This window comes from Gastrolobium bilobum, unplaced genomic scaffold (genome assembly GCF_033153095.1).
Source record: "Gastrolobium bilobum isolate Gb01-03AN ecotype WA unplaced genomic scaffold, APGP_CSIRO_Gbil_v1 utg5060, whole genome shotgun sequence".
NCBI classification, from domain to species: domain Eukaryota; kingdom Viridiplantae; phylum Streptophyta; class Magnoliopsida; order Fabales; family Fabaceae; genus Gastrolobium; species Gastrolobium bilobum.
Window position 1 is genome coordinate 88,183 of NW_026899124.1, and position 72,089 is coordinate 160,271.

At 32.9% G+C, this 72,089-nt stretch overlaps 5 protein-coding genes across 5 annotated transcripts; 3 read left to right on the forward strand and 2 right to left on the reverse strand.

Annotated features, from left to right (window-relative positions):
* Positions 1 to 7,584: 7,584 nt before the first annotated feature.
* Positions 7,585 to 15,858, forward strand: LOC133287461 (protein transport protein SEC16A homolog). The gene is made up of 13 exons (XM_061485084.1): positions 7,585 to 9,719; positions 9,807 to 10,127; positions 10,843 to 10,971; positions 11,055 to 11,177; positions 11,980 to 12,156; positions 12,292 to 12,417; positions 12,503 to 12,637; positions 13,127 to 13,254; positions 13,327 to 13,435; positions 13,514 to 13,819; positions 13,931 to 14,062; positions 14,164 to 14,459; positions 14,868 to 15,858. Exons 1-13 carry the CDS (start codon positions 8,058 to 8,060, stop codon positions 15,388 to 15,390), a joined length of 4,167 nt encoding a protein of 1,388 aa, XP_061341068.1. The 5' UTR covers positions 7,585 to 8,057; the 3' UTR covers positions 15,391 to 15,858.
* Positions 15,859 to 18,551: 2,693 nt separating this feature from the next.
* LOC133287500 (small ribosomal subunit protein eS30z/eS30y/eS30x) lies at positions 18,552 to 19,325 on the forward strand. The gene is made up of 3 exons (XM_061485131.1): positions 18,552 to 18,638; positions 18,752 to 18,889; positions 19,102 to 19,325. Exons 1-3 carry the CDS (start codon positions 18,635 to 18,637, stop codon positions 19,146 to 19,148), a joined length of 189 nt encoding a protein of 62 aa, XP_061341115.1. The 5' UTR covers positions 18,552 to 18,634; the 3' UTR covers positions 19,149 to 19,325.
* A 7,775-nt stretch (positions 19,326 to 27,100) lies between these two features.
* On the reverse strand, positions 27,101 to 39,900 carry LOC133287462 (asparagine--tRNA ligase, chloroplastic/mitochondrial). Its single transcript, XM_061485085.1, has 15 exons — positions 39,466 to 39,900; positions 38,888 to 38,956; positions 38,671 to 38,781; positions 37,884 to 37,988; positions 36,065 to 36,202; positions 35,101 to 35,181; positions 34,916 to 34,993; positions 34,719 to 34,787; positions 34,485 to 34,559; positions 34,287 to 34,370; positions 34,080 to 34,166; positions 28,778 to 28,873; positions 28,147 to 28,221; positions 27,696 to 27,822; positions 27,101 to 27,364 (listed from the first exon to the last, which is right to left on the reverse strand). Exons 1-15 carry the CDS (start codon positions 39,784 to 39,786, stop codon positions 27,249 to 27,251), a joined length of 1,632 nt encoding a protein of 543 aa, XP_061341069.1. The 5' UTR covers positions 39,787 to 39,900; the 3' UTR covers positions 27,101 to 27,248.
* Positions 39,901 to 44,591: 4,691 nt separating this feature from the next.
* On the forward strand, positions 44,592 to 48,128 carry LOC133287471 (peroxisome biogenesis protein 19-2-like). The gene is made up of 5 exons (XM_061485101.1): positions 44,592 to 44,723; positions 44,810 to 44,858; positions 44,970 to 45,246; positions 46,497 to 46,813; positions 47,767 to 48,128. The coding sequence occupies exons 1-5, from the start codon at positions 44,675 to 44,677 to the stop codon at positions 47,810 to 47,812; spliced, it is 738 nt and encodes a 245-aa protein (XP_061341085.1). The 5' UTR covers positions 44,592 to 44,674; the 3' UTR covers positions 47,813 to 48,128.
* Positions 48,129 to 49,924: 1,796 nt separating this feature from the next.
* On the reverse strand, positions 49,925 to 55,503 carry LOC133287473 (putative glucuronosyltransferase PGSIP8). The gene is made up of 5 exons (XM_061485103.1): positions 54,957 to 55,503; positions 52,165 to 52,423; positions 51,532 to 51,733; positions 51,278 to 51,425; positions 49,925 to 51,059 (listed from the first exon to the last, which is right to left on the reverse strand). The coding sequence occupies exons 1-5, from the start codon at positions 55,232 to 55,234 to the stop codon at positions 50,519 to 50,521; spliced, it is 1,428 nt and encodes a 475-aa protein (XP_061341087.1). The 5' UTR covers positions 55,235 to 55,503; the 3' UTR covers positions 49,925 to 50,518.
* Between the last annotated feature and the right edge of the window lie 16,586 nt (positions 55,504 to 72,089).

Genomic DNA, 72,089 nt, shown 5'->3' on the forward strand with positions numbered 1-72,089 from the left:
GTTTGTATGGACTTTTGTGAAAGGTGAACTATTAGACATGTATTGACTAAAGTTAGATCCCTTTCTGCCTCTACAGTAAGGTTATACCTAATAGCCGTCGTGCTCCTATTACAATAGAAAATATTACAATAGAAAAAAATATCTTAGCATTTAATTTTCACATTTTCTTAGTTTCTTCCTGTGCTCCGGCTATGTGATGACCTAACATTTACACTTGCGTCTTTTTTTTTATACATAACATTTACACTTTTAATTATATTATTAATTTGAGTATTCTATAATTGTGATAGGATTTATAAATTTTTAAAAAACATCAAGCATCCTATCCATACTACAAGCCACAAATTTCCTGAATTTTCTCGTACACAAACTTCCATTTCCTTTTCTGTTTTTTGTTGGTGGAATCAACCTTATTCGCGCTACCGAAAGAATGATTTCACATTTGGATCGAGCGAGGCAGATTGAGCAATGCACCGAAATCGATCACATGCGGCAAGTGAATAGAGGACCCTTAACACAGCTGGATCCTTCCAACACTATGCACGTGCACCTCCCACATTTTGTTCTAAACCACACTAATAACACTAACTTGATTACTTTCATCTTAATTCTCAACTCAATAGTCAATACCTGGCCTAATTAAAAATAAATGTTGATGGTAGCCTAATTAAGGTGCATGCATTTGCTGGTCAATTCTCTTACCAATCTCTCTCCTATAGCCAGTTCATATGGGAGATAGCTAATTAAGCTCGTGTGGGCACTTCATGCTCTCTCTTATATAAAAATTAATTACCATATATATATATATATATATATATATATATATATATATATATATGAAAAAAATGAAAATAAAGTGACTGGACGGTCAAGTACCCTAAGGGTGTGTATTACAATCATTTTGTTCTCTGGCACTGTTTCTGAAAAGAAACAATTCTTTTCTATTTCTGTGCCTTGGAACAATTTCTGAGAAAAAAAATGTTTGATAACATGTTTTATTTTTATTCCGAGAACGAGAATTGTGTTTGATAACATAACAAATAATAGAATAAAAAATATTCCTATTAAGCATAAAAAATTTTTGGATCATCACTTTCCTTTTCATATGGTGTGGTGGTGGCGACGACGGTGATAATGGTGGCGATGGTGGTGGTTGTAGTGGTGGTGGAGGTGATGGTGTGGTGGTGGTAGCGCTGACAGTAATGGTAGCAATGGTGATGGCATGGTAGCGGCGATGGTGGTAGTGGTGGTGGTGGTGGTGGTGACGGTAATGGCTACACCATGATGGTGGTGGTGGTGGTTGGTGATGGTGGTAGTGATAATGGTGGTGACGGTGATGGTAGTGGTGGTGGTGGCGATGTTGATAGCAGAGGCCGCAACGATGGTGGTGATAATGATGGCGAGGGTGGTGGTGATGGTGATGACATGGTGGTGGCGGTGGCATAGTGGCGGCGACAGCGATGGTAATGGTGGTGGTGCGATAATGGTGATGATGATGACATGGTGGTGGTGGTAATGGTGGTGGCGGTAGCGGCGGTGGTAGTGGTGGTGGTGGTGACAGCAGTGGCTGCGACGATGGTGATAGTGATGACATGGTAGCGGCGATGGCGGTGGTGTAGTGGTGACTACGAAGATGGTGGTGGTGGTTGGTGATGGTGGTAGTGATAATGGTGATGATGGTGATGGTAGTGGTTGTGGTGGTGGTGATAGTGATGGTGGCTGTGACGTAGAGGCGGCGGTGGTGACAGCAGTGACCGCAGCGATGGTGGTGGTGACAGTAGATGTGGTATGGTGATGATAGTGTAGTGGTGGTAACGGTGGCATAGTGGCGGCGACGACGGTAGTGGTGATGGCAGTAGCTGCGACAATGGTGAGATGATGACATGGTGGTGGCGGTGGTGGTGGTGGTGGTGACAGCAGTGGCTGCGGCGATAGTTTTGGTGATGACTTTGTGGCGATGGTGGCAGTGATGGTGGTGTAGTGGTGGTGGTGTCTACGATGTTGGTGGTGGTGGTTGGTGATGGTGGTAGTGATGATAGTGGTGACGGTGATGGTAGTGATGGTGGTGGTGGTACAACGATGGTGGCAGTGGTCGTGTCGGGATGATGGTAGCGATGGTAATGATGGTAGTGGTGGAGAGTAATTGAGAGAGATAAGTGTTTTTCATTTTGTGCCCGGGAACAAAAAAGCAGAAATTTTTTGATTCTTTTTTCTGTTCCCCAACACAAAAATTAAACTAGTTCATCTCAGGAACAAAAAAATAAAACGATTTTACCAATGAGTTTTCTATCCATTTCCGTTCCCCGGAGCATAAATTAAAAAAAATGATTCTGGGAAGGTTGTCATGCGCACCCTAAGTTTTTCCGCGAGAACATAATGCACAAAATATTATAATGGTGTTCTCCCGAGAGAACATAGTTATAATATTTACTATAACTGTGTTTTCGCGGGAGAACTTAATGCACTGAACTAAATTTTACATCCAGTCACTGTACACTCACTAAACCATATATATATATATGTGTGTGTGTTTATTATATATATATGTGTGTTTATTTTTTGAAATTTTATAAGATAGCGATGCTTTGTTAACTTCCTTTATCCACTTGCCTAAATATCTTTCACAAACCATCATATTCATCCTTTTTATGAACAAAAGTTCACATTTGCATACCATTGCCATCAACGTTCTATTAAGAAATTAAAATAGAAAATAGTAAACATTTAATATTTTTAAAAGTTGGAAACTATTTATACATTTTTATTTAATTAAATTTATTTATTGATGTGTATCCTTATGTCACATGTTAAATAAATAAAATAGAAACTATTAAATCAAGAGTAAAAGGAATTAATATGTCTTGTAAATTCAAAGATAATAACTTTTCTTCAAAAAATTAATATGATTTAATTAAGGGGAATGAAGGTTTCTTAAGTTGTTTTCCAAGAACATACATACATTAAGAAAAATAATTCTAAATTCATGTTATTAATCATCTTAATAGTTCTCTTAATTACTAAATGCAAGTAGTATTATAAATATTTGGGTAATAACACAAAACCACCTTGTAGTTAGGTGGTGTTTCAAAAGACCACTTTAAAATTTCAATTAAATCAATTTACCCCCTTAAAAAAATTATAACAATTTAACAATATTAAGACAACATCTCTGCTCTCACCTCTAACCATTGCTTTTGCCCATCGTACCACCATTGACACTTTTACCACCCACTGCATATTGCCATTGCTCGCGGGCACCTTTTTTTATCACTATTGTTGCTTGCTAACCACCACCTTCTACCGCCACCTGGTACAATTGTTCGCCGACCTTGCCTCCACCAGTCTCCCGCCGCCATCATTAGGTCTCCAAAACAAAAGATCTAATTGTGAAAATTTGACTACATACCTTACATAATTTTTTTTTTAAATTTCTATTATGGGAACATAAATAGATAGAAATAGTGTTTGGTAAAATCAGTTTAGTTTTTTCGTTACCGGAATGAAGCAGTTTAATTTTTGTGTTGGGGAATAAAAAAAGAGAAATAATTTTTTTTTGCTTCTCCGTTACATGGCACAAAAAGAGAATCACTTTTCTGTTTTTATTTTTTTTTATTTGCCACTCTCAACCATTTTTCTCAAAAAAAACACAACACCTCCTACTCCTTCCTCCGACGCTTCTGCCTTCTGTAAGTTTTTTTTTCTTCTTTTTTGCTTTTTTCTTCTAACATTTTTCTCCTTCCTTCTTCCTTCATCTTTTCTCCCCTACTGTCGCAACTTCTCTGTTTCGTTGTTCTCTATTTTATTCTTCTCCACTGATGTTGTTGTTTCTCGCTTTGCTTCATTTTTCTACCATTATTCCAGGTAAATCCACTCTATAATTCAATTTTTTATTTGATTAATTTTGATTTCTCGTTTTGAAGTTTTTGGCAGGGGTCGATTTAATCTTTGTTTTTGTTTTGAATTTTTTAATTCTTACGTTGGTTTGAGTTTAGGGTCAATTTGATTTGGGTTTAGGGTTGTTGATGTTATGGTGGTGCTCTGTTTTCTTGAGATGAGCTGCTGAATGCATATGAACTGGATTGCATGTTTAATTAAATGATAAATGAAGTATATTTAATGTATTGCTAGTTGAATTCTGAAGCTACATGTGGCTGGGTCGTTTCTCATGGGTGTTTTGGTAATCAAATATTAGTGAATGATGTGTTAATTTGATTGGTTTTGTGTTGTATACTTGTATATGTCGTTTAGGAGCTGATTCTCGGAATAAAAAAAAATTTGTTAACAAACTTAATTATAATTCTTGGAATAAAAATAAAAAGTGTTAACAAATGTAATTCTGATTCTCAGAACTTTTCCAAGGCACAAAATCAGAAAAAACTGTTTCATCTCAGAATTAGTGTTGGAAAATAAAATAATTGTCATGCATACTCAAATTCTTCATCTTTTTCAAATTAGTTTTTTCTATTCAAACAATTTAATTTATTAACTTCATCAATGTTTGCATCAGTTTGTAAGGTTCAATTGACTTTTTTATTTTTCTTTATGGTCATGAATGGGGTGCTTTCACTCCAACTTTGCATATTTCTGTTTATGAAATTGAACTCCCCTAGGGTTCTCCTGTTTCCCTATTCCCTGTGTCTCTATAAGCATTATATGAAAACTAGCTTTCGTAATTGGAACTGAGAATTTCTACATAAAGATAAAATTCACTTCTTTTGTGTCTTTTCAATATTGCTAATATGTTTTTTTTTTTTTTCCTTTCCTTGGACAATGACTTTATTTCAAGTTCTAAAGGAAATTTATACATAGAGATTTTTGTGAATTATGATATTAGGTGCACAAAAATGGGGAATCATTTTAGTTTGGGGTTTGATCAATTGTTTATGGATAAGTTAAGAATAAGGGTAGAGGCAACAACTATGACAGGATAATTGCTGAAGGACGATGGTGCAAGATTATTGGGCAGGGAAAATGGCTATGGATGAGTTAAGAATACGGGTATACTTGTCTTAATATTATCAAATATGTTAAATTGTTTTAGGGTTTGTGTTTTCTAAAGTTACTTTAGATAACTTTATCTAATGTTCACCGAAACGACGTCGTTTTGGAACGAAAATCATGATGTTTTTGTAATTTTAATTTATTTCAGGGTTATAATAGTCTTTATCATTCTAATTTTTTAATTTTTCAACCACAAAACGACGTCGTTCTGATGAACATTAGACAAAATTATCTAAAGTAACATTAGATACTTTTTTCCCATTGTTTTAATGTTATAGTTTAAGGGGGTTAATTAAGTTAATAGAAAGTTCAAGGTGGACTTTTGAAAGACCACCCAAATACAAGGTGGTTTTGTATAATTTATCCTAAATATTTTATAATCTCATGGAACTAATGCATATACTTTTTCATTTATTTATTTTTTATGTTAAGTCCTCCATCCGTTTTTTATTAGTCTCCCTCTTCTTCTTTTTTAGAAATTGCTTTTGCTCCTTTTTAACTATTAATGAAGGATTATATTTTTGAAATTTTGTACGTAATATTAATAAGTGAGAAGATTAATAAAGTGATGATAATATTAATTTTAAGTAATTTTATATAGGATAATTAATCAAATATATTTATTTTTCTAATAATTTTAATAATTTTTAAATTATTGTGGAACAAATTTAAAAAGTATACTAAGACGAAGGAGAGAGTTTGTAGAATGATGTAGTAAAACTCTTGACAAATTAGTTTGCCAAAAAAAAAAAAAAAACTCTTGACAAATTCCATTAACTAGGCAAAAGAATTAATGAAGTATCTTATTTTATTTGTTTAAAAATAAATGTCATTCTCGACAATAAAATTAATTTATTTTATCGGTTATTTTAAAAAAAAATTAAGGTATTTTTTTAACTTTATCATTATTTTTTGTCATTTCCACTAACTGGATTTAAAATGTTAATAAATTGCGAGAGTAATTTAACTAAATGTACTTATAGTTTTCTTAAATTGAAATATTTAATAATTTTCTTAATTATCACAAAAAACTTCATCAAAAATCTTTTAAAATATATGAATGAAATGAATTTAACTCATCCCTTTAGATACCGGATAACAAATTTCGTTCGTAAAAGCTATGTGATAGAATTGAGGTCTTTGCTATTAAAGATGTTGATACTTGACAGTTAAGTATTAAATGAACAACTAATGCAGACCCACTTAATTTCTTAACATAAAAGAGGCAGTACGCCATTCCAATCCCAGAAATATTTTTCAATTGGGTATACATATTTTGGGAACAAATCGAGTATAATCTATTATTTATGAATAACGCTATTTTTAAATACTAGTATAAACTTTTTTTTATACCTTTATTGTTTTATTTTTTAAGTATTGATAATATTATTAAGAGGATATGGCATTATTCCTTATCTATATATAATATATGGGAAAAAAAGTATCTAATGTTACTTTAGATAAATTTGTCTAATGTTCATCGAAACGACATCGTTTTGAGATTGAAAAATTATAAATTTAGAATGATAAAGACTATTATAACCCTGAAATAAATTAAAATTACAAAACACCATGATTTCCGCCCCAAAACGGCGTCGTTTCGATGAACATTAGATAAATTTATCTTTGTTAAGAGAAGCTTACCCATTTAATATGATCTCCCGTCTAGAAAGAATTAATCTTCAAATGTTATTCCATTATACACAGTGGCAGAGCCAGCCTCCAAACTTAGCTAGGATTAAGAAAAATTTAGCTAGTGTCAAATACTAAAATATGAAAGATTATTTTGCCACATTTATTTAGCTACATTTAAAAAGTGGCTAATTATAAAATTGTAGTTGGGGCCAAAGCCCCTCCCATATTGTATGTAGCTCCGCCACTGGTGTATATCAATGTATGAGTTATATGGTACATCTTATTAATATTATTGTTATTGAAATTAGTATTATAACTTTTATCAGCATGTAAGACATAATTAAGGATTTAAAAATAAAAGGGCAAATTAATGCAAACTATTCAATATTAAACTGAAAATCCAAATTAGAGTGCTAAATAGGTCCAATATCATTTATAATATAGTTAGAAATCATCTGTTACTAACCACCACCATGTATAAAATGAAAACAAAAACATTGAATATTTACAGTCAGACAAAATGCATATATTAGTTTAATTAATTAATTAAGTAGTTTCAAACCTTAAGTTATTGAACTGGTATTAATAACTTGCTATAGCATTTCTTACAAAATTATAAAAGGGAATAATAATTCTTCCACTTATGTTACTCAAATGTTTAGGGTCAATATCTTGTACTCGTACATAATTTGACCTTAACGGTTGACCTAATGACAGAAACAGCAAAATACCGAATGTGAAAGTTGCAGTTGCATGCAAATACACGTATCCGTTTTTCTAAACCATAATTGGATTAAATATATATCGCCGTAAAATGTAAAAAGAAGAGAGATAGAGAGAGAACGCTCTAACAAGAAAGGGAAGAAGAAAACAATAGAAATGTGAATAAAATAGAGCAATCAATAATAAAAGTAAATAAATAATCTAAAATTGAAAAAACATCTTAGTTCTGGGTTCTTGGTAGTAGGTGAGGTGGTGCGAAAACGAGGGCTTTCCTCTGTTTACTTACTTTCTCTCTCTTGTCTTTTGTTTTCTCTTTCTGATTCTTTGCTAATTCAGAAAATGGATCTCTAACGCAACTTCATTCCTTTTTTCTTTTTCTTTTTTTCTTTTTTTTTTTTAATTGTCTGTTCCGCGGCAAAAACGCTGCGTTTTGTTGAGACCAAAACTTTGCAGTTTCCGGGTAATGTTTTTTCTTTCTTTCTTTCTTTCTGGGTCCTGGATTGCGTGAATTTCAGAATTCCCAGATCTTGTTTCCGTTTCGGTCTTCAATTCGAGGTTACGTTCGAGGGAGCAGTGGCTTTGTTTTTTGGGATTTGGATCTCTAGGTTGGGAATTGTCGGCGGCGAAATCAGGGATTGTTTGGGTGTGTTTTCCGGCGAATTGGTCCTCAACTTTTTTGGGATTAGGGTTTTGGCCTGATGGCTTCAAATCCTCCATTTCATGGGGAGGATCAGACGGATGAGGATTTCTTCGATAAACTGGTTGAGGATGATATCGAGCCCGTTATGTCTGGCCATGATGATTCCGATGACGCCAAAGCGTTAGCGAATCTAGCTATCACTGATGATGCTGATGCTGATGCTGCATTTGGGAATTCAGATGCCGGTGAGGGTGGGATTGAGCTGAAAGGGGAAGAGGGAGAGGGTAGTGTGAAATTGGATGGTGGAAATGCACAAGAGGGAAATTTTTCGGTGCCCTCTAGTTCATCTGGATGCAGTAGTTCGATGGATCATGGTAATGGAGGAACATTGGCTTCAAGTTTGACCAAGAGCAATGGAATCACCAGTTCAGAGGTTAAGGAGGTGGATTGGAATTCCTTTCATGCTAATTCAAATGGAGGTGTTGGGTTTGGATCGTATTCTGACTTTTTCAGTGACTTGGGTGATCAATCTGGGGACTTTCCAGGGAAAGAAGCTCATGATTCTAATACTGAGGTGAAACCTGGTAATGAAATTCCAAATTATGGCTCAAATGATTCAGTTAATTATGTGCAATATCAGGAGGGTCAAGGTTATGATGCATCTGTGGGAAATAACGCAAATGAGCAAGATCCGAGTAGTGATCAGTATTGGGAGAATCTTTATCCTGGCTGGAAGTTTGACTACAACACTGGGCAATGGTATCAAGTAGATGACCAGAATGTAACAGCCACTACTACTCAGGGAAGCCCCGAAGCCAATACAGCGGTGGGTTGGACAGCTGCTTCTGATGCTAATACGGATATGTCTTATATGCAGCAAACTGCTCAGTCTGTTGCTGGAACTTTAGCTGAAACTGGCACAACTGAAAGTGTATCTAGCTGGAATCAGGTTTCACAAGGGAATAATGGGTATCCAGAACATATGGTTTTCGATTCTAATTATCCTGATTGGTATTATGACACAATTACCCAAGAATGGCGCTTGTTAGAGACTTACATTTCTTCTATCCAGTCTGCTGTTCCGGGACGTGAAAATGGGCATGATTCTACCGGTACTTTTTCACATAATGATAACAGTTTGTATAGAGAGTATGGCCAAGCTGGCAATTATGGGTCACAGGGCGTTAGTAGCCAGGCTGCAGATGACAGCTGGAGTGGTTCATATGGTACTAACCATCAACAGAGTTTGGACACTTACCCAACTGAGACTGCTACTAAAAGTGGGGATAGTGCAACTTCTAGCGGAAACCAGCAATTTGATCATTCTTTTGGTTCAAGTATTTCTGTCAACAAAGATATACAAAATACTTATAGGTCCTTTGGATCAGTTCCATTGTACAATAAAGTAAATCACGATCATGTTTTGGCTAATGGAACTGTTGAACGGCAAAGCTTTGCCCCTAGTGGTAACATTGTTCAACATTTTAATTATTCAAATACACAGTTTGATGAACAAAAAAATTTCTCCAAAGATTATGCTGAAAGTCAGAAATCCTTCAGTTACTCCCAGCAATCATTCCAGGGCGGGCATCAGAATTCGTATGCCCCTCATGCTGAAATGGCTGGACGTCCTCCTCATGCCCTGGTAACCTTTGGATTTGGTGGAAAACTTATTGTAATGAAAGATTCTAGTCTTTTGAGCTCGTCATATGGAAGCCAGGTTAATTCTTAATTCCTCTTTTCAGTTTCATCTATGTTCATTTGATATCTGCAATGATTAACACTGTGTATTCGCTTTTATATGAAGAGTGCTGTACAAGGCCCTATTTCTGTGTTGAACTTGATGGAAGTTGTCACAGGAAGCATTGCTCCTTCCAGCATCAGAAATGACACTGGTGATTATTTCTGTGCTCTCAGCCAGCAATCTTTCCCAGGTCCATTGGTTGGGGGGAGTGTTGGAAGTAAAGAGTTGTACAAATGGATAGATGAGAGGATTGCACACCGCGGATCGCCTGACATGGATTATAAGAAAGGTGAAAGGTTGAAACTCCTTCTCTCCTTGCTTAAAATAGCTTGTCAGCATTATGGAAAACTACGTTCTCCTTTTGGAACGGACACCATACGAAAAGTAAGTTGAAACTATAGTCTTTCAAATCCTCTGTATTTTCTTTCTGTGTGATTGTTCATTGAATTTTCCATACTTTTCAAGATTGATGAAAGTTCTATTAAGAGCTTCACAGTGCATTAGATTGATTGCAACATAATTAAGTGTTAATTTTTAATGCTATCTTTCATCAATGCATATGTTGGATCTTTAGTAATCTACCTTTTATGTTTGCTACCCTCCAGAGTTTCTTTAATATTGATGCAGATGATGTTTGTACCTTTGTTTCCCTGCTTTAATCACCTCTTTTTGAGCTCTCGGAAATGGATACTATGCCTTATTCTCTTTCCTTGATTCAATAGGTCATTCTTGTGAGTAATTGTGGGAAAGTTAAATTCTTTTTCATATTCCTTTAGGTTAACAAGGAAACAGATGCTAGTGGACGTGGAATCTTCTATTCCTTCTTTTGCAAAAGGAGGAGAACTTGTTGTATTTAAGGGCTGCAAAAATTAGGACCTTGAAAGTATTCAGACAAACTGCGGAATTTGTTATTAATGATCTATTTAACTGCTGTAACTTCGTGAAATTATTTCGGTTGATTTGTAAAAGTCATGATTTACCTACTTTACTTAGTATGCCCCCCGTGGTAGTTTTGATTCAGTCATATTACTGCATTAATACTATTCCTCACGGGATCATTTCTAGATTTGGTAACCCACCGGCTTTGTGTTTTATATAGGAAAATGATACTCCTGAGTCAGCAGTTGCAAAACTTTTTGCATCTGCCAAGATGAGTGGCAAGGAGTTCACTCAGTATGGTGCGCTGAGCCACTGCCTGCAAAATTTGCCTTCTGAAGCACAAATGCGGGTGTGTATTAAGTTAAATCTTAAGCGAACTACTGTCTCAGATTGTTAAATTTGTTCCCTTTACTGATTTTTATTTTGATCTAGGCAACGGCTTCCGAGGTACAGATGCTTCTTGTCTCTGGTAAAAAGAAGGAGGCTTTGCAATATGCACAGGAAGGTCAGTTGTGGGGACCTGCACTTGTCCTTGCTTCACAACTAGGTGATCAGGTCAGCTGTCAATTTTTTTTATGTATTGAATACTGTACTGAACTACTGATCCTAAAATGTCTGAGCTAGACTGTAATATCCCAAGAAAATAATAGTAATTTATAATACAATAAATTAATAATAGTAATAAATTATAAATTATTAGTAGTAATAATAATGTTGTGTGTGTGTATATTTAGGATTAGATGATAAATTGTGATTGTTTGAATTATTAATTGATTGGTCATTTATGCAATAATGTTTGATTGATAATGTTTGATTGATAATTTGATTAGATATGATGAGTCAGCATTGAGTCAATAATGAGTCAGTAATGAGTTAGCGATATTCTAAGCCATAAGAAATTAAGAATAAAAAAATAAATAGTGTATGAAGCCAATATCTGAGCCAGATATATCAATAAAGAATAAGGAAATAAATGCACGAAACCCATATCCGAGCCCAAAACTTCAACTATAAATAGAGGCCTAGCCTAACCAAACCAATTCACTTCAACTTCAACTTTTCAACTATAAAAATGTAGTCTTAGATTTTTATTTGAATGTAATAGAGTTAGCCTTGCACTTGTCCCTGTACAGGTGCGGCGGTAACATTTCCCCAAATTAGTTTTAGATAAGCTGCCGCAATATTTATATTATCATAATTATATAAAACGTGAATTTTGACAATTTATTTATTATAAGAATATTTTATAAATTGTTAGAAATTTAGGGGTCTTACATAGACAGTCCCTTATGTGTGTCTTACAGTCCTTATCCTGCCTTTATTTGGAAAATAAATTTTGTACATGTTTGCACTGCAGTTCTATGTTGATACAGTGAAGCAAATGGCACTTCGTCAACTGGTTGCTGGGTCACCTCTACGCACATTATGCCTTCTAATTGCTGGGCAACCTGCAGAAGTTTTCTCTTCTCACAGCTCAATTAATGGGGATCCTAGTGCTTTCAATATGCCTCAACAGCCTGCACAGATGGTCTTAGTAGGATAAATTAATAAGCCCTGCAAGGGCTGCAATTCAGATGTTTTCTTACTCAAAAGTTGCCATAGTTGCAAATGTTATTGGTTTTTATTCGACTTGGAAACTCACGCCTTTGTTGTTGCTTTGCAATTTCAGTTTGGATCTAATGGCATGCTTGATGATTGGGAGGAGAATTTGGCTGTAATAACTGCAAACAGAACTAAAGATGACGAACTTGTAATTATTCATCTTGGTGATTGCTTGTGGAAGGAAAGAAGTGAGGTATAGTTGTTCTTGATATATTTTCTGCTGTTTAATGAATTTTGTGGATTTCTTTTCTGCTTCTGATTTGAGAGTCATATTTTAGATCACTGCTGCACACATCTGCTATTTAGTTGCTGAAGCAAACTTCGAGTCATACTCAGATAGTGCGAGGCTCTGTCTAATAGGAGCAGATCACTGGAAATTTCCTCGAACTTATGCTAGTCCAGAGGCCATCCAGGTTCATTGACATCTCCTTAGCTCTTAGGTTGCTTCTTCCGCAAAATTGGGTTGTCCTGTTGCATGTGCATGTTTTGAGTCCTTTTCTCACAAAATGTAACATACACTGTGTCTATTCGGTAACACCTCTCTCTCTCTCTCTCTCTCTCTCTAACTTGGGACTTTTCTGGTTCCCAATTGCATGATTTTCTAGGGTTTTACAAGTTTCAAACTTGGATCTTTCATATTCTATACTATATCTGTTTACATGCGTAAGAAGATGGCAGATCCTTTCAAAATTACCTCTCCCATCTTAGGTTTATCAACAAATGAATGTGACATTTTTAAAACCTTGTGTTTTTAAGGTTTTAAAATAACCTCTCTCGGTGTGGCATACTTGTGTCACCTTAGCATCTCTATCTCTCTAAAAAAAATGTTATGTTCAATCTGACTCAATTTTTTGTAAGATGTGTTACTGGAAACTTATCTTACCTGATGGTTACTTGGACAGAGGACTGAGTTATACGAATATTCAAAGGTGCTTGGAAACTCTCAATTTATTTTGCTTCCGTTTCAGCCATATAAGCTTGTATATGCATATATGCTAGCTGAAGTGGGAAAGGTTTCAGACTCGTTGAAGTAAGTTAATTGAATATTATTTGTGATGTTATGCTTTATGTAATCTGCCTTACTGTTGTTTCATAACTTCAGGTACTGCCAAGCAGTCCTGAAATCCTTAAAAACTGGCCGTGCACCAGAAGTAGAAACGTGGAAACAATTGGTAATATCTCTTGAGGAGAGGATTAAAACCCACCAACAGGTACTTCCTTGTCCTTTATTGAGTCTTCACTATTTTGAGTGTTGTTACTTATCCTCTTGTTTAACAATATATATTCAGGGTGGGTATGCTGCAAATTTGGCTCCCGCAAAATTAGTGGGCAAATTGCTAAACTTTTTCGATAGTACTGCACATCGAGTTGTAGGAGGTTTACCACCACCTGCTCCATCATCATCACAAGGAACTGTTCATGGAAATGAACAACATCACCAGCCTATGGCACACAGAGTATCCAATAGCCAATCAACAATGGCCATGTCATCCTTAGTTCCATCTGCTTCAATGGAATGGACAGCTGACAGTAATAGGATGACAAAGCCTAATAGAAGTGTTTCAGAGCCAGACTTTAGTAGAAGCCCCCAACAGGTGTGTGATTACTATTGTTAAGGGTGTATTTTGAAAATTTTCTGCTTCTTGTGTTTGGTTGAGTTTTAGAGTATTCTATTTGTTGAAAAAAAACTGGTTGATTCATCACAGGAAACCTCAGCTGATGCACAAGGAAAAGCGCCAGAATCAGGGGGCACATCTCGCTTTTCTCGTTTTGGTTTTGGTTCACAACTTTTGCAAAAGACAGTGGGGCTAGTCTTGAGACCTCGGCCTGGCCGACAGGTATTATTAGTTGTTTTATATTCCATGTTTTATTTTATTTCCTTTCAACAGTGCTTTTGACTTTGCGAATTCAAATGATTCGTATTCTGCTCTATATGAAGGCTAAACTGGGTGGAAAGAACAAGTTCTATTATGATGAAAAACTGAAAAGATGGGTAGAGGAAGGTGCTGAACCTCCGGCTGAAGAAACCGCACTGCCACCACCTCCAACAACTGCTGCTTTTCAGAATGGTTCGCCCGAATACAACTTGAAATCTGCATTGAAGACAGAAGGATCACCTTCTAATGAGGGCTCTGATTTAAGAACTCAGAGTCCTGAACTTACTCCAGGGATCCCACCAATACCACCTAGCACAAATCATTTCTCTTCCCGAGGCCGCATGGGTGTTCGATCAAGGTAAGATAAAGTCTTGTTATGATCATGTTCGAGTTGGAACTTGGCATATGAGTAGTAGTTGTCGGTTATCAAGCATTGTAGGGTGGACCTGTTGATTTCTCTATTAGATTACAAATTTTGAAATTGAAGACCCTTCAAGTACTGTAAGAATGGTTGCACTTAAAAGGTTAAACTATCATATTAGCTGAGTCTTAAGTTGTAATTACCTTATCACAACTAAGTAGAGAGTTATAGAATGGAGGATAGTCTTGTTTCTAGGCCTAATTAAAATATATATACTGGAAATATCAAACATGAAAAGAAAGCAAATTAGGAAGAAGAGAGTTTCTTATTGATAGTTCATTCTGTCAAACATCAACAGCATTTAAAAGGCAGATCAAATTGTTGAAACTTTTATGGACTATGCAGGTACGTTGACACCTTCAACCAAGGTGGTGGAAGCCCTGCAAACTTGTTTCAGTCACCATCTGTTCCATCCGTCAAACCTGTTCTTGCTGCCAATGCTAAGTTTTTTATTCCTGCTCCTGTGCCATCATCAAATGAGCAGACAATGGAGGCTATAGCAGAAAGCAATCAAGAAGATAGTTTAGCGAATGAAAATCCTTCAACTTCTTCTAGGAATGAATGGTCATACCAATCCCCCAAACCCGCATCATCATTGGCCAGGATTCCGAGTATGGGTAACATCTCAAACCGGGGAGCAATGATGAATGGAAATAACTCTCATCCCCCTCATTCACGGCGAACAGCTTCATGGGGTGGGGGGAGTATTAGTGATTCATTTAGCCCCACAAAATTGGGTGAAATTAAGCCTTTAGGTGAAGCTTTGGGAATGCCACCATCAACATATATGCATGATGAGTTTTCTTTAATGCGCACACCTAAGAAGAGTGGGAGTTTTGGAGAAGATCTTCATGAGGTTGAACTTTGAGGCTTGAGCACATAATTAAGCTGTAAATATCAAATTTTGTTTATGGTCATCAGAGCAGTTGGGACATCCCTGCTGCATTTCTCTGAAACTACGGAATGGTGGTACACATCAGGTGAAGTTCATTAAGAAACATATTACATCTTCCCCTCGCCCCTTGTTTTACCAAGGGAGTTGACACTGGCCACCATCCAAGGCTCAAGGGACTGGTGTCTTTTAGCAAGGGACAAACCACGTAGGTGAGTAGTACAACTCATTTGTTCATTTTATTAAACAAGAAAACACAATATGTCCCACGAGGAAAAGAGGCCTCAACAGATCCAAGGACAAAAGAATAATCTATGGAATTGTGAAATATAAGTTTTGCCCCTTTTGGAATTGTTTCAGTTATGAAATGGAATTTAATTTACAAATTAGAGCCTTCGGTCTTGATTTGAAATGTTGTTTACACATAAACCAGTTATCTCATCCCTACGCACAGTTTATTTTATACTTATATTTATATTAAAGATTATTATGCTTGATTATTATTTCGGATACCTTAATTTTATAAGATGCTTCTAAATAAATATTCTCAAATATAGATAATAGAATGTTGAAAACTGATTCCAGTTTTAGCATTTGGTAACTTTTTAATTTTTGTTTCATTTCAACACCTTCACATTTTTTAAAAATTGTTTAATTATTTTTTTTGGATAAATAAAGTTCATAAAATATATTTTAAATTAATTCGCAAATGTAGATAAATAAATAGAGGGAAAGAATCAACATAGATTGGTGCAAGTTTTACATTATTTATTAATGGTTGATCTCACTTATATTTAATGGCTCAAATTTATTATGTGTAGATACAATTGGAATTAATGATTTAAGCTTGGGTATAAGACTTACATAAGTTGATTCTCTCCGGAAATAGAATGATTGAATATTAATCTAAGGTGGTTCAAGGTTTTTTGTTTGTTTGTTTATTTAATAATTTTCACCAACACTTTTACCTAATATAATGTTTTCATTCATTGCTTCTAATATAAATGATAACAGTAACTGTTTCTCAAGGCGATTTTATTTTCTTTGGTTGATGAAAAGAATTGAAGTCTTCAATGTCTCATAATTCAAAGACTTATATGAGTATTCAATACGAAGATCTGGCAGGATGTAGTTGAAGCGTAAAGACTTCTCACAGTCGCGGGTCATGGGGTTAGTGTGAAACTTAATTACTAGACATTACACGCACTTGAGTGTGTTTTTTTATTTTTAATCCTTTTTGCAAAAGAATAAAAGTTGAAGGGATTGTTTGCTACAAAGAAAAAAGAAAAGAACAAAACACTGCTCTTCTTGTATGTGGAATTTAAGTTCGAACATTTCAATAACAATCGACTGTCTCTTTTTAATCGTAAGATTTGAATGTAGCTCGCTAGCTCAGTGTCTCGTTTCAGGTATTCACGAAGAAGATACTTCCAAATACTTGAAATTGGAAGACATGCTCAAGTTAATTTAAAGGTGTAAGTATATCAAGCAAAGGGGAAAATTTGGAGGGGGCCTGACTTAGTTTGATAAATACTCAAACGATTTGAATTGGAGCTTCGATGAGCGAGGTTGTTTAACATTAATTTAAATTTTCGAAAGCGAGCTTAAATTTAAACAAATTTTAATTCGCAACTATTTTTACTAAATTCAAGTCGTTATATAATTGAGTTGATAAAATGGGTAGAACCTAATTGGTCAACCAGCCAAAATGGATGATTTAGATTGTATATTTCAACCGATCAACCCAATACAACTCACCTTACATCTTGGTAAAAACTGGTAAGGGATGGGGCGAGTTAACTACTAGTCACTTTTCTGAAGAAAAAAAATTAAATTAAATGTTAGATGATGGTCTGATTCATCTATGTAAATGGCTATTATGTTAGACGAAACTTTGTTTTTAAGGCCATCATAATATTGTTTCACAATAAATGTTATTTTTTTGTTCGCTTTTGATTGGGCAGAAAAAATATATCAACACAAAAAAGAAAACAAACTTGTACAAATCAAATTAGATGGTTATGAAATACTAGTTACAAGATGCAATAATTTTTTTATTTGCAAATATTCACATATTTGATGTCATTATTTTATTATTTAATAACATTAAAATTATTAATTAATCTATAGTTATGATTTGTGTAGCTATATTGATTTAGATATTTTTTATTAATTAAATTGGAATAACCCGTTCAAGCTAGACTCGTGAATATCTTTGAAGAGAGAGATAATAAATTATATTGTACCATAAAGTATGATCATCGTTTGTCAGACTGAAACATTTGCCATTGTCTGCCATGTATATTTAACAATGTCATTTCAACAATTAAGCAGGATGGATGATTAGCCACTGGAATGGGTGTGTTCGTTTTAGTTGAAATGTCTGTTGTTAAAAGTTGACCATGAGAAAAGTGTCTATACTTTTAAATTACACAACTTACATTCTTTCACTCTCATAAAGAGGTAGGACTCACAACTTTATTTTTTTTTTGTCAACTCTCTCTCCTCCTTTATCTATCTCTTTCTCTCTCTTAAAATGACACAAATTTACATCTTTTAAAATTATACACACTTTTTCCATATATATAACTCTAAAATAGTTAACATGTTATCTATTTTTTGAAAATCACTTCTTACAAAATTCTAGACTGTAGAATTATACATTTGTCCTTTTCTAAACAACTTTATTGTTGGTGTGAAATCCAGCAAAATTTTCAAAAATATATTTATAATTGAGAAAAGTGTTTGTCATTTTAAATGACATAACACTCTGTCATTTTAAGAGAGAGACAGACACAGAACAAAAAAATTTATTTAAATTTTAAATTAAAAAAAAAACCACACACTTTCTCTCTCCCATGATTTTCATTTTTCTGTGTCTGTCTCCTTCCTAAAATGACATAACTTATATCATTTAAAATGACAAACACTAAACTCTTTATAATTATACTTTAAAGATGATTTTTTATCATACAAATTAAATCATTCTTTTAAAAATAAAGTCTTAACATCTGATTAGGCAGGGCACTCCAACCATCAATCCATAAGAAAAAGAAGGTTTACAGTATTTAGAAAACGGGCCTAAAGGCCCACATTTAAGCCCACAAGCTTTAACCCTAGCAATACAAGTAGAGCATCTCTGATTTAATTTTAGGGTTTCTGCTTGTAGCTGCTGCAACTGAAAAGAACAGAAGAGAGAGAGAATCAGCAACTCATCATAATGGGTGAGTTACTTACGAATTTCTATTCAATAGGATTTGGTGTTTGTTCTGCATATGAATATGATGATGATGATATGTATTGTAATTCATGTGTTTGGTTAATGTTTGGATTGCAGGGAAGGTTCACGGTTCTCTTGCTCGTGCGGGCAAAGTGAGAGGCCAAACTCCCAAAGTGGCAAAGCAAGACAAAAAGAAGAAGCCGCGTGGACGCGCTCACAAGCGCATGCAATACAATCGCCGATTCGTCACCGCCGGTAACCCTTTAGTTCCTTCCCTTTTTGCTTGTTTATTTATTTTCTCAGATTTCTAAACCCACATGCCCACAATGTTGATGTTACTTTTTTTTATTTTTTCTACCAAAAAAACTGATTTTGTTGTGTTGGAATAGTATAGCTTGTGAATTTCGTGCACTCATGATGTGGGTTTGTTCTTTGTTTTTTTTTTTTTCCGCTTTGTGTTATTGTAGTGGTGGGATTCGGAAAGAAGCGTGGACCAAACTCATCTGAGAAGTAAGGAAGACACTTGGAGGATTTTTTTTTTTCTTCTTTTTAGTTTGCGGAATGTATTACTTGATTGATGAATTGAAACGGTGAAAGTTCTTATTATGGTTCAATGAAGGAGTTTTTTTTGCTATTTAATATCAAACTCTATATTTCTTCCTTAATAAAAACTGTGTAAGAATTTCTTCTACACGCAAGATTGTTTGGTTTTCAACAGAAATAGGGATGAAAATAGGCAAGCAGGGAATAATAAGCTTATCAAGAATTCAATGGAACTACTTTGTAGCTTTGGCAATTTATGTTTTGCACCTTTCATTACTTAACTGCCACAAATCTTATAACCTTATAATTTGCTGCAAAGAGGCCTGAAGGGAAAACACAAACCATTTTGTGCATAATAGTAAGGTTTGTGTTTTGCCTTTCCGAGGAAACAGTTCATTTCATTCATGCTAGTATCATATTTGGGTTTTTTTTTTTTTTAAAGACCAGTGTTTTCGACTTTGGATGAGGGATTGATCCCTTTTTGGCTTTGTAGCTTTTGTTGAGTTTTGAACTCTTGCCCTTTAAGCCAATTGATTATTGATTAGAATGCTTTGTAGATGATGCTTCTTAAATTTGAATAGCATGCAAACTACCAGCTGCTTTACAGGGATGGACTCTTGTGAAAGAAAACCACACCAAGGACCTTGTCCTCTTACATTCCTCTCAATCTTCACTTTCAACCTCTCCTTACGATTTATTTAATCCACCTGCGTTCTTGTTCACAGGGAATGGATTCTTCTCATGTTAGATAATATCATGATTATATCATGAGCGAGAATCTTAATCACTTGAGGGTGAATAAATGATGACTAGGGATCAGAAAAAAATATATTAGAATGGAAAGTTATAAAATTATCTCCGTGATAATGATTAAGATTTTTTAATGTTAAATAACATGAGGATGAATTTGTTTTCTAAAGTGGGGGACTTTTTAAAGGGTAAAGTACAAACAAACAATTGATATTCTTCTAATAGTTGAAATTTAGATAAAATTTATGTATATGAATGATGAATTACAAAGAAGTTAAAATTTATCTTGAGCTATAGAAAGAAACAATTTCACAAGCGCCATGTTTTCTTGGGAAAAATGTTTATCCTTTTAATTGACATAATTTATATTCTTTTACTCTCATAGAGAGGTGAGATTCACATATTTATATTTTTTTGTCCACTCTTTTTTTTTTATCTATTTCTTTCTCTCACTTAAAATGACATAACTTTACATCCTTTAAAATGATACATATTTTTTCTTATTTTCTTTTTAATACGTAACTTCCAACGATAACTTCAAAATTAATTGTCAAGAATTATATTTTCCATTAATCTAAACTAGTAAACGTGGAGGCTTTTTGACATTTTTACTTCTTATTAATTAAAAAATAATTATTTTGTTCTTGTTCCAAAATTATACACCAATATGTTCTATTTAATTGATTACAAAAGGCTCTTAATCGATTAAGTGTCTAAAAAAATATTGTAATCGATTACTAAAAATTTTTAATCGATTATATGCGAAGCGTATGAGATTTTATTTCAATGGGCGGAAAGTGGTTATTTTTTTACTTAATAAAGGTTTAAAAAAAACCTAAACATCAACATCAATTTTAGATTGAAACATTATTTAAACTAGCCAAACATATGGTATATATTGACTTTGTAATATGATGAATATGTTTTATTTCATTAGTTTGTTTAATTTTTAACGAGAATAATATTAGTCAAAACTCAAAATTAACTTAAACATTTGTGTAAGCCTTTTAAACTCAACATAAATTAAAACATTGAATTTATTGAAAAATATCATATATATATATATATATATATATATATATATATATATATATATATATATATACCTTTGGTTTCAAAAATCCAGTGCATAATGTCAATGTAGAATTATACTAAATGAAAAGCAAAGAATTGTTCTAAATCAATTTGAGCTTTAGGTTTTATTACAAGTGACTTATAACTAGTTAGTTACTAACAAAGAATAAAACATTTCCCAGGTGGGCTTTTTTTTTTTTTTTCTCGCTTCAATTTTATAGTTATTTTTGCGAACTAATTTCTTTTTTGGTAAGTGCAGTGTGGATAAATTGCAATTATAGATGGTTTCATACATCGTGAATTTCCGATAAATCCGATGCATACACCATTTGATATCCAACAGAAATCTTTACACAAGATGTATAAGTCAATCAGGAAGACGTCACAATATTAACTCAAAATTGTGTTATAGAGTTCGGAAAGTATAAATACATCATTTAGATGCAAGTTGTCTGGTTTGTCTTTGAATCATTTATACTATGACACCTCATATGTTAAAATTTCAAATGGTACGGTCAATGTGTTAATTTTGAAAATTTTATGGCAAAATTGTAAATTTCAAAAATTCAAAGGCTGAACTACAATATTCAAAAATAACAAAGATCAGTAATTATATAAATTAGAAAACCCTCCAATGTGTTCTTCCCAAGGATTTCCAACCATATGATCAAAATCATGAGGCTGCATGAAGGGGTTTTAAAATGTCCAATGTAGGCATGGATACGTGAGATTTGTTAGAAATCAAATTTAGACTTTGCCACATCATCTTTAATCTCCATCATGCTAGAAGTATTTAGAATATCGTAGAAGTCAAAAGCTGTAGAAGAAGATTATGGATGCTTGTAGAAACTTACGGAAGCTTGTGGAAATTCAAGGAAGCTTGTGGAAGCTTGAAGACTCTAGAAATATTTGGATCTTATCCATTGCCAAATCATGATGAGTTGTCAATCTTATCCATCAAATTAGAAGCTTCATGAAGCCTTATCTATATATATGAGTTGTGCTAAGTGTGTGTCTAATATAAGTTGTCAAAATCAATTTGAAGACTACAAAGTTGCAAGAATGGTCAAAAGTGGAAACTAGTGGTTGTAATATGTTGTCAAATTCAAGTTGAACTCTTCCATGTGTAGCTATATATATATGTGTGTGTGTTATATGTTAGGTATTCTAGTTGTAATAAGTGAGAAAAAAGAAAGGGTGTAAGAGTGTGAGAAAAGAAAGTGTTGAAACACTTGTGAAAGAGAAAAAGGAGAGATTTGTGAAAAACATAAATAGAGATTAGTGTTGTAATATTTTGTTCTTGAGTGAAACTTAGATATAGCAAAATACCTTCTTCTATTATACTTATTGTGTTCATTTATTCATCTTCAACAATTGGTATAAGAGGAATTGAAATTCCAATAAGATTATTAAGATCTTAACCATTCTCTCTCCCTGCCAATTTCTGATTGGCATCGTGCAAGTACATCAACTCCTTCCCATTTCATTTGCTTGCATGCTAAAGAATTCTCCAGAGTCCCACGTTCTGTCGTGGTCACTCATGATAGTACCCCTGAAATTCCCACAAACTTTTCCTCTCTTCTTGCAGTTTTGGAGCTTGAGAAGCATTCTTTTTCCCCCTACAATTCCCACAACACTTTCGATTCACCAAGAACACCCACTAATAGCCTCTTAGCAACCCAACCCCTCTTCATCTCCTCTCCATCATTCCCTCACTCTTAAGTTGAACATTGTAATTTCTTGGCCAAAATTCCAGACATGCTGTAGAGGATTGCCTTAACATAAAAATTCATTAGAAATTGGAACCTAAAGCTCTGTGTCGGCAAAACCAAGAGGGAGAGATATTGTCCGGAGATGAAGAGAAGTTCTGGAGCCCTTGCATGTGAAAGAAGATTCCTTTCGTTTGTGGAGCAACTTAAGATATATTGTGTGTCCATCTTTAGTGTAAGTTTCAAAAACTTCCTTTGATTCTACCATTTAAAACTTCGCCCATGTACTGTAGCCATAGATGGCAGCGAAATTTAGTGGTGTTTTGATGTGTTGATAAGCTTAATTAATAAAAAGACTGAATGCATGTGGTTGTTTGTACTCTTACATATGTGCATGTATGATTTGAATGAAGTGAGATACCAAAATGTAAGAAAATTGTTTTTGTAAAAAATTTCTATAGGTTCTTGAGACCCTTTGAAACATGTTAGAACCCTTGTGAAGCAAAATTTTGAAGTTGGAAGGTTGCTGTGAAATATTGTTTCAAGCCCTTGTGTTCTGATCCAGATATCCGGATATCTTGTATGAGATATATGGATATTATGGACAATATATTCGGATATGTCTCGAGTATGTATTCAGATATACTAGGTTATTTATCTGGATATATTGAGTGATATATGTGCATATCCTCTAAAAGATATCCAAATATCTATCTCCAAAGTTTATTTTCTGAATGTCTTATAATTTCATATGTATGAAGCATGAGTTATGGTTCTGTCAGTAATGGACGTTCATGTATTTTCCATCGATACTACATTAAGTACATATGGGATTATCAGATTGCATAATAGTGTAATTGTGATTGACACCCTCATGTGTTTACCAATAGCAATGTATCATAATCTTATTTGTGATATAAAATTGATGGTTGAGGCATGTTTTGTTGAGCATCTATGTGTATATGGATTTGATCATAGTTTCTTCCACTTGTGCTTTACCCAACATAGTAAGAGTATAGTAGTTGGCATTTCAAGGGTCTTATCATGGTTAAGCTCAATTCACATACAGGCCAACTAGTGCAATTAAGTGCACATACGTAACTTATGGGTATTGGGTCTTACGACCATAAAGTTCATGATCTATAGTTGCTCATACAATAATTGTGGAGTCGATCTTGTTACCATATAATGGGTATGGTGACCATACAACTTATGTTTCTTATTAATGATGGATGCGTACAACACCGTATTATCTTGTTGAATATATATATTGTGAGTTGTTGTTGCGATCACAACAAATGCACTGGTCGTACAAGTAATAAAGTGAATGAGTAGGGTATTGTTCCCACGAGGATTGATTTATCAAGCATTGATTTCACTACGCGATCAAAGTTGGATCGATCTTTGAAGCTTTTGAGAATATGATTTTAAATTAATAAAAATGGAATTTTAAAACTAATAATTAATTAATCAAGATTAAAGATCAAGAACGCAAAGTAACAACGGTTGAATTCAAATATACAAAAAGCGTAGCTAGGGATTCAATTTTCCCAATGCTTTCCCTTTCCTATAACTGATATTCAAGATCAAGTTATCGACAATTCGTTCTAAATTAATTAAACCCTCAATCCCTTGGTAATTCAATCATTTACTTTATTAAAAACTCTAATCCCTTAGAGGTTTTTCCTATAGCAAGCATTAAGAAAAAGAATCTTAAAGTCATAAAATTCGTAAGCATATGCTTAAACCATACAAACCCTAGCAATTAATCAATCCGAATCAAGACACCAACATTCCTATTGTCATTCAAGATTCATGTGTTTATCTATGAATGATCAGTTTATAAATAAAGCTAATCTTGGAGAAACAGATTAGTTGCATAACTTGAAACATGAATATTAATTACAAGAAAGATTAAATAATGTTAGAAATTCATTGGTTTCATCTCACCCTAACTACATAAAGAAACATAGTCTATCATGTTCATAGAAACAAGAACAAGATACAAGAAATTAAAGTAAAGCATAACAGGAACACATAACTCGGTCTCCACTGCGAAGCTTTGACTGTTCTTCCACCTTCTCCGCTTTAGAATTGCTCATCTTCCTCCTCTAAGGTCTCTGACCGCCAAAGAATGATTAAAATTAACCTTAGACGTCCTTTTTTATGAAAATATTTGTGAGCCTCCAACTGGCTCGAAGCGACCTTTCAAGCAAGCAAAAACGATGTCCTCGCTGAAGCGAGCATGCCAGCGAGCAAATTTGACAACAAAAATATGGTTTCATATTTTGGGAATAACTTGAGTTATACTCGTCTAATTGATGTGATCTTGGTCTCGTTGGAAATATAAGATAAAGATCTACAACTTCTGTGCGGAACACGAGATCAAAATCCATTATCTTCAATATGAAAAATTGGCCAAAATACAGGTTCAAGAAGATTTTCACTAAATCATTGCTCCACATTTATTGCTTTAATTTCTTCTAGCTTCCGCTTGACTCCAATGCTCTGATTTAACAATTTAAGCCTGAAACAATATGTTTTTAAGTCAATATCATGTCCAAACATTAAAACTCAAGAGTCTTTTGCATTTGACAATTACACTATCTGTTTTGACCATCTCATATTTTTGACCCTAATAACATAGTGTGTTTTACACCTATCAGCTATCACGCAGGTTGAGACGGTTTCTATGCCATATGGAGTATATGGTCGAATTGGTGGTTAGAAATATAAGATGTTTATTTTATTTACTAAGATTAACATCTCACCCTTTTTGGAATTTTATTCCGAGTGCAATAACTAAGAACCAAAATCTGATTGAATAGCATGGTTATGCATTATAGGAGATTGCATTTGAATTTTTTGCTCTTGCAGTGTTTTGTAATTCTATATTATGTTAACTTTGTTCTAAGGAGGGATCCAAGGTTATTGTGATTAAAGCTACGACTAAAACTCCAATTAAAGTTTATTTTAAGCAAAATGTGTTGTCATTGTTCTGAGCGCTTGAGCTATATAAGTGTAAAACACTAGAGTTGACATAAGGTGTTAAATATACCCTTATTTTTTTTTAATCGTTTCATCCTTATACTTTTTTCTATCTAATATTAGAAACCCTCCTTAACAATATTAGAAACTTAAGCAATGTATATATTTTACTCTTTTTACAAAAATACACTCCAGCTACCTTGTGTGTTATTTTCTTCCCCAAGTAGATATAGTACCTTACTCATTCCTGGTGAAAATTTTATTCTTTTATGGGTTTTATCTTATCTTGTTACATGAAAAGCATCTTCTTATGTCATAGAGAGAAAAAGTCATGTGGGACTCATATTAAAAAAAAAAAAAACAGCATGGTAATCGAGTAATGTGTAGGAAAATTTTCTCTAATCATATTAGATGAGAAGTTATTTGCCCTTGTTTTAAATACAGAAATCTAATGCTTTGCTCTCTATCATTTAACAAATAAAAATGATTGCTTCGATTCCCTCCACAATATTTTTTCTCTACTTGAGAAATATTATATTTAGCCTTATAATATCTACTATGCCGTCTGTTTCAATATGATAAACTCGATTCTAGATATTTTTCTTTCAATAATTCCTTTTATTATGCTTTGGCACGTTTTTTTTTTCAAGAGGCGGCATATAACTTCTTTAACTTTTACCTCTATTTACAGAGTAAAACATTGGGTTCTGGTGGGGCCTCATCTGTTCAGGTATATTGCTTGCTCATTTTTATTGCCTTTTCGGCAGTTAATTTTTCTTTCTTTTTCCTCTCTGTTTTTGCTAGTGATTATGCGTGTGACAACAGCCTTGCTAACAACCCTCCTACAACTGTACCAACATCAAATTCCACACTGCTCCTGAACCTCCGGTACAAACTCAGTGAATCTATCTTAAAAATGTTTTTGATCTAAGATTAATTTTATATGGACTGAATTTTCTACTTAATTATTTTATTTGGTTTCAAGGCAGCAAACAACAGTACATCTGGCAAAGACTCCACAACTACAAAGTATAAATTCTGTCTATATTTCTGTTAAGATATTGTTAATAAATTCTAACTATATTTTTATTCAGGATACCAAAATGTACTCCCTTCAAATCAGGTCTGCAAACAACAGTACATCTGGCACAGACTCCGCAACTACAAAGTATAGTTTTTATCTCTACATTTCTCTTAAGATATTGTTAATATATTCTAACGAATTTTTATTCAGGATACCAAAATGTACTCCCCTAAAATGTTACTGATGGAGGACTGCTGACAAGAAGATATCCTTTTGATCTCCAGTGAATTTTTGTAAAAATGGTAAAATAGACATATTAATTAAATTTCTAATACTGTTAAAAAGAGACTTGAATGAAACAAAAATAGGAATATATATATATATATAGGGGTGTAAATGATTCAAAAACAAACCATAGGAATATTTGAACTTTTTTATTTTAAAAATAAATAAATAAAAGACGAAAGAGACTATATTGGCCAAAATACATAATTTGAATCATACAAATGAATGTTATGTACAAGGTCTAAAACTCAGCCGAGCCGGGCGTTCGAGGAAAAGGAATCACGTCCCTTATATTATCCATTCCTGTAGCAAATTGGACGAGTCTTTCAAAGCCCAAACCAAAGCCTGCATGAGGCACTGCCCTCAAGACACAGTATCAAAGTCACTATCATGAGTTGAAAGTATAAAGAGTAAACTGTTAAATTGATATTTAGAGTCACTAGTACTTTAAAGATATTTGTTAATAAATTAATCTCTTATTTAAAAGTTCATTATATTCTTTGCATATATGCGGCACTCAGGCAACAAGTTCTGCCATGACAATATTGTAGGGGATTTGGAAAATGGGGTAGTAAAAAATGCAATCTCTTATTTTAAAATTGTTAAATACGAACTCTCAAACAGTATGGTTCATAATTTGACTATGGAGAACTTAAGGAAAGAGGCTTAAAGAGAAAAGACATCTGACCTGAACCATAACGACGCAGATCAAGATACCACCAATATGCATCCTTATTCAGCTTTAAATCATCTAAACGAGCTTCTAGATACTCAAGTCGTTCTTCTCTTTGACTTCCGCCAATAAGTTCGCCAATCTAACATGGAGATAATAAATCATGAGGACATGAACATAGTTGCTAGTCCAAAAATGAAAACATATTACTGGTATAAAAAGTCACAACCCTTCACCAGCCCATGATCATTAACCTGAATACTTCAGAAGAACTCCCATGTTATCCCACCCAGCTAAGCATCCAGGCCCAAGCTTTGTAACATTATTCTTACACAAGGTAGGTCCTTTTTTTTTTGTAAGTATAACCAAGCTAAACCACTACTCTTTTGGATAGTGCTGAGAATTTGCTATTTACAAACACTACTTTATGGTAATAATAGAGCAAAAGAGATATCTTATAAATTACCCTTGGAACCAGCATGTCCATGGCTGCAACTGTCCTTCCATCATCATTCTGTCGCATATAGAATGCCTTAATATCCTGAAAATGTTAAATCCAACAACTTCAGTACTTTTGGTTCATCTCTCTCTCTCTCTCTATATATATATATACATATATATATATATGAAGCATATCAAAAGTGAGAGGAGTGTCTTATTATAAGAGCAAAAAACAAAACCATTGGATCATATCATGTGACTTGTAAGTGGCCATGTGTGATTTTTAAGTAACTTCTACAAAACATAGAAGTGAAAAGATGACAAAACAAAAGGCGAATTAGCATTTTATTCCTTTTATTTTTTATATTTTTTGAAAAAAGGAGGAAAAAAATAGAAACTTCTTTTTTGGTGGGGAGGGCATAAAGGTGAGAGCATAAGAAAATAGTCTGGACGAATGTTACTTCTACTCTATTTCCTCATTCATATCTCTCAAACTTTGAGAATTTTTCATCTTGCTTCCAAGGACAAAATTTCTTATTCTTTCCTTTACATTGTCATCCATTTTAAAAATATTTACAATCAATCCTCTATTGTTTTCAATATACTATGAAATGAACAGAGTGGTGTCCAGAAAATAAAGGGGGGAAGTAACATGCCTTTGGGTAGTCTCTGATTATAACAGGGCATCCACCAAATACCTCTTCAGTTATATAACGCTCATGTTCACTCTGGAGATCACAACCCCATTTCACCTATGGAAACAAGCAGAGACATAACTCAAATAGAAACAACTTGAAATCACCTTATAATATAAACTTGAAAGCACCTAATAATATAAAATTGTAAAGCTAATGCAACAATGACCACCAAGCATTGTGTCACTAAATGGGGCTGGCCAGTGTTCTCAAAATCGAGTTTTAAATGGTAGGATCGCACAATCCTACGGTTTTATGCCTCCAACCGATCATCGCACCTAGGATCGCAATTGTTGCAAGATCGGTGGGATCTTTCGATAAGAAAAAAACATAGGACTCATTTATCTTACCCACGACCCGAAATTCATCAAAAACTGTAATCCCTCTTCTTCATCTGATTTGTGCCAAAGGACTTCTCCATTTGGACTAGCAACTGCTGGCTGTGGCAATTAAGATCAGGTTATGCGACGGTAGTTGGCTTAGCTGCGACAAAAAAAGCAAGACCTCTTCGACGTTTGTGCGAACAAGACCTCTGCAACGGGCAACGGTGGTTGGCTACAAGTTGCTATGGTGCTTTGCTTGATATCTGCAACGGTGATATGTAGATCTTGTGATGAAATAGGACTTGCTTTTTTTTATAACAGGATTTATGGTTTTGCCTTGAATAGCTCGGTAGTGAAAAGTTGTTAATATAAAAAGTGTTGGAATAGAATCAACAATTAGTTTTTGGTTCAGGTTTGGAGAATGTATGCACTTTATATATGTGTTGAGTCCAAGTATGTGGTATGCATTTACTGAAAGTAAATATGCCGCTTGTGTCATGCATATTATGAGATATTTTGAATGTGTGTAAATAATGTTAACTATATTTAGAAAAAAATTCGAATGTCAGCAAGTGTAAATTTCTAATATAAATATCGTGATACTATTTGACATACATATTATCATATATCTTGTTAATTATGCTTTTCTCATTGTAGTACTGAAATTTGGGGAAATAAAAGTTCTTAAGTTGTAGTCGATATATTAATTTTGCTATTTATTAAGTATGGCATCAAGTGGTGGTGTTGGTAGTAGCAATGTTGAAGCTCTTCGGGCCTCTAGTTCAGGAAATCGATTGCACAAAAATATTGCTGGGAATAGATCAACGATGATGATCAACGACGGTGCAAACCGTTTGCCAAAACGAAGGGTAGCAACACACAAAACACCAAAGATCGTGGGACTGCAACTCAGTCTTTGCGCGGTGGTGCAATAAAAGTGACGTACGACGGCGAGCAACAGGGAGCAAGATTCCGGCGACTTACATCGAAGGAGAAGTCAGAAAGAGCGAGACAAGGGTGGAAGGAGACGTATGGGTGGATCGTTTGTGGAGGAGAGTTATCATGCACGTGTGACCATTTTCTACAGCGAGGCCCCAAATAGTTTTGAGATGCAGGCCAATAGATGCAAAAGTATTGGGCTAGGCTTGTTAGGAAGTGTTGGGCAATGGGGAATTAACACAAATGGTCCAAGAAGTATTAATGGGTTGGGTCGTGGGCTTGACACTTGGCCGGCATGGACAAATCAAGCCCAAACAAATTTTGTTTCACGGCCCAATTTAAGTAACAGTTATGGGCAAACTGGATCTAATGGGTCAATCACAGATAGTGTTGTTCTCATGGTTGCTTGGGCTTCCAGAGTGAAAAACCAAGATGCTGGTGTTGTAAGGATGTTGGGTGATCCAAAAGAGGCAAGGGCTGGTACCCAATGTTGTTAAAACGTAGAGTCTACGTAGAAACGGTAGGGATGAACAAAAACGTAAAATCAGAAAACGTAAACGAAACGTAAGAGTTAACTCGGCGTTTCAACCGTTTCAGCCCAAATTCCGTTTCAACCATCGTTTTGACACGTTTTTAGACAAGAAGACGTAAAACGGACGTTTTTACGAGTTGGAACGACGTTTTAACAACCATGTTGGTACCTTCCATCCAAGTACTGTTTTGACTTATATAAATAATGAATTTAAAATGCATCGCGTCAGCAAAGGTGCACCAGAGCAGATTTTGAACGTTGCGCACAATAAATCAGGAATGGAACGAAGAGTTCATGCTGTCAGGGATAAGTTTGCAGAGCACGGCTTACAGTCTCTTGCGGTATCCTACCAGGAAGTTCTTGATGGAAGGAAAGGAAGCCAAAGAGGGCCTTGGCAATTTATTGGACTCATGCCTTTGTTTGATCCAATGAGACATGATAGTGCAGAGACAGTACGAAGAGCATTAAATCTCAGAGTAAATGTTAAAAAGATAACAAGGGGGTGGAGGAGGCGCTGGGATATGCATGGCTTGCAAATTTTGGGAAGAAAACAAGAATTTTGATGGACAGTTGGGCATCCCATAGTTTTATGGCCAGTCTTATGGTTCAAAAACTGAAGCTGTTAATTGGGTCGAGAGGCTTCAAACAATGGAATCCGGGTGGCAGTTCTATCACATCACTTGTCTTCTTCCTTCACCTCGAGGACAAGGTGAGTTTTGGAAGGGGAGTATTGATGGGCCATAGGCCTAAAAGTTAGTGGATTAGTTAGTTTGTTGTGGAAACTATTCTAGAATATTCCAAAGTATAGAATAAAAGGTAGACGGTGTATGCATGAATTCATTATTGGCTTATGGGGAAATTGGGGATCTCTGGGAGTTGAGATTTCTAGGTTTATTTTCTACATTTTATCTTGTAAGGAGCTTAACTCCATTTATGTTTTCTGCAATTTCAAATTTATAAAAGTAGGTTCCATCATACCCTTCCATTCATCGGAATTGAATATTCTTTATTAGTGGAAGTTTGTTCTCATGGAAGTATCCTTAAGCCAAGTAACGTGGCAAAGCGAGTCATGACTAGTCTAACCAAATCTTTGTTTTTGGTGAAGCTTTTCAATAATGAAATGAAAGAAGTCCTTGAATAGATATAAGTAGTAATTTTTTTCCCTTAGGAATTGTTTATTGGAGAACCGGTATCTTCTTCTCTAAGTCCTCCAACAAGAAGTTACCGCAATGTGTTGCACAATATGCCCAATACAACCTTTTTCTTCACTCCATCAACAAATCTCATGTAGTATTGTTAGTCACAACTTGGACAACATTGTCTTCACCAATCTCCTCAACCATTTCATCAACCATATTAAAAATTTTGTCTGTTATTTTGGTGATGTGAGATGCATCAATGAACTTAAGGAACACAGTTCACAAAGCTATTCATATAGAAATTTAAAATTGTTTTCCTTCTTTTATCAGTCCACCCATCAGTCATTATTCTGCATCCCATTTTCTTCCATTGAGCCTTGTGTTCTTCAATAGTTGCCAATGTCATATCATATTGATGCTTCCATTATTTGACTCCGCTCATGTAGAATGATTGCTTGAAACTCAATCCATATCTTGAAATAGATTCACACACCTTGAATTCATCATTATTTAACACATTAAAAGGAATGACATTGTGTATAAAAGAACATATGTCAAGACATAGTAATTGATATACTTTTCTTGAAAATACTACATCCACCTTCATCCCCTTCTCTTGTTTCAATTTCACTACTAGCCTCGTCTTCTTGGGTAATAGTATTAGATTTTTTTTCTAATAATTTTTCTTGCAATCCGGCGACAATATCCAACATTTCTTTCTTTACTTCTTTGGGCACCACTCTAAATGCTCCAACATCCTTTTGTGTTCCCACCACATAATGTTTCAGTCGATAAATACCTTTGATCACTATCTTCACACAATATTTGCACTTAACTTCTTTTACATCTCCCTCATTTGGAAAGCCATGTTTACATATAACATTTCATTTATTCCCAGTAGTATTTTTGTGCAATCGATTTCTTGAACTAGAGGTAGGAAAGTTTCAATATTGCTACTACCAATAACACCAGTTGAAGCCATACTTTATAAATAGCAAAACCAATATATTAACTAAAACCTAAGCTTTTATTTCCCAAGTTTTAGTATAACAAGAACTGCAATGAGCAAAGCACAATTCTCAAGCTATATGATAATATGTATGTCAAATAGTATGATAATATCTATATTAGAAATTTTCACACTTTTTTATGAAAAAAAACTCTAAATATGATAAACATTATCTATACACACATTCCAAAATATCTCATAATTTGTATGTCAAAACAATATGACATATGTCCGGCATATTTGATTCCAGTAAATACATGCCACATATTAGGACTCCACACACATATGAAATGCATATATTCCCTAAACCTGAACCAAAAACAAATCATTGAGCCTATCCCAACACTTCCTATATCAACAGGCTAGACCAGAAATCCAATTATCAAAGCAAAGCAACTAAGCATTTCATCACAAAAATCTACATACCACTGTTGCATATGTCAAGCAAAGCACCAGAGCAACTCACAGCCACACACACAACCAACCACAATTGCAAAGGTCTTGCCATCATCCTAGTCGCAGCCACGCACGCAGCTAAGACAACAACCGTCTCACGACCTACTCTTAGTCAGCAACCAGCAATTGCAATTGCAAGTCATACGTCAAATGGAGAAGTGAAAGGCAGAGATCAAATGGAGAAAAGGGATTAAGGTTCTCGAACGTGTTGTGAATGAAATCTTGGATCGTGGGTAAGGTAAATGGGTCATGGGTTTTGGATTTTTTATTGATCAAAAAACATGGTAGGATGGCACGATCCCACCGATCATGCAAGAATTGCGATCCTAAATGCAATTTGGATCAATTGAAAGCAAAAAAAATCATATGATCATGCAACCCTACAATTTAAAGCTCAATTTTGACGACACTGGTTACAAGACATCCTCTGGTTCAATGGACGCTAAAGCTCTTTCATTTTACGTTCAATGTATAACTCAAGCAGAAACCTAGTTAACATCATGTGCCTCAAGCTGCATACTCTCATCAAGAATATGTGAAAGCATAATAGTAAGAGCTCATGCAATAAGTCATAATAAATATTTAAAATTTAACATACCATAATAATTTTGTTAAAAAAAAGTAGTGATTTTGATTGTGCACAATCTTCATGACAAACTTCTCTAAATGATTACCATTTCCTTTGCTATCTGTCATTATTACTTGTGATCTAGAGTGCAATACAGACTATTCTCATGCAGTTAAGGAGGTTCGAGGCAATGAACAAATGCAAAAAGATGAGATTATAAAAACCAATAAACAAAAGTAACTACACGTTGAACATGTTATTGCATATGAAAAAAAAAAAAATTGATTAATGAGTTACCGGAAATTCAAATTTCTTATTTGCTCGTGACAGTAGATCTATTGCTTCCGTGTAGGTTATTTGCACAACGTCTTTATCTGCTACATCCTTTTCATAATGACAACAATAATACAAAGATAAAAGAGCTTACTGGTGATTAGAATTAACATGTGCAGTTATAAATCAGATGAAGGACAGCAATATGATGGTTACACTGAGAGCTCATACACTCAAGCGATCAATGATTCCCTTATCAATCCATGTATCAAAAAACTCCATGTCTTCTTTGCAATTATTGAGAACATATCTTATCTTCAAGAAAAAATACACGCACAAGCTTTAATATGAAGAAATAACATAAAAATGAGCTTTCAAAATGATGTAAAGACCATGGCAACTTTTTAGCAGTTGTGGAAGGTAACATACCACAAACTGGAGATAGGCAGTTGCACAAGCCATGTCATCATTTAGATCAGCAAATGCAAGCTCCGGTTCAATCATCTGAATAAACAATAAGATACCTCTCCTTTGATTCTTGTTCCATTTCAAATGTATAACAATAACTATTAAGAAAGACTCAGACGCTCAGAAACAAAAATGAATGTATACTCTGATTTCCTATTTATTCAAATGAACACAAGAAAAACAGAAATCACTGACCCAAAATTCAGCCAAGTGCCTAGAAGTGTTAGAATTTTCTGCTCGGAATGTGGGACCAAATGTATACACCTTCATTGGGACAAGATTTAAAGTTTATTTCCATTGCCAATTCTAAAATACTAGATATTAAAGAAAGACGGAAACAACTACAAAAATTTAAAAAGATAAAGAGTGAGAGGGAGAGGTGACATATGTACATCAGAAAGAGCAGTAGCATAAGTTTCAGCATTGAGTTGACCGGAAACAGTCAAGAATGCTGGTTTTCCAAAAAAGTCCTGATGCACAGAATGGTTCAAATTAGAATATGCGCAATAACCACATTGCACACTTACTGAATACTGACAACTGATATCAAAAGAGTAGGGGTATGAATCTGACTCACTTGTGACCAGTCAATTAATCTGTCATTCAATTTTGGAATAGCATCAACAGGAGAATCAGCAGCTTCTTGAGAACTTGGTATCTGTAAATTGAACAGAGAAAAATCTAAAACTAAATGCATAATAAGACGAGAAATCAGTGCTAGTAATTATGACGGGCTTGTAACACTATCCTTGCACCATTTTTTAATTATGGAAACTAGCCTCCTTTGTTGGGGGAAGAAATTTATCAAAGGGAAGCTATGAGTAGTGAGTAAACAAAGCAATAAACACTGCATGAGCCATGTAGAATTTAAAGATACAGTTAACAAAAAATATAAGAACAAGGAATTCAAATAAATGCTAACTGCATAAGATTTGTTGATCTTGAATTCTTTCAAATTATCGACAATATTTCCCAGAAAAGAGCAACTACATCAAAGAAAACATTGGGAAAAACCATTAAAAAAGGCCTTGCTCTAAATATTTTTACTAAAGATTTTATTTTCAACAAAGTTCAATGACATTGATTGATCCATATAGCTGATCCCACATATTGAGATAAGACTTGGCTGTTGTTGCTGTAGTTATAAATTAATTATAATCAACCACTGTTTCTCAAAAATCCAAAGAGCAGCATCGACATAGATCCTCTTCTGCTCCAAAATACGAGCTAAAACCAAACTCTCTTCTGCTCATAGCCTAAAGTAAAGGATGATGTTACATCCTATTCTAAGAGTTTAGTTTTCTCTACTGTGAATTACGTGGGTATTTTATCGTATATTTCATCGTAATTTGGAATGGAGGACTGCTTCACCCTCAAGCAGGGTTTTGTAACAAAATTCCTACTCATGAGATTTTTCGGTCGGGTGGGAAAGAGGAGTGGAGAACTGTGTCCTTGATTGTTCAAAATGCATCAATAACATGGAATTTAATATAAAAAAAATATTCATATAAAGAGGAAGTATCTCATGGAACTGTGAATACCAAGGTAGTAACACAAAATTGTTCACCCGCTCCCTCACAATCCGAAGCTGTGATAATAGGACTTGAGACCCAGACAAACCCATTTTCTTGGAAGAACTTGTGTGTGGCATAGGCGAGTGCATTCCTAACCCTAGCAACCTGAAATCATTTTGCACCACAAAAAGAAGATGATGATATTTAAAACAAAAATACAGTTATTTCCTTAGAGAAAATAGCAACAAAACTTACATTGATCAATCCCTTGTCAGAATTTTATGCATAAAGAAGTACATCAAAATATCATATGTAATAAAAAATAGAGGGAAGGAAACAAACAGCAGCAAAAAATTCATTGCCAAAGCATGCCTATATGAATATGTTGCACACATAGAAAAATAATGGAAATAGAAGAAGCTACAAAGTAGCTGTACTGGATTTAATTGATAAGCTCATATTTCAAAATTCATTGATGGTTAGTTTTAAGCACATATACCAATACCAAGAACTCCTGCTAGCTGAAGAGATACTTGCAGCAGAACAAAAATAACCTCCATGGGAGTAATTTCAGATTGAAACCAAACCTGTTTCTACTTGTTTTCTCAGATTATTTATCCATGATAAGTATGTCCACACAAATTAAATTTTGTTCACCTACATGAAATTTATTTACCAAATCTGTCACAGTAAATTGAGTTTACATGACCAATCAAAACTCTAAAACTAGTTAGTTCTAACTCGGATTTCTTGAACTCCATATGAAGCATGCAATTCACACCAGTCACATCCCACCAATAATTTAACGCATCAAATTTGGTAGAAAGGTTATTGAATCGCAATTCAAGTCATGTATCACTAAGCTATTTTTTGAATCGAGAATCGTAAATCGTATTTGTATCAAATCGTAAAATTCAAAGACACAATAAAAAACAGTTTAAAATATATCATGTACATGATGTATAATACACAATGTAACAATTTCAATTAGGAACTAGAATTTGACAAACTAACTTAACCATAAGTCTCGAAAAACAAAATCATGACATAAACCATAACTGAATCACATAAAGTGATTACATGAAGCTTATGTTTCAAAAGAAGAAGAAAAATATAGCAATGACATAGCCAAATAATGTGCATATAGACCGAGAGAGTGACCGTATAAAGCTTCTATTTCAAAAGAATGAAAACATAGCAATGGAATATCCAAATAGGATGATGCATAGAGTGAGTTAGCATGTGAAGCCCATATTTCCGAGGAATGAAAACATAATAATGAAATAATCAAATGGGGTGAATTTAATGGTGTTCCTTGTCCATTTTGATTTAACAACTTACGCTTATTTGACTTTTTAATTTCTTTTACCGGAATTGGTGAAAGAAAAAAATGAACGAACTATTGAATCATATGATCCATATCACTGATACGGAATCGAATTGATTCATGCTTGTATGTACGATTCAAAGCCATCTCCGATTCATCACATGATATGAACCGCTGGCTTGGCATATCACATCGGATCGTAAGATTCGACTCGCAAATCGTACAACTTCTATAAAAATATTTTGGAGATGCTTATTCCCCCATTTTTGCTCCTAAGGAAATTCTTCATCATGAATGACAAGAAACCAGCTGCATATTCAATATTTCAATCATCTAGAAATTAGCATCACATAATATAATAGGATGGATGAAAAACAATAATAAATTAGTAGAATTTCAAGACAGATCAAAAAATTATTGGGCCTTGGTGTCACATAACAATCATCCTTTTTGCATAATGAAGCAGAGGGCTAAGCAGGCTAGGCATAAATATGCTAAGAAAGAAAACAGAAACCATACTGCACCAAAAGTATTTGTCCTCGGACGTAGATGTGCTTTTGTTCTTAGAAATTCTCTGCTGGCTCTTTTCTTTTGGATGGGAAAGGAGGGGTCACTCTTGCCGATCTGAACATGTAAGACCAAAGTTTCGAATGAAATTGCCAGCTTGAAGTTAAAGATTTAATTGAAACAAATTGTGAACATGCAATGAGTCTGTCTAATGACAGAGAAAAAATAAAATCAAGTATAATCATTTGTAGCACCACTGCTACTTTCAGTTAGGAAGCCATTGCCATGGCAAATGGTTGTCTTTGTCATGCCTTTCACATTAATGCAACCAAAAACCAAGTAGGAGCATGATGGAATATAAAAGAAAGTTAGAGATTTAAATCACATTTTAAACTTAGGGCTCAGATTCAATGACTAAATCATGTATTCATGAATTATTATCAAGTCATTGGTTTAAAATAGAGCTTAAAGCAAATATTTTCATTAACGGTGCCAAAAGACCAGAGCAAGATCTTTCTCAAGCACGTAGCCAAATGTGACTGTCAGCACTTACAAACATGCACATCAAGATGTTAAAAATGTGGAAATAAAAAATAGTAGACACAGTGCCAAAATATTCTAGGGTAGAGGTCTATGCAACATTATGATGGGAATGTATAGGAAAATAACAATGGGGAAACAAAGTTAAAATGGATAAAGTCTTGAAGAAATTCACGAAGCAACCAGAATAAAGTGCAGATATCTTATAAGAGAACAAAATGGTGAGACCATGTTTCATTAAGAATGAAGGAGAACTAACCAGTACTATTTTGTTGACCTTCAATTCCACATTTTGTTTAGAGCCTTGGCTCTTCACCACAACTCCTTGCACCCATATAGACGCACCAGTAGTAATCAAGCCAGATTCTACCTAATAATAAGCTACAGAACTTGAAGACAGACAGACAAATAAAAAGCTACAAATGCATGACCAGAAATTCCTTCGTATAACAACAAGATAGCAAAAATAAACACACCTGATCATAGCCTTCAACCTCCGAGTCCATCACACATTGCATGTTAGAAAGGCACGAACCATCATTAACCTAGACACAATAAACAAATTACTCAATCAGTAACATAGTTATCAAATGCGGGCCATCCCCGAAAAAACGCTATAGCATTACAGCGGGTTGCGATTGCGGAAATAGCGAAATAGATATATGACAGAAATAATGACAAAAAGAAACATTTCTTAAAAAACAGAAATAGCATAAGTGAGAGAGAGAGACACCAATAGACTAAAAAACCCTTATAATTTTTCTGTTACACATTTAAATTTAGGACAAGATAGACATTTTGCCGCCTTATGAGAGCAATATGGCCTCAATTTGGCCGCAAATGCGATAGCAATGGCCGCTGTTGGATTCCGGTGTGGTTTCTTGCCGAGAGGCACCGCAACCCCCATAAGGCGGGGCTTGCTGTACTATTAACTACTATGATCAGTAATACATATTAACTGCCATAAAAGCATGAATTGAAATGCACATTTGCCTAATAGCTAGGCAAACCCTCACCAATTCGATATGAATAGAATGAAAGAGGGCGAGCTGACCTCAATGAAGGTGACGCTACTCTGAAGGCGAAGAGTGCGAACCCAGCCTTTGAGGACGAGGTTGTGGCCGAGCAAGTCGAGGCCTTCGCCTTTAACATCGGCAACCCTAAGCTTCTTGCGGAATTCACCTACTTTTTCGGCGGAGCGAAGTGTTGCGGCGGCGCAGAAGCAGCGGCGTGAGGAGAAAGGAGAAGGTCGGAGAAAGAGAGGTTTAGGTGTGGCGTAGAGTGACAAATAAACAAGTGCTGATGCATAAGGTTTTACAAAACGGAGGTTCCTAGTTGCTATTGCTATTGCCGCACCAACGCCAACGCTACCCATTTGGTTCGTTTCCGATGCAGTGGCGCTGTTGCTCACCACACCCTATTCACTTGTGGACAAGTCTTATATCCGTTGAGTTCCGCACCTTAAACTAACGCTCCTGGTACTTGTGGAATCTCTCTGTTCTGTCTTTTATCTTTTCTTTCTTTTTTTTCTTTTTAATCTTTTATAGGGTTTAGTTTAGCACTTTACACATAAGTGCCAAAAAAACGCAAGCAATGAAAAAATTATAGAAAAAGTGAATTTTTTTTAATTTTAAATTTTAAATAAAAAATTTTAAGTTGTATCTTTCTCTCACTCAAAATAATATAACTCTACGTTCTTTAAAAGAATAAATTTTAAGTTATACCATATTATTTTTAATACATATTTTTTAGAGTAAAATATTTTTTAGATCCTCAACAAATATTACAGGGCCTAATTAATCTCTTATAAAAAAGTCGACTCATGGTCGATCTAGAATTTAAAATAGACATATGTTAGCCCTTTTGAAGAACTAACGTAGATCTTTTTTGATTTTCAGAAAGACCATGATTTTGACTAACTATATCTATTTTGAATTTAAGAAGGAAAATAAGTTGACTTTTTTTTTTAAGAAATTAAAAATGCGCCTCGAGATTTTTGTTAAGGACTCAAAAAGTACTTCACTTTATCTTTTATATAATATTTGATTAAAAGTGTTAAATATATTAAGGTCCAATGAAATATTTTAAATGTGTTTTATTAATATAAATAAAATGAAAATATAATATATATAAATATATATATATATATATATATTTGTGCTCCCCTTCTTTTTAAATTTTTGGTTTAAATTTAAGAAATTCTCTCATATTATCACGTGTAAATTTCTTGAACTTTATATTTATTAAAGTAAACACCATTTTTGGTCCCTAACAAAAACACGGTCCCCACTTTAGTCCCTTACAAAAATAAATTAGTCAGTTAGTCCCTAACAAATTCAAAGTAGACCCATTTTAGTCCTTTTGAGGAACTAATATGGGTCTTTTTTGAATTTGTGAGGGCACGATTTCAACTAAATGGGTCCACTTTGAATTTGTTAGGGACTAACTGACTAATTTATTTTTGTAAGGGACTAAAGTGGGGACCGTATTTTTTGTTAGGGACCAAAAAGGGTATTTACTTTGTTTATTAATAAACTCCAATTCATCAAATTGTAATATTGATTCTTTACTATATATTTTATTTGTTATGCTTTTAGTATATATACGGATCAGTTATGTGAATAGCATATAATAAGTTATTATATATTATTTGTGGAACCAATGCACTCTACGTAAAGATTATAAAAGTTCAACGATTTTGATGATAACAAACAAGCATGAAAGGAAGGCTTCAAGTTGCAACAATAAAAAAGAAACAAACATCCAACAATCATGAAGTCCTTCAAGATTCAAGCTTCAAGAGAAGAATCTAAGTCCAAGAATTATCAAGTAATATACTTTAGGACTTATAATTAATTGTGAGGGTAACTGACTTCTTTCATGAATAAACTCAAACGTATTTTTTTATAAAATACATGCATTAAATTACCATTTGATTACACAGAGGATTTATAACATTACGCTTTCATATAAACATGTTTGAAAAGGTTTTAGAATATTTTTAAACGTATTTCCAACCTTTTTAAAAGGTTGGGAATCGATTCTCTGTGATAAGGAATCGATTCCCTCTCAACTGAAAGGTTGAGAATCGATTCCACTCATAAGGAATCGATTCCTACTACACCAGAGGACGAAAATAACGGCTATAAACGGCTAGTTTTGCGAGAATGAGTGTGCAAAGGGTCATGGGGGGCCTCTATAAATAGTGACCACTATTCCCCTTGATGGGACACACCTCTTGATCATAATCCTTGCTTTATTTCACATCATTTGCTTACTTTCTATCATCTTGATCATAAATCATTCTTGAGCTTTATTCTTGTGAGAGTGTCAACACCCATAGTTCTTCAACTTGTATTATTTGTACTTTGAGAGTAGTTAGCTATTGCTTAAACACCTCCATTTGATTTATTGAATAGTCAGGGGAGTGAACCCTATACACTTGAAAGGTCACCAAATTCCTAAGAAAATTTGGAGTGAAAAAGTGTAAGGCATCAAGAGCCTGAAGTCTTAAAAAGTTGTAGTGGCTTGTCAAACACTCTCAAGCTTGATAGCTAGTGAAAAGAATTGATCGAGCGGCTTCAGTCTCGACGTAGGTCACAGTGGCGGTGACCGAACCAGGATAGATTTAGTTTGCAATTTCTCTAACCTTAATCTCTTTATTTAAGTATTAAAATTGTATTTTAGATTGTCTTTATATCTTCGCTTGCTTACTTTGTTGATTACTACACTTGCTCTTACACTTAGATTTTCCTTATTAAATCACTTGTTTGAAGAAATAATATCGTATCCGTTGAGTTCAGCACCCTAAACTAACACTCCTGGTACTTGTGGAATCTATCTGTTTTGTCTTTTTTTTTTAATCTTTTATATTATTATTTTTTTAATACATATTGGGAAGGATATTGTAACAACCAATTAGTATTACTATTAATGTTATTACCAATCAATTTCATCGTTAGATTGATTATGTTGATTTAATGATTATATTTATTTCTATCTTTGTATGATTATGATTCCTCATTTTAATACTTTATATTTATTTTTATCTTTATTTGGTTATAATTTCTCATAGTATTAAATATGAGAAATTATTTTTGTATTAAATATAAAAAATTATAACTATACAAAGATAAAAATAAATATAATTGTTAGATCAATATAATCAATCTAACGATAAAATTAATTGATGATAATAATAATAACACTAATTAACAGTGACAAGTTTATTGATTAAAAGTGTTAAATATATTAAGGTCCTATGAAATATAATTATAGGGTTTAAATTTTCTTCTGCGACATAAATGTTTTCAACTCTCTTACTGACACTTCAAAGTGTGTGTTTTTCTTCTTCTTTACAAAGAATGAACTCCACCATTTTTCTATCAGCAGGAAAATCAACGATCTCTCGTGTGAAAGGAGAGATATAAAACCCATAATTATATTGAGGGGTTGCACATTCCCCCGTAACGCAAGACGAAAACTTTTCCGGCATATACACTGAAGTGGGTCCCATTGGTTTTTTAAAAAATGAAAAAATAATGAAGTGTTGGCACGAAAATCAACCTATCACTAGCGGGAGAACAAGATTTTCTTATAACAGGATAACTATTTTTCCCTTATATTTATGTTTGAAATTTAATAAGTATATGATTCAATTTATTATAATATTATTTATAATAATAATTTTCTGTTTACAACGTTAAAATATTCATACATAATATTTATAAGCATATTGACATATTTGAAATTGGTTTTATTAATATAAATAAATTGAATATATATATATATATATGTGTGCCCGCTTCCCTCCTTTTTAAATTTTTGGTTAAAATTTAAGAAATTCTTCATATTATCACGTGTAAATTTCTGAACTTTAAATTTATTAAATAAACTCCCATTCATCAAAATGTAATATATACGGATTCTTTACTATATATTTTATTTGTTATGCTTAAAAAAGTATTTGTCATTTTTTTTTATATACAAGTATTTATCATTTTAAATGACATAAAGTTATGTCATTTTAAGAAATAGATAAACACATAAAAATATTTTTTTATCTAAAATTTAAATTAAAAAAATCACTCACTTTCTTTCTCATGATTTTCATTTTTTGTGTCTATCTCTCTTAAAATGACATAACTTATGTCATTTAAAATGACAAATACCAAATCTTTAGTGTATATATATATATATATATATATAGCATATAATAAGTTATTATATTATTTTTATTTAATGTTTGGCGAGCTAACGAAATAGTATAAATTATTTTATAGTTTTTAATATATTTTATTTAACATTATGATTTTTAGATATATTTTTATAATTTATAATTGGAACCAAAGGAGAAAAAAAATTAAAATTAAAATTATGAGAAAAAAATATTTGGAAAAAAAATCTAATATTATGTTATTTTATTTATTTATATCATTTCCCAACACTAATTAAATTTTCTTCAAATATAAAATAACATATCATATCACATTGCTTATTCATTGAACATTGGAATAGAATATAAGTTTATCATACCTTTATCTTTTCTTATCTTTATCGGTGCCAAACAACTCTACTTGTTTAGCGAATCAAAATTTTATGATGAGATTTTGGGTACATGATCAACCACCAAAGTGAATTAAGAAAATTTAAATAAGTAAATATAAAATATTTTTCATGTTTCTATATAATAAATATTTTATTTTTTAAAAACATTTTTTATTTCATTGAGTAATATTCAAAACTTTGGCTCAACCCAATTTTTAGATAATTTTTAAAGGTGAGACGAAACGTCTTTCTTTTTTAATGGAAGATTAGTCTGTTTTTTTTTCAATGGCAAAGTTTAAGGCACTTACTATTTTAACAAAGAGTAACCGCGGCCATTTCTTACTTGGATTTTTTTTCGGATTTTTGAGAAATTGAAATTTTTAAAATTTTAAAATTTTAAATATTATTGTAAATTGAAGATAAAAATGATATTTTTAAAAATTAAGATTCTCGAACAAATAAAATTTTTTTCTGTACCAGATTACTCCGAACATAAAATGTCAGGAGAATATTAAAATGAGAATGCTTTCAAGTTAAAAAAATAAAAATAAATAATAATTCAGTTCTTGCGGGCAAACCCTAAAAATAATAATAATAAAGTAACTTAAAAAATTAAATAAAAAAAATTGACATAGGAAAAGAAAATAACGACAATTGGATGATAAAAGCCTGCCATTTGGGTTGTTGTTTGCTGTAAGGGTCGGACGGTGAGAACTATGGCCGACCACGACCACCCTTCTGAAGACCTCGACCAACTCCTCGACAGTATGTACTGTCTCTACGCACACACAAACATAAACTCTATCTATTGTTTTTTCTTTATCTGAGACTCTTTCATTCAATCATTTCAGGTGCCTTGGATGATTTCCAGAACTTCAACCTTAATTCTTCCCTTCCAAGGTCTCTCTCTCCTCTCTTTTTATCTCTTAATTTCTTCCGTGCATTTTTTGTTTATTTATTTCTTTTTAATTTTTTGTTATTGAATCTTCAACTTTGTTTGTGTGTTTGAAGTGGGGAACCTCCTGGGAACAAAAAGGAGTCTCCTTTGCCTTCAGGGGTTCAAGGATTGGGCATGGGGTTACCTGATTTGACAATTAAGAAGAAGGGAAAACAGAAGGTTTCTAAGGATACCCATGTCTCCGAGGCCCTCAACAAACTCAGGGAGCAAACCAAAGAGGCCGTTAAGGGCCTCGAATCTATGTCCCCACCCGGTGGTGTAGATGATTTGGGTAAGGATGCCATGATGGAGGATTGGGTCAAACAGTTTGAGGAGCTTGCTGGCTCTCAGGTAATTTGCTTCTTCTTCTTCTTCAAATGATTTGGTTCTGGTAAACTATTTGAGTTTTCAATTCTCTTATCAAAGTGCTTGGATTTTTTTTATGTTTTATATATTATATCATCAAGTTGTTAAGTGAATTTGAGTCGTGGATTTTACTGGCAGTTACTTGTGCTTTGTGTCTTCCCTAGGGGTCCTGTAAATAAGCTTAGCTTAGAACTTGGACAATGTTATATTCCATCAAGATGGAATTTGAGAATCGTGTCATTTTTGTGTTGCACTTGTAGTAATTTTTTTGTTTGCTGCTGCATCTGAGGATCATGAGCCTTAGCTTGGTTGGTATGTCCTGTATATGATAAAACTATGTGTTCAGTTAGGTACGGAGTGGTGAAGAAACAATTGTTAAGGAGATTGATTATTCCAATTTATATATATGGCCTTTATTTCCTTATGCTCTTTGTCTATTGTTAAAATTGAAAATGGGGTTACTTTTTTTCGCGTAATGACAAAATCTGAGTGATCATGATTTAAAAATCTTACCAAATGATGGTAGCTCAGTTCGCGCATGGGAGCTGAGCAGATAGGGGTGAGAGCATGTGTTCAATCCTCCCCAGTACCATCTTTTGGAGGGGTTTAAAGTCTTAATCCTGGACTCGCCCTAAACAGGATTGCCTCCCGTGAAAGATATTTGATGTTTATCCAAAAAATGATTTAGAAATCTTTGTTGGTATGATTATGATGACTTACTACATTTGGTGTTTTCTGAGTTCGGTGTCATATAAATTCAGTTATCTTCCAAGATTTTGGTATATATTTTCCAGATTAAAATCCCTGAGAAAAACTTGGTTATAATGTGAAGTATTTGCTTTTAACAGAATGAAGTGAGCTTACTTTATGCAACACCTCAGGTTCATAAATTTCATTCTTGTGGGTGTTTTGACTGAACTAAAATAGTGCTTGCATTGTGAAAGATGATAGCCAAGCAAAGCAACCATTAAAGCCTGGAAATACTGCCTTCATTAATAAATTTGGCCTCTTGTTTATCTTCTTTTAAATACGCTAATGAGGGAGAAGCAAACCAAACCAATCTAAGTTAATTTGCAAAGTTTGGCTATAAATTTTACTCTGAGGAAGCAAGTGATTAAGGCCATAAGGATATTATAACTACATACTGTGCTCTTTTGTAATTCCTCACTATGAGAATACTATATGTCGGCTTTCTTCCCTGGAATCAGTGCTAATAATATTATTAATTTTCTTAGGACATGGAATCCATTGTGGAGACCATGATGCAGCAACTTCTGTCCAAGGATATTCTTCATGAACCAATGAAGGAAATAGGAGAAAGATATCCAAAGTGGTTGGAAGAGCATAAAACCAGCTTGAGCAAAGAAGAATATGAACGGTATTCACACCAGTATGAACTGATTCGAAATCTTAATGAAGTTTACGAAAATGATCCTGGAAACTTCAACAAGATTGTTGAGCTCATGCAGAAAATGCAAGAATGTGGACAACCACCGAATGATATTGTCCAGGAGCTTGCTCCTGATTTCGATTTAGCCAGTCTTGGACAGTTGTAAGTTACCTTTCATTCTTGAAAATGCATTCTTAGGGCATATGTGGGTGTTTATCGCGCCATGTACTTGTAGCAATAATCTCTATTTACTTATTTCAAAATAAAACCCTCATTCGTGAAGAACATGCATTGATTTATTTTTAGCTCCCTAAATACTCAAATTAATGAACGCTTTGTCATAGAATTGTAAGCTTATAACTAATAGTTATATGTTGACTGTAGAGCTGCTGTTTCTATGGGTTATGCTTAATATTTCAGTTCATGTTTATGGTCGATACCAGTAGCAGCAGACCCCCAATTCATGAAAGTCTTATGTTATAAAAATAAAGACATGTCCAAGTAACCAAATGGGTCAGTCACAATAAGTTAAAGTAGTTAAATCAGTTATTGATAGCAGTTAGAACTTTAACTGAATGGTCAGAGGCAGGTTAATAAGGAGAGGGAGAAGATAGCATGTAGACAGTTAGTTCTAGGGGGAGAGACCAGGCTTTCGAATTCCTGAGAGATTAGTACTTTATACACCATTCTTTCTCTTCCTAATATGGACTCTCCACTGATCAAGAGTAAATTTTGATTTGTTCCCTCCCTTTTCTTCCTCAATTGCTCGTCCAGTTCTATTAGATACTCAGTGGTTTGGTATTAAATCATCATAAGAAAGCCATGGTCTTTTGTATCATTTACTGGGCCCTAGTCTCCAAGACCCTACTTGTGTACCAAACATTCAATATCAAAGACATGATCATCCAGTAGGCCACGCATCCCCCTCTCTCGTTAAGTGCTTTCACCACCATTGTATTTTTTTTAAAAAAAAAAAATACATGCCAGCATTCATTGTCATTTTATTCTTTTTGCTTTTCTGGAAACTAGGTCATTTTACTTGCTTCTTATTATAGTTGTCAAGCACATTCTTGTATGTGCACAGCATCAACTGATGTGAAAATTTTCTCCTGCAGATCTCCAGAAATGCTCGACTCTCAGACAAATTGTTGTATAATGTGAAGCTATTTCTTCCCTCTTACTATGTGGCTGCTGCTGGTTTACAGATTCTTAGGAACATTTGTTTTTCTCTTGTCCAATAAAATATGCGCTACAATTTTTCTTTTACTACTTATGAGGAATCGACAGTTTATAGCCTGCCTCTGTTTAAGGTTGTATGTGATCCTGAGGGCTTCTCTATTAACATTTTCTTAGAGCAATGATAAGTACAAGTTGCTAGTTGCAAACAAAATTTGCTTGCTCGAGATCCTTGAATTTGATGTCCATCATGAATCATGATGAGCTATTTGCAAGACTGAAAATCACAAATTCCTTAGGTATGGATTGAATTGCAGTAATTGTGTCGTTTGTTTTAGCTATATTCGTCACCTTGAACTTTTGACGCTTGGAGGTATTATGTGAGGGAGCCATTTTTTTTCCTTGTAAGTTAGAGATTACAGTAATTTCAGTTCTATGTAAACACAATCAGAATTTTTGTTCATATCATATTTAAAAAAATTGCACTATTAGAATTATGAATTTATTAAACTTCAAAGTGATCAATATGGAACAAGGACCTCTCTTGAAAGATTGAAAGAATGAATTTCCAATGGTTAACAAAGAAAAAAAGAGAGGATATAATGACAGAAATAATCTTGGACGTATGTAATTTCTTCTTTTGGGGGCTCTTTAACAAAACTGGAGTGACTACTAGCTAAGCATCAGAGGGTGCAATCCAATGTCTCCCATTCACAAAACTCTTGACCAAGAATGGATAGGCTGATTCGAAATCTATAGCTCTTGGGCCAATGAGACCCCACGTATTGCTGTTGCTCCTGGGGCCCAGCACTTGTATACTCCAAAGAACACAGTCCAAAAGTTGTTGAATTCAATTTCAGCCCAAAAGAAAAAATATTTTCGAATTAAATTGAAAGAAAATACAATAGCCAGTAATTATGAACAATTGCAAAGAAGTTAATTTAAAAATAAAAATAGTGGAGGCAAATGAAGAATTTCCAAAAGGCAATTTCCATGATCTTATCACGATTATTAATATGCATGTTATTTTCTGGCTCTTATTATTTTGAGTATATAATGCGAAGAGCACCCCAAAAAAAAAATTATCGTTATTTGAGAATTGAAATAAAGGTTATGTAGAGCTTACTTGTTCTTCTTGTCCGCATTGTTCCAATCATCCCAACCAACCATCATGTGCAACAATGTCGTCGAAGTAGGTATAGGCATAGACAATCCTAGAGTACTGGCCCATTGCACTGCCCACATAAATCGGGCTGTTCCTGTTACCTTGCATCGTACGAATGCAAAGCCTGTCCTCTCGTATGGGTATTTTTCAGTATTTAAAAACACGTATCAGTTATCGATTCGGTCGAGGTACTAGGTCATTGGTTCAATTGGATTTATTGTTCACGTGTTAAAAAAATATAAACATGTTATCAAAAAAAAAAAAAAAAAAATATAAACATATTACTTATATTAAAAATTCACATAAGAAAACTATCAATGAACTTCAAAAAGTAAATTGGTTCTCAATGATAGCAAATATTATATACTTCTAAGCTTCTAGCTCTAGACCATATCTGAATATTTGATTAAAATTGCAATGTAGGCTAAATGCCTTTTTTGTGCCTTGACATAACACGGATAAATTCAATCATGTAAGCATGAAATATACACTAAGGAGAAAATGTCTATCGTTGAGATGAGACTATCAGTGTTTATCCCCACTTAACTTCTTAGGATCATTATAAGATGCAACTAAATTACATAAATGAATTGCACTGATCCAAAATACCTTTTTATTTGCACCTTACTTATTAATCACATTTACCACAAAATATGAACATGATTTAATTCAAGAGTTCTAATCAACCAAAAAAAAAAAAATTACCAAGAAAAAGAAAGAGGATCAACCGGTCTAATCCGGATCAACCACATCGCCGGATCAATCGGTCCAAACCGAGTTGACTGCGAAACCGGTCGAAATGACCACTTGAACTGGGGAACTCACCGGATCACCGAAACCCGAGTTGATCTAGCCGCTCCAAGCCGATTTTCGAAACACTAGTATTTTCTATCTTGTGCTAACCTCATGGCAATTGAGTGTAGCTCGCAATCGTGAACCAATCAATACTCGTAACAGTGACCAGACTGTCACGTTTTCTCTTTTCGGTTTTTAACCAATCATGCATATGATTATTGATCATTGAGGCCATCCCTTGAGACCCTCATTTGGTCAAGTAATTAATATGTTATGGCGATGGTGATATACCACTGAGATCAATAGGATTCCTTCTATATTTGGGAAGAGAATCGGTGCTCTTAAAAGGTCTAATGATGCGGAACTTTCTGATCTTATCTCAAAGCCTAACAAGATTGCAAATTTTAATACATGAACCAATCAGGCAAACAATACAGGTGTATGTGAACAATAGCAAAACAATCTTATATACACAATAATTCCCCGTCTTCCTCCTCCTATTAGGTGCCACATGGCCCTCTTGCTCCAAAAGAATGAATAATTTCAACCACAAGTCTTAATGGTGCTAAATCCATGGCACTTCCTCCCCCACAAACAAGTAAAGTGAATAAAAAAGACCACTCTCGGTTCTGTGTACAATAAGTGGGGTATCATGCCCCTTCAATTTTCAATGAGCTTGTCAAGAAGGCCCTTCTTTGTCACAGCTATTGTATCATGCCCAATTACAATGCTCAATATAACTTATTAAACCAAGAAGGTGGCGAAGATTCTCCCAATCTTGGCATAAATGCTTCCCTTTCCAGAGATAGCTGAAGCCCTGCCATTATCCTAGTCATAGAAGCCCACAAAAATGGTGCAGCACAGAATGCATAACCAAAGACGGACAAAGCTCTTACTATTCCATTTGAATACCAAGGAAATGCCATGACCAATAAGGCCCCAACAATTCCAAGCCAAGGTCCCAAAACTGGTAACATTGGCAGCAGAAAGGCATTAATTGCAATTAAGCATAGTGCTAAAACACCAAGCAAATACAGAGGCCAGCCCAGCAGAGGGTGAACCGTGTGAGGAATGATAAAGAACGGTGTTAAGTAAGCAGCAAGGATGCTCCACAAAGCTACTAATTTGAGGGTATTCTGCACCAAGTTGATGTTCTTATCAGAGCGCCTATAGCACAGCTTTGAGAGGCTTGGCCTAGCCAAACGCGTCATTGTTATTATTCCCAGATATATTGCAGATTGAATAAGTATCACAGCCATCTCTGCACTATAACTGTGGAAAAAAAATGTTTTCAAAAGAAAAGTTGTATTAGAAAGAAGCTCTAATGATGTAACAGAAATCAAAGTTCTAGCAGAAACAAATGACGTTCAAAAGGCCAGTGTTTCCCAAGTTTGAAATATTAATAACAGAAGACCATCATCATCATTTACCATCAGAATCAAGTACAATTCATCGACACAAAAAATGAATACACCTATTATGGACCTTACCCTAAAGTTTCGCGACGTTTTTCATGCCACTGGAGGCCTAACGGCAGGACAGGCCACGACCACCAATACCATGGCTTCAACCATACTGCCCCCGGGAATGTTATCACACTATTTGGTCCACAGGGTATGTTCCAGCGAAGTTTAAGATCTGAAATCAGGACCGTTATTAGCATGAACTCAGATTGCACTAAGCCAAGTTCAGTTTTAAAAACTAAAAGATGCATATTCACTTTCTTTTTTGTTATATAACTCACAGTAGTAAGAAGCATCCATCTGATAACCTAAAGGAAGCCTATATGCTCCATCAAGCTTGGTGCCATTTGGAGTAGGATGAAACAATGGCTTATCAAGCAACTCTGGGAAGTAGCTAGCTATGAAACCCTGGTCTGCACCATCTGGATTTTCTCTCCCATTTCGTAATTCATCAACCATGTCCTTGAACACGGCCATTGATGGCTGCAAATATCAATCAATTAGAACCCAAAAATACTTTTTTTTTCATACACTGCAGCATAAGATGTTATCACTATTATTATTAGTAACATACATTATTATAGTTTGGTACAGAGATGCATATAAAAAATAGTTTTACCCATTATTTTTCTTTCCTCATGAACGAATCACCTCAGTGAGATATTGTTTTAAGCCTTTTAACTAATATTAATTTTAGACATTTATAATGTCAATGGAACTTTAAAATTAAAAGATAGGAAGGATCAACCTAATAGCCTATTAATTCCTAAGATATAACTGGAATCAATAACTAATACTGAGATACTTATAAATCCTCCCAAAGATTAAAAAGTCACCAATAATTATGTGAAAAGTTTGGAACTATATTGAACTTTCACAGATAATGGTTTTGTAGCACTTATGGACAAACTCACCTGTAAGACGAAGAGGCCTGTGTGGAAAATGCAAGGATTGATAAAGACCGCACAAAATTGTCCGCATTCAAACAACTCGTCTGTTTTTTGAAGGAATAGGTTGTCAGCGTCCAGCATGACCACCCTGTCATAGTCCACTAGGCTCCACGCGTAGAGTTTGTTCAAAGATAACTTAAATCTCGTGTCAAAGTTATCTTGATGCTTGTATGGATTGTCCATGTTTTCCACTCTTACTACTTTCGCACCATCTTCCTTTTCACTGGACAACCAAGGAAAGAAAAGAAACAATGGTCAATTATCCATCCAACTCAAATTTATCAATTTATTAGTGCATACACGCAAGTGAACTAGTCCACATACAAAAAAAGGTAACATTACTTTTAAGTTGTATATGGTCAGGCTACTCCATCAAATTGGTTATCTTATCATGGTGATTCGATGGAACAAATATTGATATTCCTTTTCGTATAATGCCTTCGTTTCAAACCTTCTTTTTTTTTTCCCTCTCTCTTTTTTGTTAGCTTTAACTTTATGCATAATCTTTTGGAAAACAAAAACATACAAAGTGGGTTCAGTAATTGCTCTGATTAGTAATATGACAACTGATAACTAGGCAAGTGCAAGACTTAGATGTTGGGAGCACTAGCCTCTAGTTATTCCCTGTCTAACTTTTAAGGAAGGTTGCCAAAATTAAGATAAGACAAATAGACTCATTTATTTGAACATTTAGGAACATTTATTTTAATTTGCGTTAGAGTGTGTAATATACTATAATAAAATGCTAGAGTGAGTTGGCTGGCTCAACTAATAGACTTATCAGTAAAGATGTTTGGGGTTACATTATTGCTAGTAGACTATTACCAGTAAATCATCTGATCCGTAAACACTACAATAAATTGATATCATCAACGCACGTGATTGTGTTAGCGATAAGAAAGTGACAGATTATTATAATATCAATAAATGTGGAATTCTACATAACACCATAAAGTTCTACGAATTCCACTACAAATTATGTGGGCACAACAACCACACAGGACACAAAAAAGTAAAACATGAAGGATTCTTTCCTTTTAACAGTGAAAGAAACGTGTTCCATGTAGTATAAAATGTCTTGTTCTGATACTTTTCTTATAAACATGGAAGTGGAGGACATGCTTTTTATATAAGTGCTTTTAATAAGAGTTTTTTGTGTGAGTACACGTTTGTCCTTGAGAAACCAAACACCCTTCACATCATTTCACTTGAGAAATAGAGGATATTCGAATCCATATAATCGGGTGCTTTAGTCCTGTACAAAGAATTTTCCCCCCCCCAAAAGCATATCGCTAACCAAATCATTATTATTTTGTTTTTTTTGTTGAAAACCAAATCATTATTTACCTCATATATCATTTTACAAAAACTGGCTTTTTAATTTATTTATATCATGATTGAAAAAATATTCAAATTAGCAATCTAAATATACATTAAACGTTAATTTTAAAAGATAAGATTATATTTATTGCCTTTTTTTTACTACCAAATTCTAACAGTTGATTTCAGTCGATCTAACGGTTATAATTTATTGAATCATACTTATTAATTAATTATTAATTCCCAATAAATTATAACCGTTAGATTAACAGAAATCAACAGTTAAAATTTGATATTAAGAGATAATAAGAAAAAAGTAATAATTAAATATAAATTTAATTTTCATACTAAAATAAATAAGTTCATAGACTAAATTAATATTCAAAGGCTTATTTTATCCATTGAGAAACTAAATTAATAATTAAATTTTTAAAAAAAATCAACATGATGTCCCGGGTAATTTTAAGAAACAATTTGAGTATTAAAAAAAGGGAAAATGATTTCTTTTGTTGAGTCACAAAATATTTCTATCCCCCCGCGAAAGAAGAGAAAAAAAAAAAGAAAAAAAGAGAAAGAAAGAGGTCAATCATTTTATGAGTTTCTCTCTCTTTACGGGTTTTTCTCTCTCCTTTTCTCTCAATGGCAGATAAATATTTTATGCCTCAAAGCAAAAATCATTTGCCCTTAGAAAAATACGAAGAAAATAATGAAAACATTTTTTCATAATTATTATCATGACGAAAAAGAAAAAGCAACCGGGAAAAAGGCAAAAACAAATAGGAACAAGACGCGAGTGAACCAGGAAGAGACCATCCCATTTCTCAAGAACGAGGTGGGTAGTAGTAGAACCAATCGTCAAACACTCTTGAACTTCACGCGCAATCCCAAGGCCTCTCTCTAACAACACTAACGCCACTCACAACTCATAGACAACTGGTTAACATTTAAAAAAAAAACTCATTTATTAATAATTAATAAAAAATTCCCGATTTTTAGACAAACGCGGAAAACGATAGTGGACCCTAGCCAGGGTTACTGCCTTACTGGGATTTGAAATTTTCAACCTGGACCAGTGCTGATGGACATCCATGCCCTCATACGCATAAACATGATGCGCTGTGCTAGCCAATCACATCAAACCAAAACGGTCTCGTTTCCCGAACCTTATCGCCATCTTATGGATCTTTTTTCATTTTCCATTTTTCTTTTTCATTTTTTTTAATCTCTTTCCTTTTTTACCCCAAAACGAAAAAACCAAAAAAAAAACATCAACCTAGACGAAATTCAGGGGAACAACTAGACTACTGTAATAAAACCGAAAGCAGTTTAAAACATAGGAAGAAGCAAAGAAATCTAGAGATAAAACAACAAAAAAATAAAATAAAATTCAATAAACAGGGGAATGAAGAAGAAGAAGAATGAAGGGTGGGACTTACAGAGCTCGAATCCATCGAATAGGAACATCAACAGAAGCAATGACAACAAGATCTGCTTCAACTTTGAGCTTAGCCAGTGATTTAATAAGAACGCGTATAGCGATGTAAAACTCATAGTCCCTTGGGGTTCCAACATACATCATGGTAGCGTAAGCATTTTTGTTGGCTGTGACAACAGGCATGGTTGACAAACACCATATCCCTAATAACAACACCACCACCGACCCTCTCACAAAAGCTGCATTATTGTGGTCACTTTTCTGCTTCGCACAAGCCATACCCCAAAATTATAGAAAAAGATGAAAATCCCCACTTTGTGTATATATGGTAAGTAAATATTCCCACTGTTTCTTTCTCTCCTTGTGGTACACTAATTGGTGGTACTTTCCTCTCCCCTTCCCGTGTGTGTGGGGAGTGAGTGGAGATCGAAACGGTGGAGTCGCTTTGGGAGAAAAAAATGAGGGAAAGATGAGAAAGGGGGAAGGATGAAAGAGATGAAGGATTTACTAATTTATTTATCATAAATCGATGAGGACAAAGGGCAATGAATTGGGGAAGCAAAGGCAAGAGCTTTTAAAAGCCTAGCTTAAACGGTTCTCCCTAGATGCTAATATAGCTCAGAAGGAATCTCCTCATTTTTTATTTATTTTTTATACCCTTTTTAAAAATCTCTATTTATCTATAATTTAAATATAAAAACATATTTGACCTCTTAAAGAATATAATTTTATGTTATTTCAAATTTTAATAGTTGATTTTCATCAATTAATAGTTGTAATTTATTATATCAAATTTATTAATTAATTAATAATTTATAATAAATTATAATTATTGATTGACGAAAATCAGCGATTAAAATCTAAAATGACACAAAATTATATCCTTTAAAAGAACAAATATTTTGATATATATATATAAGGCAATATATATTTACTATCAATTTTTTCTTCTATCATTCTAATTATCATTGAATTCAAAAGTTTTTTTTTTTTTTTTGGATTACATCCGGGTATCCTCACAGCCGATAGCCATGAGACTAATCCCTCGCCCCGGGTCAGCACACAAAGCGGTAAAGAGCTGGCCACGGAATGCTTTCCATTCACAAGAGTTGAGGTTCGAACCCCCAACCACTTGCTTAAGGGGACGAGATGCTGAACCATCACGCCCACCCACGTGGTTTCAAAAGTTAATTTTTTGTCTCTCTTCTTTTAACTTTTCCTCTAATTCAATGATGATTAGAGTGATACTAAAAAAAATTGATAGTAAGAATATCCTACCTACCTCTATATATATATATATATGAAGTAAACATTTCTGCAGCCACTTTAGATAAGATTATCTACAGCTATTCTTTATAACTATGTTCTCCAGGGAGAACATAGTTATAACATTAAAGTTGTTTTTTTTTTTTCTCCTCATTTACTTTTCAGAACATGTCTGCTGACGTGGAGAGAGAGAAAAAAACAACTTTAATATTATAACTATGTTCTCCCGGGAGAACATAGTTATAAATGAGTAGCTGTATATAAGCTTATCTAAAGTGGCGGTAGAAATATTTTTTTCTATATATATATATATATATATATGAGGTTAGATTTTTGGCAAAAAAAATAATTTAATGCTTTTTAATAAAATAATTTCGCATTTATTACAGTTTTAAAAATAATTTCGGATCTACTGCACAATGTGACGCCCAAGAGGGGCGTCACATTGTGCACCTTATATATTCCCCTTCCATTCTTACAAACTATTCACACCTCTTCTCTCATCTTATATCTCTTCTCTACCAAAATTCCTAACATCATACATACATAATCCTTCATCTTTAATTTAGTATTTGAATTTTATTTCTTATTCTATTTAAGAATGAGTTCAAATACTAATTTTGTTCGTGTTGTGTTATATTACATTGGAAGGAAGGTAGAAGGTCGACGATGTGTCATGTTTGAAGGTGAAAAAAAGTTGACACGTATCCAACGCAACACAACCATTGGTGAACTGCATCAGAGAATTCGGCAGAAGTTAAGTCTTCAAGCCAACCAATGTATCACTCAAATCACGATAAGGTTATGGTAATGTGATAAATACATTAGTTTGCAAGTGGTTGACGATGAAGATGTTGAGATAACAATGGAAGAGTTTTTCAACCAGTCAAGGACAGATTTTCTGGAGTTGTATGTCGACATCGCCGCAGCGGAGAATGTTCCATTACTGGTGAGGTCAGTTGATTTAAATTCTCCCTGTCTTCCATCAACATTTGCCGCTCATGCGTCTCCAGTTGGTAACTTTTCTGAGGGAGATGAAAATGATCCAACTTGAGAAATGCACGACGAAGACGACGACGATGATGAAAACATCGCAATGGAAGAACGTCTTCGGAGGATGCTAGTGCTTCAGATGGAGATAAAGGTGGTGAGATGTGTGCGTCTCAAATCTCAGTCTACCATGAACCAGTGGTCTCGCAAATACCGCAATTTCATGACGTTGTGTCTGCCCCATTATATAATCATCAAGGTAATTGATATAATTTGTATATACCTGAGTTGATACCTGATTTAATATCTGATTTAGGAAGTTTGTATTAAAAACTTTTAATTATCAGATGCAGGTGACGAAGTTGTTATTCCCTTTTGGCAAGGAATTCTGCATTATTCGTACATTGATTGGAGTTATCGGAGTGAACAAGAATCATGCACTGATGGTACGATTTCAGGATCGGGTTCAATACAAGGTTCGTGGCAACTGGGTGACTAGTTATTTGTGAACCAAGAATTTGCAACAAAAAAAGATGTCCAAATGGCACTTAAGCACAACCTGATTAGGGAGCATCAAGAAGCAATTGTAATTGAGCACGCCTGCAAAGTTATCCATGAAATGTTGTGCGTACGATAAAGGTTGGTTGTGGCGCGTTAGGGCGATCAAACCAGTGTTTGGTGAAAATTGGAAGAATACGAAATGGGGTGGAGATCACACTTGTTTGAATGAGCACATTTCCTAGGGACATAGACAGCTCGATGCGGACGTTATTGCGGATCTCGTTATATGTACGTATTTATTTTAAATGACATGTCAACGTTTACATACTGCTGTGTCATTAAATTCGTTCTATGTTATAGAGTCTGTGACCTTTTCAATGCAGGGATGATAAGGGAAGAACCATCTGTCTCAATTTCTTTGGTTCAAGAAAGGATAACCTCTAAATATGGGTTTAAAGTTTCCTACAGAAAGGCATGGTATGCGAAGCAGAAAGCGATGACAATTATGTACGGTGATTGGGAGGAATCGTATGCTTTTTTGCCAAGGTGGTGCGAATACATGCTTCGCTTTTCTCCAGGTTCATTTTATCATATTCAAACAAATGATTTTTATGCGGAGCATGGGTTAGTTACTGAAAAAAAGGTGTTTCTTCGCATGTTTTGGACGTTTAGACAGTGTTGTGAGGTGTTTAAATTTGCCAAACCAGTCATCCAGATTGATGGAGCGCATTTGTATGGGAAGTACAAAGGCAAATTGTTGGTGGCCACAGCCCAAGATGGAAATGATGAATGTTTACATACTGCTGTCATTAAATTCGTTCTATGAATCAGCCATGACCCTAAACTCACCATAATATAAAACAACAATGAATGGTTAATCACATGTAACAACACATTTCATGTACTAATTAATTAAGAAATGCCCTAATTTATTATCAAAAAAATTAAGCATAAACCCTACGTTTTTACTAGAATCGACATTAATGAAATATTATTAATACGTAGTACAGTTATTTATTTGTAATTAAATTATAATAAAACATCAGACACAAATTAAATCATACTGACATAATATTTAACCCTAAGTCCATAATAACTTAATAAATATATACTAATCATCACACCAAACTGACTACAAAATTATCAATACACTCTCGCATTAATAACATCATACAAAATTTACGAAGTCACTATCACTATCACAAAATAACATCATAAATATGTATTAATAATAATAACTATGTAACAAAAAAATTACTATATCATTACAACATTCATAGCATGGTACAAAATTTCTAAATGACTATCCTAATGTTCTAAGTCTCTAATATACGATAAATCCTAACATGTTCGCAGAGTAGCACTGTAATTTAAACGTATACATAGCAGATATTATGAACTTACCTAAGTTGGCAGAGCTTCGCTACGAAAATCTTCGCGTTCGGTCGAGAGCACAAACCGTGGTTAGAGAGAGGTGAAATAGTGAGAAGTGAAATGGTAAAAAAAGGGTATATATAGGGCACACATGAGACGCCCCTTTTGGGCGTCACATGTGACGCCCCATTGGGGCGTCTTCCCTTAGGGTTAGACGCTTCGATGGAGCGTCACATTGTGTAATAAATGTGTAATTATTTTCAAAATTGCAATAAATGCGTAAATATTTAATTAAAAAACATTATTTAAATTTTTTTGCCAGGATCCTTTGACACCAATGTAAAATTTTAAATTTGACATCTTATCTGAAAGTCGTTAGATCAACAAAGATCAACGACTTTGATTTGTAAGCATATGACATCATTGATTTTTTTGATCTAACAGTTATAAGATGAGGTGTCAAAGGATCCTACCTATATATATATATAGGGAAAAATTATTCTTATGTCACATGAGAAAAAAAAATTCTTCTACACACCCTTCGATAACTGTGCCATCTTTTTCTTTTCTTTTATTTTATTTTTTCAAGTAGTGGAACCCACTAGTTTGTCTCTATGACATAAGATAACTATATCCTTTAACATGAGATTAATAAAACTCATATATATATATATATATATATATATATATATATATATGTATATATATATAGAGAGAGACAGGATCCTTTGACACCGGTGTCAAAAAAAAAGTTTGACACCTCATCTGAGAGCCGTTAGATTAAAAAAAATCAACGATTCTGATTTGTAAGCATGTGACACCATTGATTTTTTTTAATCTAACGGCTCTAAGATGAGGTGTCAAACTTTTCCTTTGACACCGGTGTCAAAGGATCCTGCCTCATATATATATGTGTGTGTGTATATATATATGCATATATATATGATCCATTTTTTACAGTCAATATAAATAAATTATCTACATAAAATCTAAAACAACATTGTTTTAGGACGGAAATCAAGGTATTTTTATAATTATAATTTATTTCAAGGTTATAATAGTCTTTTTTATTATAATTTTTAAATTTTTTCAACCCAAAATAACGTCATTTTTGAAATAAATATAAATATGATAATTTTTTTCTTTTTTATTTCAATAATTTATGTATTTACTATAATAAAGTTCTGAATAAAAATCTCTCAAGTCTTTGCACTAGTGGCATCGAGTTCTCCATATAGTTCTGGGGAAATTGTTTTAAACTTCCTATCAAACATAATCAAGTAAGAAATCTATCTCAACTTTTTCTGTCATCTTAAAAGAAGCCTCTTACTAAACATTTCCCTATACATATTTGATTGCCCACGCAAAAACAACAAAAGAATACAACATGACGTTTTAGAAATGCAACTTGTCCTTTAACAATGACAACTATTATTATATTATTAGAGAAATGCTTGGTACTAATTGAGTGAAAAATAAAATAAAAGTCTTCAAGTGTGTGGCTGACTTGATATAGGCAACTTGAAATTTCAGTTAAACAAGTGTTAAATATAATGATGGGGGATTCAAATCTCGTGGAATAAGACTTTGAAGGGGGCATTTTCATTTCTAAAAATGATAATTAACTTTATATTTAAAAGATGTGGAGATAAAATGTGTTATGCCATTAAATGTATATTTTAGTAATATTTTGAGTTTTTTCTATGTTTTATTTTAATTATATTTTTAATGTTACAATTGAAGTGATATATTTTCAATTATATAAAATAAAATATTTTTCTTATTTACGACAATATCTAAAAATCTATAATATTATTTTGCCACCCATTGACTTTATTGCACTGTATAAATATTCATATGATGAAATCAAAAAATATGTAATATTATTATAATAGCTACTTTTAAAAGTATTTTCCTTAAAATGCATTATTACATTAATATATCAATAATTTGAACAATTCATTATCAACAGATCAAAATTAAGTATTAATGATAGTCTAATTTTATATAGTTTAAGAAAATTTTAAAATGGGAAGAAACTCTAAAGACTCTTCAAGAGATTGCCTGCATACACGCTACTTTTTTTTTTAATAGAGAAATTGCTTTTAATGTTGGCCTTTTTTTATTCATAAAAATAGATTAGTCCAGCTTTTTCCTTTGAAGTTCTAAACCTTTAATTTTTATTTTTTTTATATAATAGTGTTATTAAGGATCTTATATAAATTATTCAAAATTTTCACCACTAATTTTAGTGACTTAAACCCTTTAATTTTCTGATTAATGCAAAGATGCGAAAAATTAAAACACTTTTATATATTCCAAGTGTGGTGTGTGTATATTCTTAATTAATTATATTTATGTGATTACCAAAAAAAAAATTATATTTATGTTTTTTGTTTGTACTTAATTAGCAGTAACTCAAGAATTTAAAAAGTAGTAAGCAAAAGCGTGTGAATACATAATTGGGATAGGTTCATGAGAAAAATTTCAATGGACCGGAGGAATGAATTTGGTGTTCTTTTTTATTAAAAAAATAATTTAAAACTTAAAAGAAAAAATAAAAAAAATTCCTTTTTAATAAAAGAAACATCAAATTCGATGCTTGGTGTATTAAGATTTTTGTCCCGATTCATGCAGGTTTTTCCATTTCTCTTGCTTTTTTAAGGTATTATTATATTATGTGTAGTTGTGTACATAGTAAATTACTTTTTTAAGGTGTCTACCAAAAAAAGTTTACTTTTTTAAGGGATGGTTTTTTGATGTGATTGAAAGGTATGATAAATGAGCGAAAGAGTTGACATAGAGTAGTAGAGTTAATTGGGTGAAGTTTTTCTAAAACGAATAACGAAGGTTATATTTATTATTATTTTAACTTCAAATATATTAATTTTAATTTTATTAAAATTCAATAATATATTTGTTTATTACTTTATGGATTCTTATATTCTTGCCCATTTTTATATCATTTTCTCGTATAGAAATTTGCACGATCCACGCCCACAAGGCCGTAATGAGTCATCAATTTACAAACCGGAATAATTTGTATTCAAAAAATAAATTAAATGAAAAACTTCAACACACTTAAAAAAACTAGAGTAAATACTCTTTTGGGTCCCTAATAAAAAAACACGGTCCCCACTTTAATCTCTTACAAAAAAAAATTAGTCAGTTGGTTTCTAACAAATTCAAAGTTGACCCATTTTAGTCCTTTTGAGGGACTAATATGGGTCTTTTTTGAAATTGTGAGGGACCACGATTTTAACTAAATGGGTCCACTTTGAATTTGTTAGGGACCAACTGACTAATTTTTTTTGTAAAGGACTAAAGTGAAAATCATGTTTTTTTGTTAGAGACCAAAATCGGTATTTATTAAAAAAAAAAAAAAAAAAAAACTATCTAGGACTCTTATCTTCTTGTTGGTAACGAAGATCCAAGTTGATTATTGGCATAATTTGCAAAAAAAGTTTTCAAATAACAGCATCTTTTAGATTCAGGAACTTTCGTCTAAAACTCAACTTGTGTTCTGCGTCAGAAACATTTGACCCAACTCTCCATTATACGAATCTAACACAATATTATATGAATTGTAAATTTATAATACGTTACTTGCATTGTTTCCCCCAATTGCAATAGAACATAAAGTTCTTCCGATTATTATTTTCAATTTTATATGTTCGATTTAGCGTGTATAATATATTAAGATGAGTAAACAAGATAACACCCACATGGGATACGGCTAGTACTAGAAGAGCACGAACTATATACGAAAAGCAAAGTATTTGACTAGGACGTGGAATATGATTTCCTTGCTTAATTCTTCCCCAGTCACCCCTCCCACCAAAGATAATTTCTGTTCCAGAAAAGATGATTAAATATTATTAGTATATTATTGGCGTAACAAACCAGCAGCGATAGTTTTTGTTACACCAATATTATCCTAATAAAAACCATTAATATAACCTTCGAAAGAAGAGAGGATATAACTAATTTTATGATATGATATATTTTTGTCTGGTAGTATAAATCAAACAAAAAAGAAAAATGAAACTAATGTGCCAAAAGAAAGTCCAAACACGATGATATGAAAACCGCAGGTCGGCAGCAATTAAGATAAGTTATATATATGTTATATGAATAATATTTATGAAAGATTAGGTCTTCTTAAAGTAATTCTTATTACTATTTCATATGGATTTGGATCCTCTCGTATGAAAAAGTAGTCATGTTATTTGATCACAACCACTCATTGATGATGAGATAAAAGATAAAAAAGTGTATGAATTTTAAATGAGTGGTTGTGATCAAATAACATAATCACACGATCATTTTTTCACATGAGAGAATCTAAATCCATTTCTTATACCAACTGTTAATAATGAGATAAGTCTAGGAGTCACAATGTATTTAAAAGTTACTATTTACTAAAATGCTTAAGGTATCTAATTATATATAAATTGTTATAAAACTAAGAGAAAATATGAAATGAAGGGAGGAAATATAAATAAGATGAAAGCACTTTGACGAAATGTGCTTATTTATATATCTTTTTGTGTCCATCCCTATTTCAGCAATACATACAACATTATCTTCGTATAATAATGGTTATTTTCCCATGATCATTTTAAGACCACATGTTTCTTATATATGTTGTATCAAAGACCTTAGCCATACACATTCTTAAATAACTTCATATAGTACAATCGGTTCTGCATGGTTTAAAGATATTGTCATCAAGGTTGATTTTCTTTATCACTAGAAATTTGTGGTGGCACTTTTTGTGGGTCTAAAAATACCCAATATTTACATACCAAATTAACACTCCACTTGAGAGAATAGTTACATACATATATTCCGCGTATAAGTTTTTATTCTGTTTTAATGTCTCCGCGTTGTAGTAGCATTATATCTTGCTAGCACATTTATAAAAAAAAAATCATATCAAGCCATATATTGTTAGCAAGATACATTATAGCCCCAATAGCACTTAAATATGATACTTTAGAACCAAAGACCTCTTCATAATTTTCTTGAGAACATAGATGATTTTTTCAATGCTAAGAGATCAAATGACCAATTGTGAAGTCAATGGATGAAGAGCTTTGTCAGTGGTAAAACGTTTTAACTTCCTCTCTATATAATTAAATTCATTGATAAGCAAAAATATTATAAATTCTCGATCTATATACCAAGATCAAGTTTAGTTACTCCAAAATATTTCATTACAGTTTCTCTTGTGCTCTTCAGGAGTCTCAACGATATTTAAATTATAAATACAGACACCAATATTTTAATAACAACATATGGATTAATAGAGTAATCCTAAAGACAATTGTACCACAATTATTTAGTTTATTTTAGCCCGTATAGGGACCAATTTAATCTTATGTAATAATCTTTTGAGATTTTGAGTTATATGCTTCAGGCATTTGTAGTCCTCCAGAGACTTCCCTGTAGATAGCGTTATCTAATAATCGATGTAAATAAGTGGTAACAATGTGATGAATTGCATTTGGAGTACTTTAAGAATTTTCACATATATATCATTATCCAATGATCTATTAAGTATGTTATACTACATCCATTAGACATATGTAAAGTCCTTCAGGGAATATTAAACTAATTAAAAAAACTAAAAGTTATTGCATCCATAATAGAGGAATATGTCTCTTTTATATAATTGGCATTTGTGATACATCAGGAACAATCTATCAGTCGTGCCTTATATTTCACGATTTTCATCTAACTTTTCCTTTTTCTTCTTTTTGTTTGACATCTTCAGGTTTATGGACTATAGGTTCGAATATACTTTATCCTTGCATAATGAATCCAACATAACTTGTATTGCTTTAATCTATTTTAGTCAATTAGCTCGATTCCACATCCTTCTATAGTTTGAGGTTCATAATCATTATTATAACATTTTCAGAAGCAATTATATTTTAAAAAGTATTATCAACAATAATGTCCTATCTTCATATTTCTAGATTTTAAGGAGATCTTGTAACTTTTTGGTAACGGGACCATTCCTGGGGTTGCTTTTCTAGAAATATAAAAGTGAATTTATATAATCTTTGATCACTTCTGCAGTGTCACTTTGAAGTTTATCTCTTTAAGTCAAGGAGTAATATGTTTTGCACTAATGGACCATGCTTCTATTATACTTTAGATTCGATATCATACTCATAGGAAGTCCTTTAGGGACAATTAATCACACTATAATTTATAACAATTGGTTTGTCACATTCAACAAATGAATTATTCTTTAGGTTTTTCACTAATGACCCTTTATTTTTGTCTTCCCCTAATAACGGGAAAAATATTAATTGATGGAGAATCAATACCAACACATATTCTAAGATGACTTTGTAGACGCATCTGATATTCCTTGAGATGGTGTAATATATCACAACATAACCAAAATTTCTAAGATAATATACTTTAGGTTGTTGATCAAACACAAAATTATAAAGGTGTGAACTTGTGATGCACAAATAGTCATGTTCAAGCCAAAGATGCAATATGTGTTATAGCATATTCCCAATTCGATTTAACTTTTTAGCTCATAAGCATGGTATACAAATAAATTTTAAACAATTAATAAAAATTTCAATGCAACTATTTTCAGAATGAACATATGCAATGAAATGTTTAATATTTATTAACATGCAATAATCATAAAATGCACAAACTTGATTCAGAATATTTCTTGAACCATTTTCTCGTTGTTGCTACTGCTAGGGCATATTCAATTGGCATAAAATATCGAGAGTGTTTTCTCTCATTTTTGTTCTTTCAAATTATTCTAAAGATTAACGGGATCTTTTTAATTATAATCTAGTTCTAGTTCTTCAAGAAATGTAATATAATTTTGAATAATGATTGATAGTATCTATTGATTTATGCAATGGTATACAAATAAATTTTAAACAATTAATAAAAATTTCAATGCAACTATTTTCAGAATGAACATATGCAATGAAATGTTTAATATTTATTAACATGCAATAATCATAAAATGCACAAACTTGATTCAGAATATTTCTTGAACCATTTTCTTGTTGTTGCTACTGCTGGAGCATATTCAATAGGCATAAAATATCGAGAGTGTTTTCTCTCATTTTTGTTCTTTCAAATTATTCTAAAGATTAACGGGATCTTTTTAATTATAGTCTAGTTCTAGTTCTTCAAGAAATGTAATATAATTTTGAATAATGATCGATAGTATCTATTGATTTATGCAATCCTTCAGGGATGTTTTAAAATATAATTTTTTTCAAGAATTTATCAAGAAAAAAAACAAAAGAAAAAAATTCATATTATAAATAACATGAAGAAAGCAAAAAGGAAAGAAATTAAGTCATGAAATATATTAATTGAAGAAGAAAGGATAAGACTATGTTACTCCCTTTTATGTTGATCAAACTCATCACTTGGTTAACGGAGACTTGTGAATTGGGAAATTTTGGTATACCAGAGACTTGATCATGATTGTGTTGCTACACCGCTAGAGGCTAGATTGTACTGATAACGTATTATAAAACTAAGAGAAAAATAGAAAAAATATGAAATGAAGGGATAAAATATAAAAATATATAAAAAAATTCACTAATTTTTTTTATTAAAGTATTAAAATAATTTTATCATTATATAGCCACTCTATCTAGGAAAAATAATAAGATAAAAAAATGAAAAATAAATCATCATTTATTTTTCATTTAAAAAACAAATACCTAAAATCATATAGTTTTTCTAAAATAACAAATAGGGTTCGTTTTTTCTGAAGTTATTTTAAATGAATGTGTCAAATGTTCACTGAAACGACGTCGTTTTGGGACTGAAATATTGATGTATTTGTAATTTTAATTTATTTTAGGATTATAATAGTATTTATTTTTCAACCCTAAAATAATGTCATTTCGATGACTATTAGATAAAATTATCTAAAATAATATTAGATACGTTATTTCGATAAATATTAGATAAAATTATCTACAATAACATTAGATATTTTTTTCTTGACAAATGTTTTAAAACGAATGCATATTCTCATTTTTCATAATAAAATATGTTGTCTTTGGTTCAACACTTAGCTCGCTACTTTTTAAAATAGGGAGCATGACGTGACATATAGGTGAAGAAAGGACATTGTTGAGTTCAAATAAGATTTTGAAACAAGACGGTAATTCATCTCTTGAGGATGACGAAATCTCCCCTGAGATCTTAAATACATTCTCATGTTCGGGGATTCCTGATCATAAATTAACTTTGAAGGTTAAAGTACCAGTTATGATATTGAGAAATATTGATCAATCAAGAGGTTTATGTAACGGTACGAGATTACTTATTACAAAGTTGGGGAATCATGTTGTTGAGGCAATCGTTCTTACAGGAAACAATATAGGAGATACTGTGTTAATCCCTAGAATGACGATGAGCCCATCGAGACATACATTTCCAGTAAACTTTCAAAGAAGACAATTCCCCTTAGTAGTTTCGTTTGCGATGACTATCAACAAAAGTCAAGGACAGTCGTTGTCTCACGTTGGAATTTATCTTCCTAGGCCTGTCTTCACTCATGGGCAATTATATGTGGCACTATCTAGAGTAAAGAGCAGGCATGGATTGAAGATGCTGATACTCGATGAAGATGGATGTGTTACAAATACTGCTTTTAACATCGTCTATAAGGAAGTATTTCAAAGATTACTGTAGTATACTTGGTTACTTCTACGAAGAGATAACATTGCTGTTTGTTATCAGGTAAGAACTCAATTTCTTATAAGAAAATATTTTTTAATCTTCTTTGTTGCATTGCTTTAGTTGTTATGCCTATTTTTCTGCTAATTTTTTATTGTTATGCACATTCAGTATTCGAGGCACAATCAGTATTTTATTCCCTTGTGATTTTTCAGAGTCAAAGATTTTTCATTGTAATTCTGAATTATTCATCTATAATGAACTATATAATTCCCTTCAATAATTTTTTCTTTTCCAATTATTGTTTATATATTGTTTATGATTCATTTCTAACATGAGCAAATTCCAATAGTGCATGGCGGAAGAGATTTTACAACTGTTGCGAGTATCGGTTGGGCAGACTTCTTATTATATTGTTGTCAACATGACATTTACATTTCTTTGATGTAGATTCAGATGTCAACCCTGGAATTTACTGTGTTTAAATTATTATATTCTTTTTTTGTTCCTATCTTAAAAGTTACACGCCAAATTTTTTATTAATTCGTTCACGGGATAAACAAATTGATTTCTTTTTTCTCCGTGCATCGCACGGGTAATTCATTAGTAATATTGTAAATTAAAACTTTAGAAAAAGGTAAAAAATTATTGCATGCATACATCTAATGTGGGGCATATTAACCGTACAAATTTTCAATGAGCATATATGTAATTTACTTATATTTATCTAGGTAAAATAAATAAAGTTATCCTCATAGAAGCAAATCAACATAACATGGTGTCTTGGTTGAGTTTGGTAGAGGATTTTATTTTATTATCTCATGATGTATTTGTACGTGGCTGACAACAGTGGTTATTTCCCGGGTCACGGGATAGACCGACAACAAAGTTATTTTCTGAGTCTACCATGGTTCTCTTCCTACTAAATACAATGAACTTAAACATGATTAATAATGAAATTTGTTATTTGATTTGATTATGATGAATGTCATTGAGTTGTGAATATTATCATAAAATAATATTACTACTAATTTATAATTTATTACTATTATTAATTTATTATATTATAAATTAATATTATTTTCCTAGGATATTACAATGGGAAGAATCAAACACATGCTCTCACTCCCACTTACTCAATTCTCTAGTGTCAACTGAGCTACCATCATTTAGTGATACAAAGAATATTAATCATATGTTGTTGGAGACTTAATTATTTATTTTAAGAAATATTTTTGTGCTTCCTTATGCACTAAATTTTAATTTTTTTCTTAAACTTATGTTGGACTAGAACTCCTTTGGGACCTCCATGTTTTCTAATATAGGTCCACATGAGATATAAAACTTATATATATATAATTTGGGTTTTATGTCTTTCCTGTTATTTTTTTTTTTTTTGCACAGACAAAAATTGTGGAATCCACCAGAGAGAGAAAAAAAAAAAAGAGGGGAAAGGGGAGGAGGATGGCGCAACTTTTAACACTGAATGCAAGAGAAAAATTCTTTCTCCAACAGCAAGAAACTATATTTTCTCATATATTTTCACTCTAACAATAATTTCTGAATTATTATCCTTGCTTACATGTATACGTTTAATATTATGCATAAAGAATTAAAAAAATAAATAATCTACAAACTCTTTTTACATCATCCCATTTACTTTTACAAAGTTACATAAGTTTTTTCTTTTTTCAAAAGCAATTTTGCATATTATTTTCTTAAGAAAAAAAAGTATTTTTGTGAACACGAACGGACAAAAACTTTGAGAACAGATATAAGAAAGAAAATACTATAGAGATAACTTTTGAAGAGACGAGAAATTAAAATTAATATACAAATTACTAGATTATATGTAAATATGAGAAAAAACATTAATATGTTCCAAAGAAAATTTATAAAGTTAATTTATTTAATAATGTTTTAATATTTTCTTTTTGTATACTATTATCCTTATTTTGTTTTCTTAATATTAATATCTAAGAAAGATGCGAAAAATTCTTGGATACTATAATTTTTCCGCGCACACAATAGAGACATTGACAAAATCTACGCTGCATTTTGCTTTCTTTTATTTTGCTGATGACTAAGAATGGGGTCATGTGGAAGATAAGAAGTAGATAGTGGACACATGCGACCAAGTAGTTTACTAGGGGTGGTTCCAACTTCCAACTATATGTCAAGACTCTCCACATATGTATAATTTATATATATCGTTCTTTCCAAAATTCGATGGTTGACCTACAAAATCCAAATGATGTTGCAGTATTAGACAATCCCTTCTTAATTATTAATTAATTAATTATTATTATTATTATTATAAAGAAAAAATATTTATCTTTATAATTGTATTATTTTAAGTGAGAAAATTATATAACTCAAAATTTTTTAATTTAGATTTTTTTAAAAAAAATTATTTACTTTCTCTTTTGTGATTTCTATATTTGTATTTTTCTCTCACTCAAAATGACGTAATTCTACGTGCTCTAAAAGGATAAACACTAAACCCTTATTATAATTATCGAAATGGATAGAAATATATATAAAAAAAAATCCTTCTTTTTGGCTTTCCTTCTTTAATTTGTTAAGCATATATAAATTACCACTAGTTCAATGGCAGGCGCTGAGATTCCTCACCTCACCCGCAGTAATTTTCATTCACGAATCTTGCTACTTCTTTTTTATAGTTCAATAAGTTAATTATATTTTGGCCTATATGAGATAGAGATAAATAGAACTCACGCCACATGCGTTTATTCGATAGAGGCCGTATAGCATAACTCTTCTTTTAAATATCCGTTAATGGTAAGAGTTGAGTTTATATATATATATATATATATATATATTTGAAAATACTATTTTCATTTTACATGAGAATAATTATCTTCTACTATAGAGAGAAGTCAAGTGGGATCCACTATTAAAAAACAAAAAAGAAGAAGGGGATAAAATTTTTGAAGTGAGAGAACATGAGATAATTATCTCAAGTAAAATGAATATATATATATATATATATATATATATATATATATATAGGGGTTTACAAGCTGTTACGTGCAGTAATCAAATACTTATCATATATATATATAGAGTAAACACCCTTTTTAGTCCCTGGCAATATCTACGAAGTCCTTTTCAGTCCCTCGCAATAAAAAAGGACCAAATTGATCCCTGAAAGTACAAGAAAAGGGCCACTCTACATATTTGGGAGTTGACATAAGGACTAACATGGCCCTTTTTTTGTAATTGCAGGGACCAATTTGGTCCTTTTTTATTACCAGGGACTAAAAAGGACTTCGTAGATATTGACGGGGACTAAAAAGGGTGTTTACTCATATATATACTTGAAAGCATTAAATGCGGGAAATCATAATCATACAAAGGATAAAAGCATTAAATGTGGGGAATCATAACATTTAATACTTTTATCTTTTGTATTGTATGATTCACCAGATTTAATGCTTTCACGCATATATATGGCAAATATTTGATTGTTGCACGTACAACAGCTGCAGAAATGTAAACCCCTATATATATAGAGAGAGAGGGAAAGAGAGAGAGTAGGATCCTTTGACACTTCATCTCAGAGCCATTAGATCGAAAAAGATCAACGATTCTGATTTATAAGCATGTGACACCATTGATCTTTTTTTATCTAATTACTCTCATATGAGGTGTCAAATTTCAAATTTGACACTAGTGTCAAAAGATCGTACCTCATATATATATATATATATATATATATATATACAGGGGCAGGTTATATTTACAAATTTTTTTGTTTACAAACTACACTATGTAGCACCGGTCCTACATTAATCACACAGTGTACGACCGGTCCTACATTAGTGTAATTGTAAAAAAAGTTTGTAAACGGATCCTGTCCCATATATATATATATATATATATATATATATATATATATATATATATATATATATATAGAAAGAGAGAGGGTAGGATCCTTTGACACCAGTATCAAATTTGAAATTTGACATCTCATCTGATAGTCATTAGATCAAAAAAGATCAACGACTCTTATTTGTAAGCATGTGACACCATTGATTTTTTTGATCTAATGATTCTCAGATGAGATGTCAAATTTCAAATTTGACCCTGGAATTCCTTAACGATTCTTCAATTTGAATCAAAATGGTTTTTTCTTGATGAAATCATAAAATCCGAATTAATACATAACATAAACAATAAATCTTGGTTTATTATTGAAAAAAAGGGTACAAATTTCTCTCTTATATGTGAATTCGAATTCTTTTTTGAACAATTGAAAAGGTTATCTTTTTTGATCTAA

Coding starts and splice junctions, on each gene's coding strand:
- LOC133287461 (XM_061485084.1), top strand. CDS start 8,058: ATGGCTTCAAATCCTCCATTTCATGGGGAGGATCAGACGGATGAGGAT. Junction 13,820..13,930: donor TTAGTAGAAGCCCCCAACAG/GTGTGTGATTAC, acceptor GATTCATCACAG/GAAACCTCAGCTGATGCACA. Junction 14,460..14,867: donor CGCATGGGTGTTCGATCAAG/GTAAGATAAAGT, acceptor TGGACTATGCAG/GTACGTTGACACCTTCAACC.
- LOC133287500 (XM_061485131.1), top strand. Junction 18,890..19,101: donor TCGCCGATTCGTCACCGCCG/GTAACCCTTTAG, acceptor GTGTTATTGTAG/TGGTGGGATTCGGAAAGAAG.
- LOC133287462 (XM_061485085.1), bottom strand. CDS start 39,786: ATGGGTAGCGTTGGCGTTGGTGCGGCAATAGCAATAGCAACTAGGAAC. Junction 28,222..28,777: donor TAATCAGAGACTACCCAAAG/GCATGTTACTTC, acceptor TAACATTTTCAG/GATATTAAGGCATTCTATAT. Junction 27,365..27,695: donor TCTGCGTCGTTATGGTTCAG/GTCAGATGTCTT, acceptor TCTTGAGGGCAG/TGCCTCATGCAGGCTTTGGT.
- LOC133287471 (XM_061485101.1), top strand. CDS start 44,675: ATGGCCGACCACGACCACCCTTCTGAAGACCTCGACCAACTCCTCGAC. Junction 44,724..44,809: donor CCTCGACCAACTCCTCGACA/GTATGTACTGTC, acceptor CAATCATTTCAG/GTGCCTTGGATGATTTCCAG. Junction 46,814..47,766: donor TTAGCCAGTCTTGGACAGTT/GTAAGTTACCTT, acceptor TTTCTCCTGCAG/ATCTCCAGAAATGCTCGACT.
- LOC133287473 (XM_061485103.1), bottom strand. CDS start 55,234: ATGGCTTGTGCGAAGCAGAAAAGTGACCACAATAATGCAGCTTTTGTG. Junction 52,424..54,956: donor ATTCGATGGATTCGAGCTCT/GTAAGTCCCACC, acceptor TTGGTTGTCCAG/TGAAAAGGAAGATGGTGCGA. Junction 51,734..52,164: donor CAGGCCTCTTCGTCTTACAG/GTGAGTTTGTCC, acceptor TGATATTTGCAG/CCATCAATGGCCGTGTTCAA.